The sequence below is a fragment of the Salvelinus namaycush genome, chromosome 27 (genome assembly GCF_016432855.1).
Source record: "Salvelinus namaycush isolate Seneca chromosome 27, SaNama_1.0, whole genome shotgun sequence".
Taxonomy (NCBI): Eukaryota; Metazoa; Chordata; class Actinopteri; order Salmoniformes; family Salmonidae; genus Salvelinus; species Salvelinus namaycush.
The window spans coordinates 33914960-33987048 of record NC_052333.1 but is presented as its reverse complement, the minus strand read 5'-3'; the positions used below and the strand labels follow the sequence as shown (position 1 = coordinate 33987048).

The 72089-nt window shown below is 43.2% G+C and overlaps 1 protein-coding gene across 1 annotated transcript; it reads right to left on the bottom strand.

The window, feature by feature from the left end:
• Nucleotides 1-31039: 31039 nt before the first annotated feature.
• LOC120022092 (syndecan-2-A-like) lies at nt 31040-65205 on the bottom strand. Its single transcript, XM_038965908.1, has 5 exons — nt 64765-65205; nt 37184-37298; nt 36539-36708; nt 35469-35589; nt 31040-33379 (listed from the first exon to the last, which is right to left on the bottom strand). The coding sequence occupies exons 1-5, from the start codon at nt 64822-64824 to the stop codon at nt 33216-33218; spliced, it is 630 nt and encodes a 209-aa protein (XP_038821836.1). The 5' UTR covers nt 64825-65205; the 3' UTR covers nt 31040-33215.
• Between the last annotated feature and the right edge of the window lie 6884 nt (nt 65206-72089).

Genomic DNA, 72089 nt, shown 5'->3' with positions numbered 1-72089 from the left:
ATATACACTGAGTGTGCAAAACATTAAGAACACCTTCGTAATATTAAGTTGCACACCCCCCCTCCCCTTTTGCCCTCAGAACATCCTCAATACGTAGGAGCATGGACTGTAAAAGGTGTCGAAAGTGTTCCACAGGAATGCTGGCCCATGTTGACTCCAATGCTTCCCACGGTTGTGTCAAGTTGGCTGGGTGTCCTTTCGGTGGTGGAACCATTCTTGATACACACAAAAAACAGTTGAGCTTGAAAAACGCAGCAGCGTTGCAGTTCTTGACACTAACCGGTGCACCTGGCACCTACTACCATACCCCATTCAAAGGCACTTGAAACGTTTGTCTTGCACATTCACCCTCTGAATGGCACACATACACAATCCATGTCAGACTTGTCCCAAGGCTTAAGAATGCTTCTTTAACCTGTTTCCTCCCCTTCATCTACACTGATTGAAGTGGATTTAGTGACATCAATAAGGGAACATAGGCTGACCAGGTCAATCCAGGTGAAAGCTATGTCATGGAAAGAGCATTTGTTCTTCTTTTTTTGTGCACTCAGTGTACATGTACAGTGCATACGGAAAGTATTCACACCCCTTGACTTTTTCCACATTGTGTTACGCTACAGCCTTATTCTAAAATTGATTAAATCGTTTCCCCCCCCCCCCCTCAATCTACACACAATACCCCATAATGACAAAGCAAAAACAGGTTTGTAGAAAAACAAAACTAAAATATTACATTCACATAACTATTCAGACCATTTACTCAGTACTTTCTTGAAGCACCTTTGGCAGTGATTACAACGTTGAGTCTTCTTGGGTATGACGCTACAAGCTTGGCACACCTGTATTTGGGGAGTTTCTCCCATTCCTCTCTGCAGATCCTCTCAAGCTCTGTCAGGTTGAATGGGGAGCGTTGATGCATAGCTATTTTCAGGTCTCTCCAGAGATGTTATATCGGGTTGAAGTCCGGGCTCTGGCTGGGCCACTCAAGGACTTGTCCCGAAGCCACTCCTGCCTTGTCTTGGCTGTGTGCTTAGGGTCGTTGTCCTGTTGGAAGGTGAACCTTCACCCCAGTCTGAGGTCCTGAGCACTCTGGAACAGGTTTTCATCAAGGATCTCTCTGTACTTTGCTCTGTTCATCTTTGCCTCAATCCTGACTAGTCTCCCAATCCCAGGCGCTGAAAAACATCCCCACAGCATGATGTTGCCACCACCATGCTTCACCTTAGGGATGGTGCCAGGTTTCCTCCAGATGTGACACTTGGCATTCAGGCTAAAAAGTTCAATCTTGGTTTCATCAGACCAGAGAATCTTGATTCTCATGGTCTGGAGTCTTTATGTGCCTTTTGGCAAACTCCAATCTGGCTATCATGTGCCTTTTACTGAGGGGTGGCTTCCATGTGGCCACTCTACCATAAAGGCCTGACTGGTGGAATGCTACAGAGATGGTTGTCCTTCTGGAAGGTTCTCCCATCTCCACAGAGGAACTCCCTGACCAAGGCCCTTCTCCCCTGATTGCTCAGTTTGGCCGGGCGTCCAGCTCTAGGAAGAGTCTTGGTGTTTCCAAACTTCTTCCATTTAAGAATGATTGAGGCCACTGTGTTCTTGGGAACCTTCAATACTACATAAATGCTTTGGTACCCTTCACAAGATCTGTGCCTCAACACAATCCTGTCTTGGAGCTCTAATGACAATTGCTTTGTGCTCATGGCTTGGTTTTTGCTCTGACATGCACTTTCAACTATGGGACCTTGTGTGCCTTTCCAAATCATGTCCAATCAATGGAATTTACCACAGGTGGACTCCAATCAGTTCTAGAAACATCTCAAGGATGATCAATGGAAACAGGATGCACCTGAGCTCAATTTCGAGTCTCATAGCAAAGGGTCTGAATACTTATGCAAATAAGGTGATTCTGTTTTTCATTTTTAATACATTTGCTAAAATGTCTAAACTTGTTTTCACTTTGTCATTATGGGGTTTTGTGTGTAGATTGCTGAGGAAAAACATTGATTTAATCAATTTTAGAATAAGGCTGTAATGTAACAAAATGTGGAAAAAGTCAAGGGGTCTGAATACTTTCCGAAGGCACTGTATACGCATGGATGTTTGAACTGCACGAAAGGCTAAAATACATTTTTCCTGGTAGGATCACATGGTCAGGAAAAACTTCTGACCCTTCTTCTTTCATGTAAACACAATGCAGAGTATACATTAGGCTGGAGGTTTCTATTATTTGTGGCATGATGTATACTCTTGCCGCTGTGACTTTAAACCAGTCTTTCAGTGGTTCTCATAATACATTATTACGGAGAGCACAGTTGTTCCCCTTACACGAGGTGGTCTCTGGAGAGGATTAGCTGTACAATAACAGACCCTTAGTTAGGTGTGCATGCACACACACACACACACACGTCATCCACTTCCTGCCTTTTCTATCATAATGTAAAGGACAGAGAGTTCTACCACCTGCCCTTGTTCCCTCTCAGTCACGACCTGAACCTCCATCCTGTTCCAGTCATCCTCTAGTCACATTGCTATTCTATAAGATATAAATAGAGTGCATGACACCTTGAACTTGGTTGGCACCAACCCAAACAACAACGGGTCAAATCTCTCATGTGGTGTAAGGACTGTCCCCTCGAACCAATCCATACACACACAAACATAAAAGGCACACACGTGCTTGCATATACACACACACATACCACATACTTACAAACACAAACAAAGGCATAGCAGCCCCACCTGTCCTGCTCTATGACATTTGTCCTCTACCTGGTCTGGCATCATGTGAGGTACTGTATATCTATACTGTACATCAATGACAGACAGTCATGTCCCTGTAAACCATGTAGTCATGTCCCTGTAAGCTACGACTAATGCTGTTTTAGCCATCACCCTATGAGGTCAGGGGGGACACGTGCGTTGGGAGTGGATGAATGTATGAGGCCCTGAGTGAGTGAGGGACACTAAGCCACCACTATGCTCTTAAAAAGACATGGAAATGAATGAGTCTGCCACATAATCAGCTTAGGCATGGGACCTGCACTTACGTAATGTGCTTCTGGAGGCCTTTCATTTAGAGGGCTGAGCAACTGATACCTCAACTAACTCACTGCTGCTGGAATGAAATGTACACTGGTGTAAGCAAGCAAGCACAACCGTGGCTGTGAAGGGACCCTGTGTGTGTGTGTGTGTGTGTGTGTGTGTGTGTGTGTGTGTGTGTGTGTGTGTGTGTGTGTGTGTGTGTGTGTGTGTGTGTGTGTGTGTGTGTGTGTGTGTGTCTCCCTCTCTGTACATGTGAGACTTTCAAAATCAAATCAAAGTTTTTTGGTTGCTTACACCGATTTGCAGATGTTATCGCAGGTGGAGCAACATTTTTCATGTTTCTAGCTCCAACAGTGCAGTAATAGCTGTCAATAAAAAAGCAATACATACTGTCGTGGGAATTCTACATAGGGACACTTGAAGTCTTAAATGAATCATTGTTTATTAACAGTTAACTGGAAAGGTTCCAAAAAACTTGATGCACCATAGTCCCATTAGATCTCTTATATACTGCTTACAGACAAGTTACATAGGCATGATTTAGCTTATTCGTCATTCAAAATTAATTAATCATTAACGTTTGGTTCATGCATGTGACCGACCAATTCTGGTTCATGCATGTGCCAGACCAATACCTTATGAGGCTTCTTCTCTCCAAGCTGAGACCTTGAAACTGAGATATATTTTGTCCTCAAAACAAGGTTCTGGGCGTACTGCCAAATTGCAGATACCGATAGTGAGGATTCCTGCCAGGCACGATCAGTCACTTGAATGAACACAGAAATTGATTATTAGAAAAGCACAAACGTATATTTTCCATCACATTCCCTCCTCTTATCACTCAATCTGTGATAATTATCATTAAATGTTAATGTAAGCAATTATATTTTAGCTTCTATATCAAAATATATCATTATAATAAATCAAAATTAAAGGGTGTACTTCTATTAACAGGAGTGAATCTAATTTAATTCATACTAAAGCTCAAATCTACAATCAAAGTAATAAGTAAACAAAATCAATGCATAAAACCACAGACTTTCAAACCCTTCATTCTGGGTTGTACAATCCAATTTGTAAAACCACTGCTTAAGACCTTCACTTCATACAGTTACACATATGCTTCATTACACACTTTCATTTATGGATTCTGACAATGACATTTCAGCTGGGGCTTTTGTCGCGAGTGGCATGTTAAGGACAGATCGGTATCTCAATGCAGTTCTTTGTCTAAATTACTATGAATTTCGCAGTGCATACCTCCACAATCAACCTGACATGACAAAAAACTATTTTGGATGAGCCTAAATCATTCTACACACAATACTCCATTATGACGAAGCTAAAACAGGTTTTTATGTTTGCTAATTTAATTTTTTTTTAAACTTAAATATTAGTATTCAGACCCTTTACTCAGTACTTTGTTGAGGCACCTTTGGAAGCGATTACAGCATCGAGTCTTCTTGGGTATGACGTTACAAGCATTGCACACCTGTATTTGGGGAGTTTCTCCCATCCTTCTCTGCAGATCTTCTCAAGCTCTGTCAGGTTGGATGGGGAGCGTTGCTGTACAGCTATTTTCAGGTCTCTCCAGAGATGTTCGATCGGGTTCAAGTCCGGGCTCTGGCTGGGCCATTCACGGACATTCAGAGACTTGTCCAGAAGCCACTCCTGCGTTATCTTGGCTGTGTGCTTAGGGTTGTTGTCCTGTTGGAAGGTGAACCTTCGCCCCAGTCTGAGGTCCTGAGCTCTCTGGAGCAGGTTATCATCAAGACTTTCTCTGTATTTTTCCCTATTCATCTTTCCCTCAAGCCTCCCAGTCCCAGCCGCTGAAAAACATCCCCACAGCATGATGCTGCCACCACTATGCTTCCCTGCAGGGATGGTGCCAGGTTTCCTCCAAATGTGATGCTTGGCATTCAGACCAAAGAGTTCAATCTTGGTTTCATCAAACCAGATAATCTTGATTCTCATGGTCTCAGTCTTTAAATGCCTTTTGGCAAACTCCACGTGGGCTGTCATGTCCCTTTTACTGAGGGGTGACTTACATCTGGCCACTCTACCATAAAGGCCTAATTGGTGGAGGGCTGTAGAGATGGTTGTCTTTTTGGAAGGTTCTCCCATCTCAGTGCTGTCACAGTGACCATCGGTTTCTTGGTCACCTCCCTGACCAAGGCCCTTCTCCCCCGATTGCTCAGTTTGGCCGGACAGCCAGCTCTAGGAAGAGTCTTGGTGGTTCCAAACTTCTTCCATTTAAGAATGATGGAGGCCACTGTGTTCTTGGGGACCTTCAACGCTGCAGAAATGTTTTGGTACCCTTCCCCAGATCTGTGCCTTGAAACAATCCTGTCTCAGAGCTCTATGGACAATTCCTTTGACCTCATGGCTTGGGTTTTGCTCTGACATGTACTGTCAACTGTGGGACCTTATATAGACAGGTGTGTGCCTTTCCAAATCACATCCAATCAATTGAATTTACCACAGGGACTCCAATCAAGTTCTAGAAACATCTCAAGAATGATCAGTGGAAACAGGATGCATCTGAGCTAAATTTTGAGTCTCATAGCAAAGGGCCTGAATACTTATGTAAGGTATTTCTGTTTTTTAATATTTACACATTTGCCCCAAAAATCTGAACCTTTCGCTTTGTCATTATGGGGTATTGTGGCTGGATTGCTGAGGATTTTCTATTTATTTAATCCAATTTAGAATAAGGCTGTAACGTAACAAAATGTGGAAAAAGTCAAGGGGTCTGAATACTTTCCGAAGGCACTGTACTTGGATCCACTTCAATTTTGGACACAGTTCCACGTAATGGAAACAGATTATTATTTTAGTTGACGTTGCCTTCTTACTTAAATCACTGGTCATACCCAAAGTATAGAATTGAGTAATAATAATTGGAAATGGTCAAAAACATCTCTTATTCAATTATTCATACCTCTGTCCTTTACAGCCTGTTTGAGTTCAGTTAATATCGATTGTTCCACAGGAAACTTCTCTCTAACCCAAACACACAGAAATTGGTTACTAGAAAAGCACAAACATAACAATTTCCATCATGACACATAATTCCGCCCCCAAAATGTTTTTTTTTTATATAGGATGAGCCATGACTAGAACAACAAGCTCTCACAGTTTCACGTCAGAATTAGACGTTCATACATGTTCCTCAACCTCAACATTTCGAAGTTGTTCCAAATGTGAAATTTCAAAGTGTTTAAGGTTAAGTTTAGGCATTAACTCAGAAATCTTTAGGTTAGGCATTAACTCTGAATGGTTAAGGTAAGTGTTAAGGTTTGGGATAGGGTTAAAACAAACCACAAAAACAACTTTCTAATTGCTGGATTCGAACATGCAAAAACAGAAGCAGATGCTTACTTACGCCCATCCGCCATCCCCGTCCACAATGCTCTAACAAAACCGAAACCTACTTGAAGGTAACAGCGCTCACTGTTGCCTTTAGTGGCCAGTTTCCACGTCATCTCCCAACGTCCTCAGACATGGATGGACGTTGAATACTGGCTTGTATCACGGGTGACCTGGCTGGACTAGAATACAGTATACTGTATGCATGTAAAGTGGGTGAAACACTATGTAAACATTATTAAAGTGACCAGTGTTCAATGACTCAATGTACAGTGTCTTCAGAAAGTATTCATACCCCTTGACTTATTCCACATTTTGTTGTGCTACAGCCTGAATTTAAAATGGATTCAATTTAGATTTTTTTGTCACTGGCCTACACACAATACCCTATAATGTCAAATGTAGTTTTTAATTTATTTTTACAAATTAATAAAAATGAAAAGCTGAAATGTCTTGAGTCAATATGTATTCAAACCCTTTGTTATGGCAACCAAAAATAAGTTCAGGAGTAAAAATGTGCTTTAACAATTCACGTCAACGCCGTGTTCAATTATAGTGTTTAACTGGATTTTTGAATGACTACCTCATCTCTGTATCCCACAGATGCAATTATCTGTATGGTCCTTCAGTTGAGCACTGAATTTCAAACACAGATTCAACCACAAAGACCAGGGAGGTTTTCCAATGCCTCGCCAAGAAGGGCACCTATTGCTAGACAAAGAACGCAGTTAAAAAAGCAGACATTGAATATCCCTTTGAGCATGGTGAAGTTACAGTATTATTATTTTAGGACCCCTTTAGGTAGGCTATATATATATATATAAAGGGTTAAGGTTGAATTTGGCCTTTACTACTATAGCCCATAGAAACACATTGAATAACACATTCATAAATGGCAAAAAAAGACAGTCCAAAAATGTCCATTCATTTGTATAGGTTACCTTCAGATGAGTCCAGTAGAGCAAAATGGAGAACACTATTGTGTTCATATTATTTTGCAGGGCAAACCGTTTTCGTGAGAAGACCGATTTTCCAGTACCAACCAACATTTTCACTTATAAATTGATCCATAGATCAAAATGGCTTGCATTAAGCAATAGCCCTGGTTCCCACGGACCCTTACGTCACAACATCTGACAAAGCACATGCCTGCAATCCTTAAACCGTAGCATAGCAATAGAGTAGTTTTATCACTATAGCCACGCCCTGATCTGTTTCATCTGTCCTTGTGCTTGTCTCCACCCTCTCCAGGTGTCGCCCATCTTCCCCACTTATCCCCTGGGTATTTATACCAGTGTTTTCTGTCTGTCTGTGCCAGTTCGTCTTGCTTGTTCAAGTCAGCCAGCGGTTTGTCTCATCTCCTATTTTCCCCAGTCTCTCTTTTTCTCGTCCTCCTGGTTTTTGACCGTTGCCTGTCGTGAACCTGTACCCACCCGCCTGACCACTCTGCCTGTCCCTGACCTTGAGCCTGCCTGCCGTCCGGTACCTTTGCTCCACCTCTGGATTACCGACCTCTGCCTGACCTGACCCTGAGCCTGCCTGCCGTCCTGTACCTTGGCCCCACTACTCTGGATTTTCAACCACTGCTTGCCTTGACCTGTCGTTTACCTGCCCCTGTTACAATAAACATTGTTACTTCTACACAGTCTGCACTTGGGTCTTACCTTGATTCCTGATAACTATAGCACATTCAGAGATTGATTTATATCCATGAATCTAAAATAATTCATTGACCTTAAACAAAAAACCCGTTCTGTTTGTCATTGACTGAGAAGTTTAATATGAGATGAAAGGCTAGTTCCAAACGAGTTCCGGAAGCTAAGCTAGAGCTCTATGAGACGTTCACAGCGATGGGGGCAGACATTTTGATCAAGGGAGACATTTAGAAAACATTAACATTTATATACGATTATGTATTTTACAGTTACAAGGAAGGTGAAAACTTATAGTTAGTCATTTTATAATTTCTTAATACTATATTTAGAAAGCATATAAGTAATTTCAAGTCCTATTCATACAGTTTTGTTGAATAGGAAATACATCATATAAAATATTTAATATTTGTATTATATTTGTACCTTGTAATTGAGCATTCGTCCTCAAAATTGACTACTCCTCAGCAATTTATAACAATTTTAACCAGAAAGGTGAGATTTGAACCTTTCTTGGAGTATGCAGCATTACTAAACTCAGCAAAAAAAGAAACATCCCTTTTTCAGGACCCTGTCTTTCAAAGATAATTAGTAAAAATCCAAACATCTTCACAGATCTTCATTGTAATGGGTTTAAACACTGCTTTTTCAATGAACCATAAACAATTAATGAACATGCACCTGTGGAACGGTCGTTAAGACACTAACAGCTTACAGACGGTAGGCAATTAAGGTCACAGTTATGAAAACTTAGGACATTAAAGGGGCCTTTCTACTGACTCTGAAAAACCCCAAAAGAAAGATGCCCAGGGTCCCTGCTTATTTGTGTGAACGTGCCTTAGGCATGCTGCAAGGAGGCATGAGTACTGCAGATGTGGCCAGGGCAATAAATTGCAATGTCCGTACTGTGAGACGCCTAAGACAGTGCTACAAGGAGACAGGACGGACAGCTGATCGTCCTCGCATTGTTATATCACTTGTAACAACACCTGCACAGGATCAGTACATCTGAACATCACACCTGCGGGACAGGTACAGGATGGCAACAACAACTGCCTGAGTTACACCAGGAACGCACAATCCCTCCATCAGTGCTCAGACTGTTCGCAATAGGCTGAGAGAGGCTGGACTGAGGGCTTGTAGGCCTGTTGTAAGGCAGGTCCTCACTAGACATAACCGGCAACAATGTCGCCTATGGGCACAAACCCACCTTTGCTGGACCAGACAGGACTGGCAAAAAGTGCTCTTCACTGACGAGTCGCGGTGTTGTCTAACCAGGGGTGATGGTCAGATTCACGTTTATCGACGAAGGAATGAGCGTTACACTGAGGCCTGTACTCTGGAGCGGGATCGATTTGGAGGTGGAGGATCAGTCATGGTCTGGGGCGGTGTGTCACAGCATCATCGGACTGAGCTTGTTGTCATTGCAGGCAATGTCAATGCTGTGCGTTAAGGGAATACATGCTCCTCCCTCATGTGGTACCCTTCCTGCAGGCTCATCCTGACATGACCCTCCAGCATGACAATGCCACCAGCCATACTGCTCATTCTGTGTGTGATTTCCTGCAAGACAGGAATGTCAGTGTTCTGCCATGGCCAGCGAAGAGCCCGGATCTCAATCCCATTGAGCACATCTGGGACCTGTTGGATCGGAGGGTGAGGGCTAGGGCCATTCCCCCCAGAAATGTCTGGGAAACTTGCAGGTGCCTTGGTGGAAGAGTGGGGTAACATCATTCAGCAAGAACTGGCAAATCTGGTGCAGTCCACGAGGAGGAGATGCACTGCAGTACTTAATGCAGCTGGTGGCCACACCAGATACTGACTGTTACTTTTGATTTTGACCCAACCTTTGTTCATGGACACATTATTCCATTTATGTTAGTCACATGTCTGTGGAACTTGTTCAGTTTATGTCTCATTTGTTGAATTTTGTTATGTTCATATAAATATTTACACGTTAAGTTTGCTGAAAATAAATGCAGTTGACAGTGAGAGGACGTTTCTTTTTTTGCTGAGTTTAGTTGTTTTTTTATGGCCCTCATGCTAAATAATAACTTTTTGAGATTATGTAGATTACATTATTGATTACATTTAGTTACATTTAACTGGTTTAAATTGATGGATTTTGATGGGGATTTGTTTTATTATGTTACATAGATTGATGCACGGGTGCGTCAATAGACTCTTAAGGATTAATTACACTTTGGATGCTGTATCAATACACCCAGTCACTACAAAGATACAGGCATCCTTCCTAACTCAGTTGCTGGAGAGGAAGGAAGATGAGATGAGATTAATTCCCCTTTCAGCAGGACAATAGCCTAAAATACAATACCAAATCTACAGTGGAGGTACTTACCAAGAAGAGAGTGAATGATGTGAATGAGTGGTCGAGTTACAGTTTTGATTTAAATCTACTTGAAAATCTATCCCAAGACCTAAAAATGGTTGTCTAGCAATGATCAATAACCAATTTGAAAAAACTGTTAGAATTTTGAAAAGAATATTGGGCAAATGTTGCACAATCCAGGCGTGGAATGTTCTTAGAGACTTACACAGAAAGACTAACAGCTCTAATTACTGCCAAAGGTTATTCTACAAAGTATTGACTCAGGGGTGTGAATACTTTTCTTTAGATATTTCCGTGTTTAATTTTCAATAAATTTGCAAAAATGTCTAAAAACATGATTTCACTTTGTCATTCTCGGGTATTGTGTGTAGATGGTGAGAAAAACATATATTTAATCAATGTGGAACTCAGGCTGCAACACAACCAAATGCGCAATAGTATAAATACTTTCTTCTTATTATTTTAAAATATATATATTTAACTAGGCAAATCAGTAAAGAACAAATTCTTATTTACAATTGGCCCAGGAAGATGCTGGGCCAATTGTGCGCCACTCTATGGTTCTCCCAATCACGTCCGAGTGTGAGACAGCCTGGAATTGAACCAGAGTGTCTGTAGCACTGAGATGAAGTGCATTAGACCGCTGCGCCACTCGGGAGCCCACTGTACGGTGGGGAATGTAGCATCACTGCAAAGACCGAACAACAGCTGGGTATTATATGATGCTAACAGGATGCTAACTTGAGACCAGTGAAGTCGATTGGAATAGCTGGACAAACCCTTCTAAGAGTGAGAGTTCTTTTCAACTCTTTTAGGTTTCAAATGTTGAGTGGAACTATTATGCCATGGATGTGAATCTCATGATTTTTATGATCATCAGAAAAATGTCTCTAGCATTTCTTGTTCCTACACATGGTCACTGCACATGGTCACGACACATGGTCATCCTATCATACAATACATACAATTCAGACCAGAAACAGCCCACTCTCAAACAGGCACAACATATATGAACTCCAGTAAACCGAAAGCGGAGACGAGGTGTACATTGTGACACATCACCCTACTGTTTGGAACACAGAGCGTCCACTCTGAAATGTCCCTGGCTCAGCTCATGACAAACTTCATTAGTCCAGTACTTTTCCATTTACCCAAAGTGCTTTTCCTCCCATCCCTCTTCATTAGAAAGCATCTCCGAGTGACATAACACGTCACAAATCTCCTCTTCCTCCCCCCAACACAGCAATGATTAAAAAAAGGCTGAGAAGGGAATGGGATGGGATTTGTGTCCCGAGAGCTGGCGTGTGTGTGTGTGTGTGTGTGTGTGTGTGTGTGTGTGTGTGTGTGTGTGTGTGTGTGTGTGTGTGTGTGTGTGTGTGTGTGTGTGTGTGTGTGTGTGTGTGTGTGTGTGTGTGTGTGTGTGTCCCTCTCTGTACATGTGAGACCTTCAAAATCATGTGTGTGTGTGTGTGTGTGTGTGTGTGAGTATAACAGAAATTCACTCTCTCACACACACACGCTCATTCCCCAGCATAATTAAAGTACATGTGTGTTCTGTCCTTGTGAGTTGACATGAAAAAAAAACGAACATATTTTTGCTCTAATTTTCCTCTTCTGAAATGTAGCGAGGTGAGCTACAACAGTACATCCTTATTATGGTGTACTGTAGGATGAAGATGCCACTGAGGCCTGATCTAAGATCATTTATGCTTTCTTCCAGATTGTCTGAGTTTCTACATAAGTTCAGTAAACTGATCCTACATTTGTCGATATGGGCAACCTCTACTTTAAACAACTGTAATCCTCATCCACCTGAAAAGCTAGGAAGATCGGAGACAGAACCGCAGACTCATCCTTGGTCCCCCTTGTGTAAGTGTGTCTGAAGTACGCCCTTGTTGTACAGTTCAAGTCGGAAGTTTGCATACACCTTAGCGAAATGAATTTTAAACTCAGTTTTTCACAATTCTTGACATTTAATCCGAGTAAAAATTCCCCGTTTTAGGTCAGTTAGCATCACCACTTCATTTTAAGAACGTGAAAATGTCAGAATAATAGTAGAAAGAATTATTTATTTCAGCTTTTATTTCTTTCGTCACATTCCCAGTGGGTTAGAAGTTTACATACACTCAATTAGTATTTGGTAGCATTGCCTTTAAATTGTTTAACTTGGGTCAAACGTTTCAGGTAGCCTTCCACAAGCTTCCCACAATAAGTTGGGTGAATTTTGGCCCATTCCTCCTGACAGAGCTGGTGTAACTGAGTCAGGTTTGTAGGCCTCCTTGCTCGCACACGGTTTTTCAGTTCTGCCCACACATTTTCTATAGGATTGAGGTCAGGGCTTTGTGATGACCACTCCAATACCTTGACTTTGTTGTCCTTAAGCCATTTTGCCACAACTTTGGAAGTATGCTTGGGTCATTGTTCATTTGGAAGACCCATTTGCGACCAAGCTTTAACTTCCTGACTGATGTCTTGAAATGTTGCTTCAATATATCCACATCATTTGATGCCATCTATTTTGTGAAGTGCACCAGTCCCTCCTGCAGCAAAGCACCCCCACAACATGATGCTGCCACCCCTGTGATTCACGGTTGGAATGGTGTTCTTCGGGCTTGCAAGCCTCCCCCTTTTTCCTCCAAACATAACGATGGTCATTATGGCCAAACAGTTCTATTTTTGTTTCATCAGACCAGAGGACATTTCTCCAACAAGTACAATCTTTGTCCCCATGTGCAATTGCAAACCGTAGTCTGACATTTTTATGGCAGTTTTGGAGCAGTGGCTTCTTCCTTGCTGAGCGGCCTTTCAGGTTATGTCGATCTAGGACTTGTTTTACTGTGGACATAGATACTTTTGTACCTGTTTCCTCCAGCATCTTCACAAAGTCCTTTGCTGTTGTTCTGGGATTGATTTGAACTTTTAGCACCAAAATACGTTCATCTCTAGGAGACAGAACGCGTCTCCTTCCTGAGCGGTATGACGGCTGCGTGGTCCCATGGTGTTTATAGTTGCGTACTATTGTTTGTACAGATGAACGTGGTACCATCAGTCATTTGGAAATTGCTCCCAAGGATGAACCAGACTTGAGGAGGTCTTCCTATTTTTTTATGAGGTCTTGGCTGATTTCTTTTGATTTTCCCATGATGTCAAGCAAAGAGGCACTGAGTTTGAAGGTAGGCCTTGAAATACATCCACAGGTACACCTCCAAGTGACTCAAATTGTGTCAATTAGCCTATCAGAAGCTTCTAAAGCCATGACATCATTTTCTGAAATTTTCCAAGCTGTTTAAAGGCACAGTCAACTTAGTGTATGTACACTTCTGACCCACTAGAATTGTGATAAAGTGAATTATAAGTGAAATAATCTGTCTGTAAACAGTTGTTGGAAAAATTACTTGTGTCATGCACAAAGTAGATGTCCTAACCGACTTGCCAAAACTATAGTTTGTTTACAAGAAATTTGTGGAGTGGTTGAAAAACTAAGTGCATGTAAACTTCCGACTTCAACTGTACGTCGAGCGTAAAACAAAACCTGACAAGGACGAGTGTTTCAAGTCATGGTGGCGCACCCATGTCTGTCGTCTACGGCAAACAAAGGTTACATTCACTCCCTCCAACAATAGACTCATACCACCAGTCCACCTATGAGACTCAGAAGTTGGCAGACATTTTAGAGACGTAAACTCTACAATGTTACTCTCTGCTGGTTTATGCCCACTGACTGTGGGAAAGGTAAAGTTGTATCATGGGGGCCAAGCGGTAATGATGAGGGATGTTATTTCATACAATGTACTTTCTCTTGAAGCTATGGAGAAGCAGCAATCTGTTCTCTGTATAAGCCTCAAATACAGAGACTTACTGGTGCCTTAAGGTCCATTTGGACTTGTCAGAGATACCAGGGATCTTGGTTAACCCAGATGACATCATGGATCTTCGCCAGCTGACCAACCGTTTTTCCATCCTTTCTCAATTTCCTTGAAATAGAGTGTTATGGAAGTAGTACGGTGAGGGCAGCAAGGGTAACCTAGCAACAGACAGACTCTGTCTTAAGGACTTAGGGGTGTCATCTAGAGGTTACTAACCAATGGTGAGAGTGGGGAGAAATTAAGAGAGAACGAGAGAGAAAGGAGGGGGATAGAGTTAGGAGAGAAGGAGATAAGGAGGAAGGTGAAGAGAGAGGGGGGAGAGAGGGGGAGAGAGCTCTGTAAAGTGAAGGAGACAGAGGAAGAAAGAGAGAGGGCAGAGAAAATAAAAGAGAAAATGAGAAAGAGAAAGAGAATGAAACAGAAAGGAAAGTGGCCAGCCACCCTCTGCCATCACCTCCATTTCCTTTGGCAACTCCTGGGCTACAGCTTGGAGTAACTAGCGGGGCGGCCGGGGTCCCATTCCATAACAATCCATAAAAGCATAATTTGGTGCTATTTGGCGACTTTCTGTTTTTATAAGCTGTCGTATTCAGCCGCTAGAACTTTCCAGGGCACTTCTTTTTATTAAAAAATACCTTCGCATATAGTCAAATTTTCTCCTTGAGTGAAAAGTTAGTGAAATTGGTGTTACGGAGGGTTCAAGGACCAAAACTTCGCTTCATGACAGGTTGTCATAAACGACAAACAAATATAAAAAGGATTTTATGCCCTTGGATTGTTGTGTTAACCCATAACGCATAGGCAGCATACTACTTTACAATGTTTTTTTATGTTAAAGGCTGATGTTATGCAACATACTATTCCCTGGTCTATAATTTGACAGTCTCCATTTTCTTATGAACCAGACACTATGATTGTCACGCCCTGACCTTAGAGAGCCGTTTTATTTCTCTATTTGGTTAGGTCAGGGTGTGATTTGGGGTGGGCATTCTATGTTGTTTGTTTCTATGTTTTGGCCGGGTATGGTTCTCAATCAGAGACAGCTGTCTATCGTTGTCTCTGATTGGGAATCATACTTAGGCAGCCTTTTTTCCTTTTGGTAGTTGTGGGTAGTTATCTTCGTTTGTGCACATATAGCCTTACGGAGCTTCACGGTCGTTTTTGTTGTATTATTGTTTTGTTGGCGACATTTGCATAATAAAGGAAAAATGTATGCTCACCACGCTGCACCTTGGTCCATTCCATACGACGATCGTGACAGAACTACCCACCACCAAAGGACCAGGCAGCGTGGAGAAAGGGACTCATGGACATGGGAGGAGATCCTGGACGGTAAAGGACCCTGGAGGCAGGCTGGGGAATATCGCCGTCCAAAGGAGGAGATAAAGGCAGCGAAGGAGGAGCAGCGACGATATGAGGAGGCAAGTCATCGACGGAAGCCCGAGAAGCCACTCCAAAAAATGTTGGGGGGGAACACGGGGAGGTTGGCAGAGCTAACTCCCCGTGCTCACGGGAAGGAGTGTGGTACTGGTCAGGCACCGTGTTATGCGGTAAAGCGCACGGTGTGTCCAGTGCGCGTGCACAGCCCGGTGCGCTCGGAGCCAGCTCTCCGCAAGTGCCACGCTAGAGTGGGCATCCAGCCAGGGCAGATTGTGCCAGCTCAGCGCTCTTGGTCTCCGGTGCGCCGTTTCGGCCCAGGGTATTCTGCGCCGGCTCTGCACACTGTGTCTCCGGTGCGCTGTGACAGTTCAGTGCGTCCTGTGCCTGTGCTCCGCACGTGCCGGGCTAAAGTGGGCATTCAGCCACGAGAAGCGGTGCAAGTGTTAAGCACCAGATCTCCTGTGCTCCCCCACAGCCCGGTTCGACCTGTGCCTGCCCTCTGGAGGTGCCGGGCTAAAGTGGGCAATCAGCCTGGAAGAGTGGTGCCAAGGAGAAGCACCAGATCTCCAGTGCTCCCCCGCAGCCCGGTTCATCCTGTGCCTGCTCCACGGGTCAGTCCGGAGCCTCCAGCGACGGTCCCCAGTCCGGAGCCACCAGCGACGGTCCCCAGTCCGGAGCCACCAGCGACGGTCCCCAGTCCGGAGCCTCCAGCGACGGTCCCCAGTCCGGAGCATCCAGCGACGGTCCCAGTCCGGGGCCTGCAACGAGGGTCCCCAGTCCAGGGCCTCCGGCGACGGTCTCCAGTCCGGGGCCTGCAACGAGGGTCCCCAGTCCGGGGCCTGCAACGAGGGTCCCCAGTCCGGGGCCTGCGGCGAGGGTCCCCAGTCCGGGGCCTGCGGCGAGGGTCCCCAGTCCGGGGCATGCGGCGAGGGTCCCCAGTCCGGGGTCGGCAACGAGGGCTATGTCCCGAGCCGGAGCCGCCACCGAGGGTAGATGCCCACCCGGACCCTCCCCTATAGGTTCAGGTTTGTGGCCAGGAGTCGGCACCTTTGGGGGGGGGGGGGGGGGGGGGATGGTTCTCAATCAGGGACAGCTGTCTATCGTTGTCTGATTGGGAATCATACTTAGGCAGCCTTTTTTCCTTTTGGTAGTTGTGGGTAGTTATCTTCGTTTGTGCACGTATAGCCTTACGGAGCTTCACGGTCGTTTTTCTTGTATTATTGTTTTGTTGGCGACATTTGCATAATAAAGGAAAAATGTACGCCCACCACGCTGCACGTTGGTCTATTCCATACGACGATCGTGGCAATGATAAATATAGTGCTGACAGTAGGGATAAAAGTAACTTATGCAACAAGATCACTTCGCTCATCCACTATTACATTACCTTCCCTGACACCACCAGTGAATCAAATATGAATTACACTCTCAAACATTCTGCCTATAAATTTGCTAGAAAATAATTAAGGATTTCAGGGTATTTTTTCAAAGGAACAATTGGATATGTGCTGATGCGTGTACACTAATCTCTAGATTAGAGCCACGCCAGTCAAGAAAAAGCAGATACTCATCTATTTTGAGAAGTGTCTAACATCTCCTATTGACTGTAGTAATAAAGTTCTGCTATACATCGTGATGAACAGAAATGGGATTGAAAGTATGGATTGGTATATACATTCCCCTACAGTGCCTTCAGAAAGGATTCATACCCCTTGACTTATTACACATTTTGTTGTTTTACAGCCTGAATTCAAATGCATTAAATATATTTTTTTCTCTCACCCATCTACACACAATACCCTATAAATACAAAGTGAAAACATGATTTTTAAAAAGTGTGACATTTTATGAAAATGAAATACAGAATTATATCAGTAACAGAAGTATTTACACCCCGGAGTCAATCATTTGTAGAAGCACCTTTGGGGGCAATTACAGCTTTGAGTCATCTTGGGATTTGTTTTTTTTCTCCCATTCTTCCTTGCAGATTTTCTTAAGTTAGATGGGGAGCGGCGCTGATCAGCAATCTTCAAGTCTTTCCATAGATTTTCAACGGGCATCAAGTCTGGGCTTTGGCTGGGTCACTAAAGGACTTTCAGATTCTTGTTCTGAAGCCATTCCAGCGTTGCTTTGCGCTTTGCTTTGGGTTATTGTCCTGTTGGAAGGTAAATCTGAGCACCCGTCTTAGGTTGTTTGCACTGTGAAGCAGGTTTCCATCAAGGATTTGCCTGTATTTCGCTCCATTCATTGTTTCCTTTGTTTCCTTTGTCCTTACCAGTCTCCCTTCCTTGAAAAGCATCCCCATAGCATGATGCTGCCACCACCATGCTTCACGGTAGAGACGGTGTTAGACGGGTGATGAGCTGTGCCTGGTTTTCTCTAGACATAGTGCTTTGCATTCAGGCCAAAGACATTTTTGTCTCATTCTACCACAGAATATTTTGCCTTATGATCTAAGAGTCTTTCCCATGCCTTTTTGCAAACTCCAGGCGTGCTGTCATGTGCCTTTTTCTCAGGAGTGGCTTTCGTCTGGCCACTCTCCCATGAAGCCCAGATTGGTGAAGTGCTTTAGAGACTGTTGTCGTTCTGGCAGATTCTCCCATCTCAGCCAAGGAACTCTGCAATTCTGTCAGAGTGGTTATTCAGTTCTTGGTCACCTCCCTGACCAAGGTCTTTCTGCCCGGTTGTTCAGTTTGGCCAGACGGCCAGCTCTAGGCAGAGTCAGGGTAGTTCAATATTTTTCCATTTCCCAATGATGGAGACACCTGTGCTCTTGGAAACTTTCAACACTCTAGAAATGATTTGATACCCTTCTCATCACAATTATATCTCAGAGATCTACAGACAGTTCCTTGGACTTCATGGTATAGTTTCTGCTCTGACATACACTGTCAACTGTAGGACCTTATATAGACAGGTGTGTTTCTTTCTAAATCATGTCCAAACTATTTAATTGGCCACAGGTGGACTCCAAGTTGTAGTGATATCTCAAGGATGATCAAAAGAAATTGGATGGGCCTGAGCTCAATTTGGAGTGTCATAGCTAAGGCATGTGAATACTTACGTAAATGAGATATTTCTGTATTTCATTTTCAATAAACTTCCAAAAATATTAAAATTAAGTTTTCACTTTTGTCATTATGGGGAATTGTGTGTCGATGTCTGAGAAAAATGTGTAATCAATCCATGTTGAATTCAGGCTGTAACACAACAAAATGTGGAATAAGTCAAGGGGTATGAATACTTTCTGAAGGTATTGTAAATACTGTTTTGATTTCTGTAGGGAAAGAGAACATTGGATGATTAGGCGACATTATAGTGCAATGGGACAAATAGCAGAGTATTAAATGTTACTCCCACTCCCTCCCACACTAAAAGGAAATGTATAGTTGGCAATTACTTACTGGCTTTGCGTTACAGAGAATGAGAGCTACGAAATGCATTATCATCATCAAGTGGGTCAGAGTACTAAAGTCAGGAGCCAAGGGCAGAGATACACCACAGCAACAGAACCACTTCCTATTGAAACTTTCCAACAATATGATAAATATAACTGGCAGAACAGCCAAACACCTCTCAACTGTTGTCTCACTACAATCAAACGTATAACATTATAAACACTCAAGCATAATACACAAATCCAATGACAACCCAGAGAAATATGGCAAAACAGTAACCAACTTGGCACATTGTTTCTGTGTGTGTGTGTGTGATAAAAGTCACCTTGTCCAAGAGAGATTTGCACGGTTATCAAAACGTCACACCAGGTTAATCCTACACAAAACACAGCCTTTATTTTAAGTGTTTCTAATAAACCCTATGGGAAAAATGAATGGTGGAAAACGATTGGAACCATTTCCCTGTTTGACGACTAGGTTTTATGGGTATTATGACTCATACTGTGGTACTCTATTACAGCATCTTGGATGACCATCATTCATATTCCATTCATCCAGCTCAATGTAACATACAGGTATATGGGTCTAGGCCACTACATGATTCCTTTACCCATCATAAGGTTGCTACAACCTAGCCTATGAATGAAAGTTTACAACGTAGGTGCACAGGTCGAGAGAATAATTTGAGTTGACAAGGTGACAGACAGTGACACATTCAATACCACCTTGGACACTCGTTGCCTGTAACTAGCTGATCTAGGGTGTAATCATTAGTCCAGCAGTGGCAAACGAGAGTTTCTATTGGACAAATTCAGGTATGTTTATCCCCGTTCGTTCAGTTTGCTTCCGTTTAAGAAAAGTTTATCAACAGAATCGGAGGAATGAACACACCCCTGATCACACACAAACACAGTTTACTTTCATAACAGTCACATACAAGCAGCATGATCACTTTGGGCGTTATATAATTCCTTTTCGCATCTACGCGCTCTCCTCCTCTCACCTTTTCCCTTCGCTTGTGGACTTCAGTGCACAACAAATGTCTGTTATGACCAGGCAAAAAACCTTTCTAAGGCAAACCTATCATAACACAAGGCAAGACCCAGATGCAGACACAGGAGGCAGAGGGTTAGAGTTTTACAATGTTTATTAATCCAAAAGGAGTAGGCAAGAGAATGGTCGTGGACAGGCAAAAGGTCAAAAACCAGATCAGAGTCCAGGAGGTACAGAGTGGCAGAAAGCCTCGAGGTCAAGGCAGGCAGAATGGTCAGGCAGGCGGGTACAGAGTCCAGAAACAGGCAAGGGTCAAAACCGGGAGGACTAGAAAAAGGAGAAAAGCAAAAAGCAGGAGAACGGGAAAAACGCTGGTTTACTTGGAAAACATTACCAAGACGAACTGGCACAGAGAAACAGAAAACACAGGGAAAAATACACTGGGGAAAATAAGTGAATCCTGGAGGGGGTGGAGACAATCTCAGGGACAGGTGAAACAGATCAGGGCGTAACAGAACCTTCATATCATAACCGCTTCATTGTTGCCACCACATTAGCTAACGTCATAGTCAACATAGTTACTAGAACTAACGCATTAGTAAACCCGCTAGCTACAGTCATGTAGTACAGTGTACAGTCAGCAAGCAGTTTAGCATTTACACCAGCGGGTCCTGGTGGCAATAAATTAATAAAACCAAAAGCTTACCTTGACTTGGAAGAGTTCCAGTTTTGGATAGCCATAGCCAGCTAGCTAATATAGCATCCCTCTCTGTTTGAGCTGGGTGTTTGAGTAGGCTAAACTAGCTAGCTGCATTCGCAAGCTAAGAAAGTGAAAGTGAAAAATATCTTGCTTCTTCTTCATTTTTGTATAACTTTAAGTCAACTACTGCTAGCTAGCACTGCAGTGCTAGCTAGCAGTAGCTTATGCTTTCAGTACTAGATTCATTCTCTGATCCTTTGATTGTGTGGACAACGTGTCAGTTCATGCTGCAAGAGCTCTGATAGGTTGGAGGACGTCCTCCGGAAGTTTTTGAATGTTTCATAATTTAAGTTTTTCTGAAATTCACTGAGGAGGATGGTCCTCCCCTTCCTCCTATGAGGAGCCTCCACTGGTGTGTAGTAAGTGTTTATACTGCATTTGTGAAATTATTTTGTAGAGGGCTTAATGTTGCTAGAACCATACCACAATTCCCGTTTAGATGGAGTATTTGGTTGTTTTGGCTGCCAGAGCCAATTTGCCTCTAAACATGTAAGGTCTTGGACTATAAGGAGTAACGTTATGCTCCTTTAGTCCATTATTGGGCTAGAGTAGAACATTATTCTCACTCTCATTGAACAATAAGTCTCTGTCTAGGTGATTTCCCAAAAGGAGCAACTCCTGAAAATCACACACCGAGTATGGTATGAAGAAGAATGCAGATGTTCCCCCTTTCATGTTAGCTTTAAACACTTCTCTTTGACAAAGGTTATGCATAACTTCACAATGCAGTCCCGATGGCCTCTATTTCATGCATTCTTTTGACTTGCCATTCAGAGTCCCTGATGTGACTGTTTTTCATTGCACATTTACATGCAAGCCTACACTCGTCAGTGCAAGCTCAATCAACATTTGAGATGGGACTTTTTGCACAAACACACACCCTTCTTTGATGTCCATAGTTACTGTGAAATACAAGTGACCTTTGTCTGGCTTCGCAGGGAGGGAACATAACACAAAAAGTTATTAGATACTGGCTTTCATATTCACATGAAGAAATAAATGGTTATTTAAAGCATTATTGAACAGTTTCTAAACCATTTACAATCGTGATTTGTTCATGTTCATCAACATACATGCATATAAATAAATGTATAAACCATTCATTGCAAGGACCTGTAATCATCATGAACGACAGTAACACAAAGTTTCAAAGCTGCAGTTCTTACCTTTTGTATATTGCTACAGTATTTTACGAACATTTCCTGAAATCCTCCCTGTAAATGTTATTGTACCCTGAACTAAAATCAATCCTTTGACTTTAACTGCCAATATTGTTGATCAGACTTACTTCCTGGTCCTTTAGAAATGGACCTTTGAACTTTCATCCTATGCATTTTACTGGATATTAATGGACGGATTCCATTATGCTGAGCCGCGGGGCACCAGGCAAAGGCACATCACGTCATCGGGTAAAAGCGGGAATGGAGGAGCGCTATAACCTGTGACGCTCTTTAATTTTGTCGACAAGGCAGCACGGTGCATCTTACAGAAACATACAACACACCTTTTTCCATAAAATACGTGTTAAAATGTTCTAACTAGATTTCATTCGGAAGGCAGATAAAGCCTTTTTTTATCAAAAGCAATCACTTTTGAATGGGAAAACACGTAATCCTAATCTTTTCTACGCATACTTAATTACGTCACTTTTGTTTTGAGACAACTTCGCCGTGGGCTTTGAACGGGGCACCTGGCTCATGCCCGGTGGCAGTCCGGTTCCAAATCGAATGCAATCAACTTTCAACCGATGCAAAACACGGCTCCACAGGCGCCCGGGCGAGATTAACCCCTTTCCTTTCTTGGGCAGAGTGACTTCTAATTGGCTGAAAGTTACTTATGGGAAAGTTTCCATAAAACATATGTACCCTCAGGGGTTATCAACACAGTTTTAAAACTTAACTGCTTTTTATTAATGACCAGTGATTCAAGTAACTAAAGACCCACATTGTATAGACAGTCAAGTGTTATATGTTTAGTTAATTTAGATCTCAAAAGACAGATAAAAAAAAGTGCTTGTCTTTCGGAATCCACCAAGGCAAACCCATTAAATGTATATTTCAAACACCCATAGTTAAATCACATTGGTGTTTTACCAATTTTATGCCAACTTGAATATAAATGCCTGCCGAACTGCTTATTTGATGAATACGTCATTTAAAAATGGCTTGTTCGCAAAGCATTCGGCAGCTCCACAGGACTTAAAACCCTTTGAAATTGCTTTGGCAAGCTGCTCAATGAGAGGAGCAATAAAAAGGGGGAAATAAGTCATTACGGGAAATTCCTCTATATTCAGTCTGAAAACACTTTGGAGCAGCCTTTTTCTCCCCACACTGCCTATTTGGAATAAGTGTTGATCTCAGTCATTATTGACCCACCCAGCCATCTCCTAAACTAGCCATTGACTGAGCTAAATAGGTGCAGCAGATCATTCACCCAAATTATACTGCTCCCAAAGAACAGCTTTATAGTGTGTTACAAGCAATGCGAGTAAAACTACTTTGATGAAAAAGTCTAGAGTCACAGAATAGGGTTGTTGAAAATGAAAAATGAAAAAGCACTAGTTGTAGCAGTTAGGCAGAGGCAATATGGGAATAATAGTCTTATCTAGGGACAATATCGTTAAACTGAGTATCAAGATGCCGTCGAGTTACACTTCGTGTGAAACTGCATGTTGAATGTGATTGTTATACTTCTATATATTCTCCTACCGTCTATGGATGAAATATCGCAATGTCGTTATGAATGCATACTTCATGTTCATCACAGTTATCATCATCGTGATTGTCATCATATGACACAGTATGAATGATGGCCCTTCTTTATTTAGTTATCTTCGGGAACATTCTCACATTCTCCCCTCTCTGTCTGGACGTTAGGCCAGGTTGTTTGTTCAGTGTTCCTGGATAGCCCTGAGGTGTGAGGTGTTCCAAACCAGTGCCTAAACCTTCTGTACAGGTACTCATACAGACAGAGAGAGGGAGAGAGAGAATGCAGAGAGAGAGAGATATATAAAGAGGTGAGACTAAACCATGCTGCTGCACTAATGTTTTCTTTCAAGACGTTCATCTCTCAATGGGCGCCCTACAAACACAGGGCCGGGATGAGAGGGGTCTAGAATCACACAACATTCTAGAACCCTCTCATTCTACACACCGGCTCGGACCCTCCCCAGTCTCCCTTCCTCACCATGCAACCAAGTGTTACATTTACACATGCCATCCCCAGCCGGTTAAACACAACATCACATGATGATACGTGGAGCCTATAAATGGAGAAAAAAAGATTGCAGAATCAATTATTCATTGAATTGACTGTATATTTCCATAGAGATGCATTATAGAGTTGCCTCTCATTGATAACACACACTCGGTTCAAATGAAAATGAAATCTATAGTATAAAAAATTATTCTCGATAACGTGATATTAATATGCGCCTTAGGATAGGAATGAATTGTAGTTCAACGTATGGGGGAGGGGTACACAGAAAAAGAGAGATAGAGAGGAGGAGGCGGAGCAGGCGGAGGAGCAGGGGAGTGATGGAGAGGAGGAGGAGGAAGAGGAGGAGGGGAGAGATGGAGAGAGGAGGGAGTACTGTAAAATAGCCCCTGGACTCACTTTGTCGAGATAACAAAGTGCCACTGCCGCAGCGCTGTCACCGGAGTCGACGGACAATCGGCAGCACTTTCCCAGAATCCTACGGGGGTTCCATCTCTCTTTTCTGCCTCCCTCCGTCCCAACGACTCAATCCTCTATCCACACGTATGCACCAAAGTCCTGTAGGTAATTAGATGGGTCCTGCGTGCTTAGTTAAGGTTAACACATGATACATATCCTGATCATGGAGATAGAGAGAGGGAAAGAGGGGACGGGAGAGGGAGAGAAGCCGATGGAGAGCATAGCATCTTGGGCGAGACGTAGGGCCCTTTCATGGGCAAGCATGGCGTGCTTCAAAAGCCTTCATCAAAACCTCGCCTGGAAACCAGAAACCCCCTCTCCCTCTATTCTTCTCTCTCCCTCTCTCTCCCCTCTCTCTACAGTGACAGAAGGTAAAGAGGGAGTGAAGGACAGAGGGAAAAAGAGGAGAGAAAGAGGGAGATTAAAGAGGAGAGAGATCAGTCAGACAACGAAAGGGGTCTTCGGAGTGGATAATGTATTTTCTTAGGAACTGTTTTCTCTTGTGGTTGCTCATGAATGCCTCTGAATCCTTTCTCATCATCTTTTGTTATGCTCTATGGTTAGGTTACAGAAAGAACAATAGGTGTGCATGAGCTTGAGTGAAGAATTTAAATTGGATCCCTGCCAATGGTTAAGGATGGTCTGAGCCTACTGTAGCTTGTCTATGTCATATACAGTGCCTTTGGAAAGTATTCAGACCCTTTGACTTTTTCCACATTTTGTTATGTTACAGCCTTATTCTAAAATGTATATATATTTTTTTATTCCTCTCATCAATCAAATTGAATTGGTGTAGACCTTACCGTGAAATGCTTAATTACAAGCCCTTAACCAACAATGTAGTTCAAGAAATAGAGTTAAGAAAATATTTACTAAATAAACTAAAGTAAAAAATAAAATAAAAAGTAACACAATAAAATAACAATAACAATGATAATATACTGTAGGTCCTGGATGGCAGGAATCTTGGTGTACTGAGCCATACGCACTACCCTCTGTAGCGCCTTACGGTCAGATGCCGAGCAGTTGCCACACCAGGCGGTGATGCAACCAGTCAGGATGCTCTCGATGATGCAGCTGTAGAACTTTTTGAGGATCTGGGGACCCATGCCAAATCTTTTCAGTCTCCTGAGCCTCTGCCTGCCCTTGACCTGTCGTTTGCCTGCCCCCTGTTTCATAAATAAACATTTGTTATTTCGAACTGTCTACATCTGGGTCTTATCCTGAGGTATGACACACACATGCGGAGATCATCCCTTCACCTACTCTGCATATCACAAAGACAAGGCGGTTGGAACCAAAAATCGCACATTTGGACTCATCAGACCAAAGGACAGATTTCCAAGGGTCTAATGTCCATTGCTCGTGTCTCTTGGTCCAAGGAAGTCTCTTCTTCTTATTGGTGTCTTTAAGTAGTGGGTTCTTTACAGCAATTTGACCATGAAGGCCTGATTAACGCAGTCTCCTTTGAACAGTTGATGTTGAGATGTGTCTGTTACTTGAACTCTGTGAAGCATTTATTTGGGCTTCAATTTCTGAACTTATCCTCTGCAGCAGAGGCAACTCTGGGTCTTCCTTTCCTGTGGCGGTCCTTATGAGAGTGCTTGATGATTTTTGCGACTGCACTTGAAGAAACTTTCAAAATTGACTGACTGTCAAGTCTTAAAGTAATGATGGACTGTCATTTCTCTTTGATTATTTGAGCTGTTCTTGCCATAATATGGACTTGGTATTTTACCAAATAGGGCTATCTTCTGTATACCACCTCTACCTTGTCACAACACAACTGATTGGCTGAAACGCATTAATAAGAAGGAAAGAAATTCCACAAATGAACTTTTAACAAGGCACACTTGTTAATTGAAATGCATTGCAGGTGACTAGCTCATGAAACTGGTTGAGAGAATGCCAAGAGTGTGCAAAGCTGTCATCAAGGCAAATGGTGGCTACTTTGAAGAATCTCAAATATAAAATATATTTTGATTTGTTTAACCCTTTCACACGTACCATCACACGGGTGTGATTAGAACATTTATTTAGAGCGCTTATTTAGAACGGCCAATTTCGAATGACGCAACAATCATCATCTGAGCTGGCCACAGTTTTTTTCAGAAACATTTTTCAAAAACACAGTCCTTACAAAGTTATGTCCAGAATGCAAGCAGTTTATTTTTTAATGCACTATTCAGACATTCACAGAAGTACCTACAGCATAACACAATCATCCAAACCGGAAAAATGTAGGCTACATTTGTCCTAGCGCTAACTGAGGAAAGATTTATGTAACACAAGCGGTCATATTTAGATAACTCTCAGCTGACATAAACTACAAAATTAATTAGCTAATAGAAATTGCTATTTATTATTAATCACATCACGGGTGAGCTCACCATTGATCGAAATAATTGAGTAAAACACTCTAGAAATTGAAAGTCATCCGACGATAGGTAGTTTCTGCTCGCTGCCATTTTTTTTTCTCTCACAGAAACCAAAGATAATAAGAGAAGACAAGATGAGTTTGGTCTGTTTATAGTATGCATGTTGAAGGGGGTGTGTCGTCTGTCATTGTTCACATTCCACCATTAATTTCCGGAAGTTCTCAAAAAATTTGTGAACCCTCACTCACCTCATTTTGTTGTAACATCTTTGGTCTAACAGACGATTACGTGGAACCCAGAATGCATTGTATGTAATCAAACATGGCCCCACACATAGCTAGAATTAGCTAAGCTCATCATAATCAGTACAACCTTCAAAAAACTATTTTACACAAATACTATGTGCCCTTTACAAGCTATGCAAGAATTGGAATGCATGATTTGTCACCGGTAATTGAAAACGTGAATAAAACATATATATAAATAATTACAGCACAAAACATTTTATGATAGTGATTTATTGATACTAGTGGCGTGTGCCGGCAGTCAATCACGTAACCTCTGACTCCCACTCTGAGCTATTCAGAGTTGTTGTTTATGTATGTAGCTAAGCTGTAGCATGAGCAATGTCTTTCAAAAGGAGATAACTCACAAATGCGGAAATTCTGGAGATTTTTATAAATTCTGACAATGAGTCTGAAAGTCAGGAATCAGATTCGGACAGTGAGGAGCTGCCCCCCAACCTTGTAGCCATTGAGAACCCTGAATCTGAGGACTCCTTGTCCACTGACGAAGTCACAGGTCCCTTTGAAGATGCTGGTGGTGATGGAGGCAGACCAACAGTGGATGAAGTACAGGAGGTCTGTCGTAGCTGGAAGGCCGCCAGCCATTTCACCCCTCCTGGCCCTGCTGTTTGCTTTGATGAGCCCCAGTCTGGAGTGCAAGTCTAACCGCTTCAGATACCAGAACTAGAGGCCTGTAACTTTACTAAACCCTGATTACAAAATTACCAAGTTTCAAGTGTGACTTATACAACAAATTCCCATGGGTTCTAAGCTCAAATCCATGACTCTCTCCCTCTCTCTCTCTCCAGAGCCTACGACTTAATTAGAATATAATGATTATAAACGGTCCCATCAGAAAGGCCTTATTAATCAAAACAAAACTTTCATTTTTCAAAATAGGCCTCCAATGAGCTAGTAGTATTAAAGGAAGCGCACTATCGTGTTTCTTGGTAGGGGGAAGATGAGAATGCTGCCGAGCGTGTTGGGCGGATGATGATTTCTAAATCCTATCAGGGGGAACCAAGGTGGCACATTGGCATTCATTATCAGTCAGTGTTTAATCAAGAGCCGGAGTGATTAAGTAGCAAATTGAGGAGCTTGTCATTTCTCGAAATTGAGTTTGTTGTGTGTGTGTGTGAGCAAGGGTTATTATTCGTTTCCAACTCACAGCAGTTCTATGAGTAAGGTTCTAATTATTTAATTTTTTACAAGACTAAAGTAGTTTCTTTAACAATCCTGTTTGACATTTGAACCAAATTGGATTGCCAGATTAAAAGCTGCAATATGTAACTTTTTTAGGCGACCTGACCAAATTCACATAGAAATGGGAGTTATAGATCTGCCATTCTCATTGAAGGTACAGTAAGTCTAAGAAGTGGTCGATCTGTTCTATGTGCACTATGCTACCTGTAAAACTTTCAGTCGAAAATACAATATTTCTGGTTATTGAAAGATATATTCCCCAGTGGTTTAGATGGTTCAATGAGTAAAGGAGTTATAGCCAGGTATGTGATACATTTACACCATCCTCTTCTGAGCATCAGAAACATTCAAAAACCCTTGTGTATCAAGCGAAATCTGTAAGCATAATATTGTCATTACCGTAGGTTCATCTGAATTACGAAAGCCATTACAGATTTCAGAGATCACCAACTGTGTTATTCACAGGGTTCTGACACTAAACGTAGCTTCAAGTAGCTAACTGTTCAAATGATGATGAAAGTCTTGCCTGGAGAAAGACAGTGCGTGATATATGTGCTATAGAAATTGTTGCGCAACCTTAGATCACACCATTCACCATATCCATACATTTCTTGTGTCTCTTTGGTACAATCAACAGGGAGGAAACAGTAGTTCACCTCCCCACAGGGAACATTATGCGGGGGAAGACTTTCTTTTCTTTTCCTTTTCACTTCCTCGCCTGTCAAAACCTGAATCCAATAAAGTGTCTCCGACAAATCAACAGCTCTTTCAACTAATTCCTCGCAATCCTGAGAATAAAGAAACGTGGGCAATCGAGAGAAGCGTTCGGACAGCATGAGGGATGTAGCAGCAAAAACAAGAAGTACTATTATGTACTTCAATGGTAGAGGCCTTAGTTTGCTTAGTGTGCTTTAGAGGGTCCAGTAATGGCTGTGGTGCAGTCACACACCTTATTACCAAATTTTCAGCTGACTTTGGTATTAGAACTGTCTGGTCTTTTCGGGTGAAGTATCAGTCCAGTAATGCAGTCATTTAGGTACCTTGCAACTTGGCAGAGAACAGCTTAGAACTGAACTCCACTGATACCTAGTATGCATTCATTCTATCCACCTCTTCTTGGCACAGACGTTTGGCAGTGATAGGTGTTGTCCGGTAAGGTACCTGTGGTGTTTGGTATAGACACACATCCAATCCTGTAATGTCTGACCCAGTTTGTGGCCATATAGTACTACAGTGCATTGCAGTGGCCCAGTGGAGTGTCGGTCGGCTGTGTTTGGTTCACTGAGGTGCTACGTCTCCACGCCGGCCATGGCTTAGCCTCCAGCCATGAGTCTTTATGAGGCTTGACAGCGTGTTTACTTTGGACTCCATTTCCTAGAAGTTTATGCATGGTTTGGCGCTCACTAACAGTTGATGGCCAGGCCTCTTTATTGAATTAGTTCTGTCTCAGAGCATGAGAGAGAGGGAGAGAGAGACGTGGTGGTTTTTGTCCCCTGAAAACATCCACCCAAACCCCTTTCCCTAGTCTCTCTCCTAATGAAAGGGTAATACATGTATGTTCTACACTCTGACATAGACACACACTGACCCTAACCCCAACACCAACATCAACAGAGTCAACCATTCAGGGGGTTATAAATTGTGGTCACACCCAGACACAAAGGCACACAAACAGAAGTGGGGAAACTGGATGGATGTGTAGGGAATGGATCGATCAGTGTTGTTGAGCAAGAGTTGGAGAGAGATTCTCTTATTGGCTCTGCTTTATCCTCTTGGCTCGTTGCTTTATCCTATTGAGATGCCTCTCTTTGGGATGTGTCGTACATACATCGTTCTTGGGCAAATATCACATACTTACATGTACTGACCTTGTTCTGTATAGAGAAGCGTATCCGTACAGCGAAAACAACGCGTGCCTTAACTAGTGATAGCATGGGTCTGTTAACCCATTGATCAAGCGAGCAAAGACACACACACACATGCCCACGCTACCCACTAATGCACACACCCCCCCCCCCCTTCCTCCTTTCCTCCCACTTCTTCCAAGAAAAACACCAACATATGCTGTCTTCCATTTCAACACTTTGACGCGTCGGGGGTCTTCACGACCATTGCTCAACTAAGGCCTTAATAAGCCCATTCTGAATGAACTAACCTCGATCACATGCTAAAGTAGTTGTAGCGTGCTAGTGCTCTAGCCAAGATTTGACTTGCTCTTAATCTCACCATCCGTAAGAGATCCGGACGCCTCAGGAACACTATGGCACTACCGTACATCTCTGTGACAGATATGGAAACCAGAGGCAGGATAAATCTCCCAGTTAGCACTTTACATCCCCATTATACTAATCTCAATCCAGAACCCATCAGATTAGTTCCGCAAAATGATAATGCTTCATCCGTCACTCATAAAGATTAGTCATCAACACTGATAATCCCAAATCAAAGCCCAAACCTTATTTGATGGTTATTGGGTGGTGATATACAGTGTGCGCTAATAGATAAGTAATTGATGCTTTTATGGTATATAGATCATGTTAATCATTACCGAGATATAAGCATCTGTAAAATGGCGTCTTGGGAGACCAGTATACAGTATTCCTCAGTCATTGGTTGTGGCCTGAGGGAGAAGAAACAGTGAGGATAAAGGACACAGGGATCAATAAAGAAAACCCACACAAGATCGATATTAGGCCACAATGTTTATTCAGTAGTGTTGTTTCAACGTATAGGTACAATACTGTCTGCTTTTGTAAGACTAAAAAAAAGTGACCATTACAGTCATCTATGCTCACAGAATGCCAGTCATTATCATCATCCTCCTGGTGTAACGTACGCACCTCCTTACGCTCTCCGAGAGAGCAAGTACATTTCCAAATGGTAGGCACTTTGAAGGTTTAAAACATTTGTGAATATGCATTTATATATATAATATATATCTTTTTGTATACTAATAAGCAATTGGACTCAATGGTCAAAGTCTCTAATAAAATAAAAAGCTATAAAAAAAAATGAAGGAAAAGAAAATGAGAGAGTAATGTGGCCATAATGGGAATAAGTTCAAGCAATGGTGAGAATACTGTTTCTTTGGGTTTTGGTTTGCAGTTTAGTACCTATCTTTTCTATGATGATAATATGAGAGAGAGAGAGAAAGAGATTGCAGGCAGAAGCTGGAGGGTATAGCAGAAAGGGAAGGGATGAGGAGGGAATGAGGGAGAGGAGGGGATGCAGGGAGGAGGATGGCCTCATGTGGGTGGTTGTGAGTTCAGACGTCTACTTCACATTTGTGTACAGCTCAAAAGGCAACTTCACAACCTGTTGTACCTTTCACGCAGAGGTGACCGTTTCAATGCGAGAGGATGGCAACAACAGGTCAATCCCATGGTGTATTTCTCTATGTCTTGTTCCTGGTAACCGACCTCACGCTCTCTGAGAATCGCTCAAAGGAGAGCTCCTCGCCGCTAAATGGACGAAGGTGTCATCTGCAAACTGAGGGCCAGCACTTACGTTTTCTCTTGGACTTAGCTCAAGTCAAAATGCTGTGACTGACCACAACACGTGAGAAACCTTCGAAAAAAGGATCCAAAAGTTCCATTTCCCTCTAACGACTGGATCTGAATCACCGTGGTCCCGCACAGAGCCGACTCTTTTCAATGGGCAGCTGGTGCGTATCCAGTAGCACAGAAAAGGCTGTCGGAGAGGATCTCCGGGCTAAACCATCGACACAGGGGAGACAAAAACACTGGCAACACAGTGGAGTGAGAAAAAGGGGGAGAGGCCGACAGCTTACATGGAGGAGATGGAGAGAGTGCTGAGGATGAGAGGGAGGAGCAAGGGCAGATGGGACAGGCAGAGTAAACTAGGGGAAAACATTGGGCATGGCAGGGGGCCAATGCCCCAGAGCCAAATTTAACCCCAAAGATAGTAAACACTCAGAGCTGAACGAGACCAGCAAAGAAGCAATGAGGTGAATGTGCAATATGAGAAGTTGTATGCAATTAAATTAAATTGAAAAAAAAAAAACATCCACAAGACATACTGTAAAGTATGTCTTGTGTTTTTCTTGAGCCCCTGCTGACACATCTTAGCTTTTTAAGACCGATTACTGTGTTTTAACATGTATGCTGTATAAGAAATGGTTTTGACCAAAAGAAACATTGAAAGAAAACAAACAAGACGAACAAAAAATAACTGAAACGCTCAAGTTCAACTAGATTGATTGACATTGTAACCTGAAGGGAGAACATTTACATTGACAGTTATCAGCGTTAATATGAAGATGAAAAAGCTTCATGAAAACTACAAAAGGCATATATATATTTATTTTTTTACATCTGAGAAAAAAATATAAATGAATGAAATACACCTTTTAAAGATCAACGCCAGACATGCTAGGACAACATTTTTTTATAGGATTGATACAGAATAATTATATTCAATTATTTCCACTTTTAAAACATTTCTTTACAAATACATACTGCTACAGTTAAATAGTAGTCAGCGACTAAAAACAGCTCCTTTGACAGAAGACAGATGCAATAGCTTTTTCTCACCTTAACAGATTTTTTAAAATGTTTTTATATTTTTTTGCCTTTTCAAATAATACACAAAATGTTTAAATACACTGAGATATGCCATAAAATAAGCAATGCTTGGCTTTTCATTAAAAAAAGAAAGAAAATGTCTTAATTACAATACTCTATGCAAAAGCTTTCCTTTATGTAATTTTTCCTCAATTAACTTTTTTCTTTTTTTGTTGTTGTTACAGTATATTTGAACAGGTTTTTTCTCGTTGTCATGGACTGCTTGCTATAAACTGTCACTCCGATTTGTCAATCTTCTCATGAGGGGGCGGGGCTTTATGCATAAAACTCCTTGGTTGGGGCCTTCTGATAGGCTGCCCCAGAGGGTTTCCTCTCTCCCAGGTCGTAGCTGCCCTCGTCCTTCTTCCTCATGCGGTAAACCAAGAGGAGGATGAGGAAGATGGCGAAGAGGAAGCCAATAACTCCACCCGCAATGACAGCTGTGGACAGAGAGAGGGTGAGGTCAGAGGTTAGAGGTCAAAGGCTATTCAGAGGACATTAAAGCTTATAGCATCTAGAGAGGGAACTTTGAATGCACCGTGCCCTTTCTTACACAATCCCCCTATCAAGCTACTCAACATTACTCCTAGGACATGCCCTTGCTTCCTGCATGCTAATTATTTCCATAGGATTTCATCATTCTTCCAATTATACTTTGTATAAGGTTTCTTTACAGCCCTTAATCTGTTTTAGGGCTCTTGTGGCGAAACAATCTCCCCTCTGCTCCAGTTTTATTTCCACATGTTGAACTGGCGCCTCGGCCCCATGGGTAAAAAGATATCTGGCACGCTTACAGCCAGAAACCGTCCGGCTCCTCGGTGTGGAGCGGATAAATGTAAATTAGATTACAGACAATTTGAGTTTGTGGGAGCCATAGGGGACAGGATGAGGAAAGGTAGGAGGTAGAGAGGACAGGAGGAGGTTAGCTATCTGTTTCCACACAGTGGGCCTGGGCCTCCTGAACTCAGAGTTTTACATTACTCTAATCCACAGTATATACAGCCCTGTCAAGGCCATGGTTTTAGTGGATGTGGCCAACATGACTATAATTGAAAACAGAAAAAAGTAGTGTAGCTAGCAGACAGTTCGAAAAGTCAAGGCCTCACATGTCTACATGACCAGTAATTTGAGCAATTTTGAAATACAATAGTTAGCCAAAGTTTCCTACATTGTAAACTTTGGAATAAACAACAAAATCCAAATGAGCAAAGGCGGCTAACTGGTTGGATGTTTGTGGGATATATTTCCAGCACGACTGTATTGACGTCCCTATTTGTCCTCATCCATGTCACTTTTTCACAGTAACTATCAGATGGATGTCAGAACAAAGGGAAACTGAAGTGCCAATCCATTTGTAACACTCTACATGTTTATCGCCGACACTGGAAGGAAAAACAGCATCAGAGAGTGCGATTGCCAGTCAGATCATTTTCCTAGTTTGGATTTCATTAGAAGTGAATTAACACTAAATTGGAGCAAAGTGCGCTATGAACTCTGGAAGGTCCCACTGACGGGTAGAAATGTATTTTATACATTATTTTCAGAAGCTGTAGAGAGCATGAGAGACACGGGCAGAACATCATGATTAAGGAATGTGGATCTGATCAGGAAATAGACACAATGTACACTGAGTGTATAAAACACTAGGAACACCTGCTCTTTCCATGGCATACCGACCAGGTGAAAGCTATGATCCGCTACTGATGTCACCTGTTAAATCCACTTCAAATCACTGCAGATGAAGGGGAGGAGACAAGTTGAAGAGGCAATTGAGACATGGATTGTGTATACGTGTGCCATTCAGAAGGTGAATGGGCAAGACAAAAGTTTTAAGTGTATTTTGAACGGGGTACGGTAGTAGGTGCCAGGCGCACTGGTTTGTGTCAAGAACTGCAACGCTGCTGGGTTTTTAACGCTCAACAGTTTCCCGTGTGTATCAAGAATGGTCCACCACCCAAAGGACATCCAGCCAACTTGACACAACAGTGGGAAGCATTGGAGTCAACATGGGCCAGCATCCCTGTGGAACGCTTTCGGCACCTTGTAGAGTCGATGCACGACAAATTGAGGATGTTCTGAGGGCAAAAGGTGGTGCTACTCAATATTAGGAAGGTGTTCCTAATGTTTTTTTACACTCAGTGTATAACAGCAATTATATTACAGATTATTAGGTGTTATATGGCAGAGGATATATGAAGTTGCTGCACAAGCTAAAGATGCAGCAAAGATCCAACCAACAAAACTCGCCAGACATCCAAACGCAGATTTTCATGTCATCAATCTCGGCAGCAGACACACTTTAGTGTCGCTCCAGACCCGACACCTGACCTACTTCATAATCAACGTTGTAATCAAGAATTCAGAAATAACACGGCAGTGTCATTACCTGATGTGACAGAATTTCCCATACAACAGCTCACAACTCATAATCAACATTCAGATGTGTAGACACAGGTGTAAAGACTGCACACTGTTGCCTGCGTCGAGTGTGAAAATGGTGAACCCCTGTTCTGCTGTTGCCGTACGTACCTGCCAGCACCTCCGTCCTCTGGAAGAGGTTTTCCGAGCGAACATCGATGGGCTCCAGGGGGGAGCTGAGGGTGCTGGTGATCTGGTTCTTGCGCACGTCCTCGGTGACGGGTACTGGGGGCTGGGAGGAGAGAATGGAAGGATACGATGGTGGTATACCGTTTTTTTTTTTTTACAAACATAACGGCCAGGAGAATGGAAGTTAGAGATGGAGGGATATAGTTCATGTACTAACATAGATGCCTGGCTCCATATTTGGGTCTCTAGCTCCGAAACCAGGGCCAAGTAAAATCACCTGCCCTACACCTTCCGTGTTAACAGATCTGAAAAGACTGGATAGGAGAAAGCAACATGGCAGAAGCCACACTAACACTATTGGAGGGTTTGGTGGAGTCGTCACTGTATTGCTGTCACCTCCCTAGTGTCTTCATGTGTAAATATTGAACGGTAAGGGATTAGGGGAAGGGACCACAATGGAACCAGGCCAGAAATAATCTAGGCCATCACCCAACACACCAAGGGAAGGGGGGAGGGGGGGGGCCCAAGAGCTGATGCTGTAGTGTTCTAAAACGGGAGATTATGACTGTTTGATTCAGTAATCCAGCATAACGTACAACAAACCAGAGCAACATCAGGAGCCTAGATGACTGCTTGATCCTCATCCCCAGAGGAACCTCTTGGAGGGCATTATCATCACTGCATTAGAGGGATTTGATGACATGCTATGTCAACAAGTTAAGACTTATGGCTGATGGTTTATACTCTGTGGGGAGGTCAAAGAGCATAAGATCACTGTCTAGCAAAATGCTAGAATATCAGTGCGTTATTAGGGCTCTATTACCAATGACTACTTTTATGTATAGCATTCCAGCATCGGGGTCAATGCATGTTCAACTGTTATTTGGGGAGGGGAAAGGCTCCCACAGAATAGTAGACAATTTCCAATCTTTCAATATCTACCGTACGGGGGGAAAAAAGGACTGGTCCTAGGGCAGTTCGGGCAAATGCCCAATGGGCCGGTCCATCTTTAGCTTAGTGGGCCGGTCTAAAAGGTTGTCATGTTCCCTCACCTCTGTTCTGACTGGCTTCCTGGGCGTTTCCCTAGGCAGGTCTTCTCTAGGCGTGCCTGTCTCCACTCTGGGAGTGAAGTCTTTGGTGGAGTCCTGGGTGGGTTCTGCTTTGGGCGCGATGTACAGCGTGCTCACGGTCACCGTCTCCTCGATCACCTCCTCAGCAATGCCTGCAGAGCAAGATGAGGAGACAGCACTGTTGTACTACTTCACCAGCACTCAATTACTTTCAGTTGGTTGTCAGTCTATATCTAAGTGAAATCCGGCTTTTCATAAGTACCTCGTGTTCGCATTCATAATTCAATCACAACAGACAAGGCCACCTCCTGATATTCTAGAATGGGATCAGGTGAAGGTAAAGTGAGTCTGGTTTCCTTTTTACTGGGAACAGTGTTCGCCACAGTTATCAAAGCTCTTTCTTACAGCCTGCTTTGCTTTGGCCATCTGCATGTTGTTAAACGTTTTGTAAAAAGGGGCTTCAATACCTAAGGAAGACCTCAGTTCTACAGACATGCCCCCTCTGGTTGAAAAGCCAGTCTCAATGAATCCTTTAAAAAGACACAGTATAGAGAAATGACTTTTCGTGCGTGCCAGCCTGCCTGTGCGTGTCAACCCAGTCGAAGGCTACTGTGACCAGACTCTTACCTGATCCTGACCCCGAGTTAAAGTCGTCGTCGTCCTCAGGGTAGTAACCCCCGGACCCTGTGTCGTCAATGAAAAGTTCATCCACTTCGGAGGACGACTTGGCCGCGTCCGCTATCTGAAACGGAGAACAACAGAAATCTAGACAAAGTATTGGGCATTTAGACTGTTCCGAGACCACTTTCCAATGCGCAGGTCCAACATAACTTTCTTACAGTCGCCACTTTTGACTTTGAAATACTTCTAGCAGTGAACACGTTTCTGGATACCACGGTCTGATTGTTTGGTAGAAAAGCACTGAGATTCAATGAAAAGTGAACACCAAAAAGGGCTTATCACTTGACTCAAAGCCATAGTTGACCCAAAGATAGCTAGTCGTTTCAGCACTCCAGTATGTTCTGCCAGGCGGACCTACCGTTATTTGCTTGAACATCGTAGTCCATGTACCACAAGAGGGCACTTGTCTCAACAAACCACGCTGGACTATATCACTGTGTCAGAGTCAAACAACCACTCTCTAAACAGATTAGACGTCTAGCTCCGCCCACCATTGTTGCCGGGGTAAAAGTTCATAGAAGCGTGTGTGTGTGTGTGTGTGTGTGTGTGTGTGTTTGTCTTACAGCTTAACGGACTGGCCAATAGTAAAGCTGAAATTGAACAATGCTGTTCGTGTGACTTGCAAAGACATCAACCCCCTCAAGACTATAGAATGCTAGTTAATAAAATGTCATCCGTCCTCAATTTCCTTTACAAACAACAACTTCATACAAACTCAGTGAAATTACTGCACAATGGGCAAAACATTGCCATCATTGTCATGTGTGTGTGTGTGTGTAGGTGAGTGCGCACCTTCGTGCGTGTGTGCATTAAGTGGAATAGCTAGGTAGGACCCATGGCAACCTCCATTCAAACTCAGTCTGAGTCCGAGTGTGATGTCCCCTCCATACTGATGCTGCTTTAGAAAAAGGGCCACAAAAGAGGGCCAACAATAAATCATCCCTGCTTTGCTAGTGCTTGTGTGGTGCTGGTGGTGCTCGTTGGTTTGGTGCACCAATGTTTTTGTCACGTTTCAATCCTGCTCTTGTGCTCTTCAGCTGATATACCTGGAAATAAATGACCTGGGATCAGTTTTACACTCGTTGCTTTTGCGGAAAAGGCCGGGGACGAAAGAGAGTGAGCCTTCTCAGAAGGAAGCTGTGATAAGTAGGTTTGTGTTGTTGTTGTGTGTGTGTGTGTGTGTGTGTGTGTGTGTGTGTGTGTGTGTGTGTGTGTGTGTGTGTGTGTGTGTGTGTGTGTGTGTGTGTGTGTGTGTGTTCTAACCATGTGGGGACCATTTCCCACATCCGCATGAGGACAAAGGCTATTTTAAGGTTAGGGTTAGAATTAGGGTTTTGAATGGAATGTTTGTCTCGGTCCTCACAAGGATAGAAGAACAAAACTTGTGTGTATGCGCGCGCGTGTGTGTAGGTGCGTTTGCATATGTGCGTCTGTGTCTATGCACGGTTGCCTGTTTCACTTTGACTGCAATAGGTGTACAACTGAGTGTATAAAACTGCAAACTGAGCCTATGGGAATGAGGGTGAACATAGCCCCTACATGCCTCGGGCTGTGGGGGTAAAGTGTGTGTTTTGAAGGTCTGTCTGCCTCTCTTCAAAGAGCAGCCTGACACTCTCCGCCGTCACAAAGGGGCAGGTCTGCGGTGGAGAGCGTTGGTGAAAAGACAGGGGATGATAAAACAGAACAATATCTGCCCCCCCCTCCAAAAAGGAGCAATGACTTTCCAACAGAAAGGTATTCAGGTCAGGGCTGGCTGATCAAAGGATGAATTTGATCAAAGCAACTTTATTTTAACCTCGCTGCCTATTCTGTTTCACCAACCCCCCCTCCCCAGTTCAGTTCACTAGCTGGGCCCACACACCACTATGCATCAGTAATAATACAATTAACGAACCAAAGGATGGAGCCCACAAATCAAGCCACAAACAGCAGAGCCTAATGAGATAGAGGCAATTGAGGCCACACACACTCACACCCGAACGCGCACACGCTCAAGCACACACACACGCGTACCCACAGTATTCAACACAGCACAAATCTAAAGAAAGTGAAAGTAAACAATGCCATTGCTATAGCGTGCATGGCACAAAGAGCGAGACAAGGAGTGAATCAAATCAGATGTTCATTCTGGAGCGGAAATGGTCCGTAAACTCCTGCCTCTTATCACTATTGACATGTTTAACCTTCGAGGAGGACTTGCCTTTGAATCCTTATCCCAAGCTGGGAGTTCAAGCCTGGAACCCCATAACAAAGGAGCACCCTCCTCATAGAAATAGGATTTCTAGAATTAGGCTACTAGTAACTCCATTTCTATGGCCATTCTCTCACGTATGAAAACCCTCTTCTCCTTCCGGTCCATTCTATCTGTTTACTTTCCTTCCGCAGAAAGTGAGAGGCCAGACAGAGCGTCGGGTTATCTTTCAGCTCGTCAACTCCACTCGTGTAAATGGCAATTAGCCTATTATAGTAACTGACGTTCAAGATGTGGTAATCGTGTAGTGGGACTCCATAAAAATCACCCTCTGGGTTCTCTTCCCAAACAAAGCCTAATCTACACATGCTTTGACTACTACGCACTGGCATTATTTGAACTCAAGAGATAAAGGGTTTCTTCCAAGCAGGCTATTTAAATAACTTCTTCCTAAATAACAGACTGTGTGCTTGTAAATACCCCCCAAAGTGTTAATGACTAGGTCTGGGGGTCATTGTCCACTTCCAGGTATGACCCTAACTAACACAGTGAGAGCTGGCAGATACAGCTCATGTAGCTCACTGGTATGAATGAACGGGAAAAAGCCCATAGAGAATCCATCCAGCCAGACAGAGCCTTAGCCGCCTAATCCTTAGCCGAGACCCTAACAAGCAACAAGCAGCACCTAGCCTCGCGCCTGACTGACAGCGAGACTGCGATAACGAGCGGCACCGTGGCTTTTATTAGAACAGAACTACCGTTCCTACGGTCTGTCTGCACCTAATGAACAACGAGTGACCAGCAGGAGGCTGGCTGGTGGATGCGGTCAGTCTCCATGGAGAACGTCTACAGGGAAAGAAATATTATACGCAAGAGGAGGAAGAAGAGAGGAGAGGCAGAGACGAGCGAGAGTGACAAGGAGGGAGAGTGACATAGAAAGAGGAGAGAGAGAGACTGGTAGGAGGGAGAGAGAGAGAGAGAGAGAGAGAGATTACGCGCTGCAGTAGACAATCTGTGGCCTGCAGGTTGCTTTGCTAAAAGCTTGTTAAACAGCCAAGCCCATGGCTGGCGTGTCCGAAAGTCAAAGAGGCTCTCTTTATGGCGTGTGCAGTTAGCTGTGAGCTAGCGCTATCGTGAGAGGAGGTAGTTAGAGTAGGGTGGGTGGCTATGGGTCATGGGGGTAGTGTAGGGTAACTTGGGTGAGCCATCTTGCCCCGTCTCTAATCCGTGTAGACACATTGCATTCACTTCGTACACGGTCAATATTATCCCACCCCAACACAGGGGAGACAGGGGAGGAAAAAAAGACACAGGAAAAAGCTCACACACGCAAGGGCTCGTACAAACAGTAAGGCTTACATCATTGACAGGAGTGGAAAGCAAGAGACAGAGGGCAGACAGTGCCTCAGACATTCCTTGTCCGTCTGTTGCTCTGCTCCCGCTCAAAAATATTTCCTCAAGAGAACCTCGAGTTAACTACGAGGGCGAGAGAGAACCATTACAACATAAAGCACTTAAGACTTGCTATGCGGTCATTTCATCTTTCTTAAGGATATTCACTGATGTCAGTCATTGTACCTCACAGTACTTCAATGGTCATTGTTCAGTATTGTCCGCTTCTGTAAGACCATTGGGTACCACTGTACTATCAAAAGAAATCAGTCTCCTCTCCCCAGGATCGGGGAAAACAAAAGTGAACCCTGAAAGTCAATGATTTTCTGAAGGGAAAAAGCCTGAGTGTCTCTGCGTTAAAGAAGTGCAGGTAGATGTGAGTTTATCTGTAAACTCAGCGAGCCACGGATCCATACGGTGATCAATACTGCCACCACTCTGGCCTGGCCTCCTTCCCATCTCTCTCCCACAGGCACATTTACAAGGTGGCTTTTTTATCGGCCCTGAACGGATGGATGGCTACGGCTTTTCCCGGTGCCGGACCTGGCTGGGAGGAAAGGATTAGAGGTGACTGGGTGAGAGCAATTGGCTTGAGTGGGCTAGAATGGCTGGATTCGAGATGCAGCGTTTCAATAGTGAAGATTTGACTCTTGTTATCGGCTCTATGTGGTGTTTAGTGTGTCACTTGTTGTCTTAAGAGATAACGACAACAGCAATGGACTGCTAGGTTGGCACCTGTTTGGCGGCCATTTTGTAGGCTAACGCTAGCACATACTAATGCTAAACAAACAACCCGGGCAGGAGCAAGCTGGCTTCATAATTGATGTTTTGTTGGTGAGGATTTGGTTGTCGAATGTAAATGGGGTTGAGAAATGAGTTCATAAAGGCTACAAGTCCACAGCAACGAAGTGGGAGTTCAAACACTGACCCACAAGCTAAGCAAACGGCTGTGGTGGTGGAGGAAAGGAGGGGGAGGTAAGTGGACGGATGTCTCTCCGCGCTCTTCAGAACCTTCAACTTTTATTGCCCTCCTGGGATCGTAATAAGAAACAAATTGATGGTCTTTGAGACACTGGAGGGGAGGGGCTGTTACTGCAGGAAGTTGACACAAATCAAACTCTCCCTAAAAACCAGACTGTGTGCCCTGGAGCTATTCCCGGAGTGCGGGGGACAGCTTTGTAGCTTGGTGTGTGTGTGTTGACATTTACCACAAAATCCAGGAAACAGAATCTGTTCATCTGGCTCTGTCGCTAGCAGCTCACTTTTCCACATGTTCCTTTTTCATCATGCATAACAGCATAAATAATGCATCCACAATAGGGCTTTCTGTTGAATGATCGATTTGTGTTATTTAAGCATGTAAAGCCTTTATAATCCTAATTGGAATACAAGAGACACAGTTAAGAAGAGCTACACAGGCGAGTGTTGACAGTATGTCGACGACTAGCTTTTGAACAATTGATCGGCGGTTGATCTGAGATTCCCGAAACCGTCACCACTCGTACTAAACTGAATGACGAACACTGGAATGAACCCAGCCGAAGAGCTCCTGTGGAAAGTTCAGGAAGTAATCCAGATGCCGTGGCTCCTTCCTGTTTCGAAGCAGTGCCACACTTGGGTTGACGTGGAGAGTTTATAGGTGGATGTGTTACCTTTTCATTTCGGGGTGCAGTTGGACTCCATCATCAAATGAATGGCGGAGAGCAGTCATTTACGGGTGCATTAGTTGATCTTTATGTCCCCATAAAGATTGAGTAAACTGTCCGGGACTGTGCTAGAATTAAAACCAGCAGACCTTGCTGCTCTATGGAACTGGATCAGCTCACCACATACTGCTGGGTAAATATGCTCCGTACTTTCAGAACCGTTTGACAGATCGGTTTCTTTAGTTCTACACAATGCTAGGACATTCTATACCCCCAAAAAGGCCGTCAAGTTCTGACATGGTGGGGGGGGGGGGGGGGGCATAAAAAAAATGTTCAGCATAAGCTTTGCTTTAGTTCTCCAAACAAACATGTCAAAGTCCAGTCAAGCAGCTCAAACTACCTTAAACTACATCCATATGTGAACAAACACAAGCTGCATACGCTGGCTGGGGAAACGTTTGTTAAAGTTTGACCAAAATAAGACCAGGCTCAGGAGTTTTCGCAAACATGTCTCACAGACGAGAACAGAGAGCTTGACTAACTCCGTCCTCACATACACTGACGATTCATCTACCTCAGACTGCATAAATATAACATGAGGCAAGAATCATAAAGAACCTGATAGTACAGACTGTGCAAAATAAAAACGCCCAATAAGAGACAACATCCTGAGAGGAAGAAACTCAATTTCATGGTTTCCAACGAAAACAGACGCTCACTGATAGTCTGGCCGTGGGACAATAGAGTAAACCTACCTGCCTGTACAATCCTATTTACGCAGTTCAGCAAGATAGAATAAGGCAAGAAATGTGTATTCTAATGGTCTGAATGTAAACCTGAATGAGACCATAAATCATAACAAGCCATAACACAATTCATGAGACACAATCATTTTGCAATGTTGCAATATAACATAACATGCGACATATGTGCCAATTTCGCTGTGGTATCGGTGTGTCAATGTGTGTGAACGCTCACACCCGCCGCAACACATTACAGGCTAATTAACTTCATCTCAGACCACTAAATATTTTACTCGCATACCAATTAAAGCCTGTCTGCTTGACTCATTCGCTGAGGCCCCTGATGAACCTCATGTAAAGTTAAATGTAAACCTTGAGTGAAACAATAAGAAGCAAATGTGACTCACGTGGTCTCAACATGTACGTTTTGTTTGTGAATACCTCAGCTCTATTGCATCTAAGCCTGCAGAAAGTGACAGAGTTCTTTCTGCACACAGCCCTCTCTGGAATCCCAAGTCTACCATTTCGAATACTGCCTGCCCCCCGGGTTGGGAATTGGGAAATTCCTCGGCCCCGTTAAACATCTTTTGATATGCACAGGAAACCCTAGATTCTTTGTCAGCTCGGAAACCCAATATGCTGGGAAATGGGCTTCACCTGCGAGTCATTTTTGTGAGGAGGGAAACTGAAAGATTTTCCGCGGCGCGGCAGGTTTCGTCCCTCAAGTCACAGTGGAAATAGGAAGCTGTAACAGAGGCAAGGCTGAACAGAAACGAGCACAGGGTGGTTTTAAGTGCTTAGGCCTGTATAAAAACAGGTCTAATGTTCTATAACTCTAAAACCTCTAGCTGTAACAAAAAACAAATTGAGTTCAGTAACATCAGTAATCTAGAATTCCCACATCCAGGAGCAACGTTCTTACTTGACTACCATATATCAAGTCCACTATCCACACAAATAACACTGGGCCAGTCAAAATGGTGCCCGTGTAAACATGAACGTTAGGTCTCTTCAGAAGGCAGATCTGTGAGAGGAGGATGTTGCTTATTTAACACGAGTGGGGAGAGAGGGGAAAGGGGCTTAGAGAAGTTTCAACCCTCAGCAAACCACTGACCCCCTAATTGACATCGTCTCAAGTGGAAAAGTACCACGCCGTGTTCCCAAATTCACAATTTTGACCGGTTCTGACTTGTCTGAATGTCGTTGGAGACGCTCTGTTCTTTCGCCCTGCCTTTGTACCCGCTTTGCGTTCATTTCACACATCCCCGACTAACTCGGCAACACGCACTTCATCACAAAGAAACTTTTCACGAAAGGTTTGGAACAGATATTCCTTCCGCGTTCCAGTTCGCCGGAAAATAACACATTTTCAGCAACATCCTTTCCAAGGCCACATATTCATGCAAAGCCCTTTAAGGCAATTAAGGCAATGACTGCTGGTCCTCAAACGTCTCCAGCAAAATTACTATGAGGATGATAGTGGAAGAGCGATTAACAAAATGTCATCTATTCAGGTTATAGGCGCTGAATTACCCCTCCAGCCAGTTAATCATTGGCCTTATTCATCATGGCTCATATCACCTAAAGAGAGGTTGATGAGGGGAGGGGCAAAGTGAGAGAGCGTTAAAAAAAGGAGAGAGCACAAAAGAGAAAGCAGACGAGGGGGCATTTGAAAGCCTCAGGTAAGAGCAATTACTGCAGCCAACACACACACACACACACGCACACACGCACACACAATTCCAACGGCGTCATCAGTTTCACCTTTAATTAATAGCCGGACCAAAACTGTCTCACACGGTAACCTCTACTGAAGCACTTTTGGCTAGAGGCACATTAAAGCAAGATGAGGCCATTTCAGTCATGGGGAAAATGAGCAGGCCTACCCCGCGGTCGGCTCCACACAATCACGCTGAAGAAAATTAACACTTTCCCAAGAGCTCATTCTCCAAGTCCGAGTAACTCTACCGTGACTCATTGATCTTAATATAACACAGACCGGATTTCCATTCCTGTAGTAAAATCCCTGGTGGCCGTGTGGAGGAAAATGTTGAAATGTCCTTATGGCCTCAAAGACGTAGATTCCACCTTTCTGACTTCACATGCAGCACATGAATAATGTCTTACTTAGATTTTTATCCTACAGGTGGAAGAGAGGCCTGCTTTTTCTAGAAAAAGGAAATGAATACTTTTTCTCCCAGGTTGACAGGTATGCTTGACTATTCTCGATGGGGCCTGTGCACATTAGGGAGAGTATGCAGGGTGGATATTGCAGGAAACAGGCCTTGGGTTCTGTTCAAAGCGCTCATCTCTTTGGTTTGATATGCAACACTCGGGTACGATTGGGTTCTTCCTGAACACAGGGCTGGCTTACAAGCGCGTGGTCCAGATTCGTACCGTTCCGCCGGGAGCTGTAAGTGACTGAAAGGCATTCCTGCCTGATGAAAAACTATCAGAGGAGGAATGCTGAGAGGATCTGCCAAGTCCTCTTCTTGGAGAGAGAAAATGTCTTAATACGAGCCAGAGGGAGGGAACGGATGGGGATGGATACTTTTCACCAAAGATGCGTCCCCGATTACTGCATTGTTTGAATAAGAAGAGCAATGTATAATTTGACTTTGACATGGACAAGTGAACCAAATCCTCCTTACAGTATTCAGTTTCATATTCCAAGGACTCGATTCAAGGTTTTCGCAATGAAAACAAGTTACGTAAAACAGCAACAAACACCCGGTTCACGGGGGAAGCTGCCCGGCAGACCTTGACAGTACACTGCCTTGGCACACAAACCTCCAAGCATGCAGAGAGGCACAAACAAATGAAGCGGCATGTGTCCGCACATGCACACAGACACAGGGAAACATGCTCCCTCGCATGTCCCAGCCCCCCCGACCCCCCCCTGACCCCTCTATTAGTCGGGGTGTTTCAGGTGCTCTGCAGGGCTCAACAGCAGGAGATGAATGTACCCTTTCAGGTCACAGCCTGTCTGCCATATCCACCATTCCTCTACAAACACAGGTGCTGCTAGCTAGCTACCCCCTGGATGAGTAAATAGGGGGGGGTGTCATCTCTCTGCTACAGCCTATATAAGCACTCAAGAGGACCATATGGTATCACCCGGACCCATGTTCTGCACTGCTGACTGCACATTGTAAACAAAGCATGGGCATGTGCGTGAGAAATTCATTGTACAATATGTATTTTGATGCCCCCCCCCCCCCCCCCATACTGCCCACACAGTAGCATAATACATATTTTTACATTTATTTTCATTGCCTCTCCCACTCCAAAAGGTATACAAAACATTTAAAAGTGTAGATGAATCTAATACCTTCTCAAGGCTGACCTATTTGTATTGTGGGGCTGTATCCCCGTTCTGAGCCTTTTCAACAATGGCATGCTTGGAAAGAATTTCAGACACAAAGGCGACCAGAGAAGTCACCAGTCACCTCGCCCCATGTGCTTCAGCCTAAGCCAGCTATACTAAACCACTATGCTAACTAGCAGTACCTCTGATCCATGCCACTGTTGCCATTGTGTCACAAGGCACTTCTCATTCACACTTCAAACAGTCTGCTATCCCCTTCAGTGTGTCAGGATAAAGGCATGGCTTCAATCGGCATCGCTCAAAGCCTTTGTGTTTGGTTCCCCGGGCCCCTAAAAGAGCTATGGCATCCAGGGAGGGGGGGGGGGGGGGCGTGATGGATAAATTAGCTTCTGGTTCAAAGTTTAATTTAATCCAGATTCTAAGCCTCGGCCAGAGTGGTGAAAAAAGTTGCTGTGTGTGCCTTTGTCCGGCTTCCATCCAGGCTTTTAACCCTTTTCTTAACAGGAAACTCATGAGTATTTCAGAGCCAGCTCATTAACCCCATGCAGCCAGGAAGGGCTGTGACATGAAAGAGCTCCTAGGAGTGGTGGGGGGGGGGGGGGTCAAAGGTGACCTGATCACAATGTCATGTTGTCTTTCTCACAACATAAAGCAGAAAAGTGGCTCGTTGGGAGGGTGGCTTTCGTTGTCTCTTCGTAGCCAAGGCGCAATGTGACTTTGGAGGATTTGTTTTATTTATTTACAGGCATGGACAGGCAAGTTGAGTCGGCGTGACAAGATTATTTTCCAAATGTGTTAGGTCATAGTATTTAGAGTTTGCTGTCATTTCCAATCTTATTCCTTTCATTTACAGCAAGAAAACTTAAGAACGGACCGGTGGGATGCTCTTTCACCCACACTCAAGCTCATTTATACATATGGCCTTTTCCCCACCCACTTATCTATTCGTGCAGAAACAATTATGACCTGCCAAATTCCTCCAAAGCTCAGTCCATCTCTCACTGCCCCACTGCTGCAAATGGGCCCTTATCTGGGTAGGTATGGGCCATGTGTATGGGGGGTGATTTCACCGCTTCAGTGGCTGATCTGCTTCAATCTTAACAGTGCAGCAATTGAATTCCCATCCAACCCTCCCCTTAAGAGGATTTGTGTTCACGGGAGTCAGGAGAGCACTACACTCTGGTGGTGGGGGGGGGGGGTGGACGACAGTAGGGAGAGAGTGGGCCGTGAGAGATAAAGATTGGCCAAGATGAAAGAAAGAACGATGAGGGAGAGAGGTAGTGGAGAAAGAGTTGCCATAGCGGTGATGACTAGTTCCTCTGAGAGCAGTGTGGACCTGTTTATCTGTTAGTGTACCTGAGGGCATGACTATGATGCTGACTATGAAGAGGAAAATGAATGTTGAGAGGTTGATGAAGAGAGCGACACACAGTCAGTACCGGCAGGGGGAGGAAGAGAGAAGCAGGCGGTGATCCCTGATCCCATTATCCCAAGCTAATCCAGCAGAACACAAAACCAACGCTAGCACAAAATAAAAAATATGACTGGAGCACCAACCCGGGTCTCAGCACAACCTGCAGGGACTGTGATCCAGGACCAGGGGGGTTAGACGTTTTTTTTTGGGGGGGGGGGGGGGTAGCCATGCCCCATCACTACGTTCATACACTGATTCAGAGACAGGTCTAAAGTTTCACACTGGGGCACTTAGCCCTCACCGCAAGCTACATACACTGACCGCACTACGCAGGTAAGATGGAAACAATAACAGCCCTAAAGGCATGCTCAAGCCAAGTGGCAACATACGAAGAGTGGGAGGCCAAGAGTCATCTAATAGCCAATTAATGAGACAAGGCCCTGGGAGCTGGGCGAGCTACCTTATAGGTTTGCACAGTCACAGACTATTCAACAGTGCATCACGAAGACATATTGAAACATTGACCGTAACCTCAGATTCTCATAGAACAAAGCTGCTCTGAATGATGCCACAGCTTTAAATATGTAGCCTCTTCCTGTTTTGGTAACAAGAAGGTGCGGGGGGACACACCTACAGTACATACTAACCTTTCACACAGTCACACAATTACTGGGTGGATTATCAGTTTAGGAAGTGGCATATGCTGAAGATTAGCTGCTATAGCCGGCGTTCAGGGAGCGATTCAGGCCTCGTACACAGGAAGGGATCAAACACTATTCTACAGAGAGGAAGCCATTTGAGTGTGTGTGTGTAACGCTTGACAGACTACCGCTGCTCCATCCGATTTGGTTTCCATGTTTGTTGAAACAAACCGCTCCACAACAAAAGGAAAATAATTCTCCCCTCCATGTTTTATGTATGCCAGCTGCTGGGATTGCATTCCTAGCTAATTAACAGAAAAACAATGTAGCCACAGTTAGCTCACAAAGCAAGGGTAAACAACTCACGCGGTTCTGGACAATATCATCTCCAGCACATTATGTAGACAACTTTTGTAAAACAGCTGTATTCCGTATTCCGCGCAATAAAGTTATGAAGTCACAAAACCCATAGGCATATAAGCTACCCTCTGAATATAAATATCAGGGATTTTACAAAAAGCGGGTTTGCTTGGTTTCTATGGAGCTTTTGTCTGACTGTTCAAAGCAGCGCTCTAGCCCTGAGCTCATATTTGAGAAAGAGGAGGCAATTCATATTCCATTCTGTGGATACAGAAATAGGTCCTTTACCAGTACCACGTCTTGGCTGCTTTCTCCATCATTAATGATTGTGTGGCAGAAGGAGCATCTTACCCCCTCTGGACCCCTGGAGAAGCCAACTTTATCAACACAGAAAACACACTTTCGACCGAGAGGCACACACACATGCACGCACACACACACACGGCCAGAACCTCCTAAATGTACCGTTTTGTCCTCCGTCAGGAACCAGCAATTGTGATCGCTGACAAAACGGTGCAGCTAAAAACAGCTTTAACGTATCTGCCAAATCTTACTCTCGCTACGCAGCCCAATTCTATCCCTCTGCTGTAATTCCTGAAGAATGTGCAGTTATGAAATCTGCCATCTAGCCTTCCCTGAGTTCCTGAAACGACACAAGGCCACCCTGTGCTCCGCCATCTGTCTTACTGTCTCCATATGGATGGGCAGAAGATGCTTAGGATCAAGTCGAAGAAGCATTCTGATTGGTCCCAGAGACACACCAAGCACCTAGCCAGTGTTTTCATTGGTTACCGGAAACTTCAAGGCACAACTTTAGAGCCTTTGAATACGTCTCAGTAGCTGGTGCCCGGGAACACTTTGAAGGCCGGACCTCTAAGCAGGAACAGAAGAGACGTATAGCGCCTTAAAGCTGGAGAGCAGAGATTGTGGTGGTAGACACCTCACTAAAAGGGGAGATGCTACTATACCCCACACAAGTGCAGATGTCTTCAAAGCATTTGTAGCCTAGACCCCAACAAAACCTGTCAAGATGCCTTATGTGGTCGATAAGTCAAACATAGTGATGTGAAGCCACGCAAAAAGGGGAACACAACGCTTCAGAAGATGCCATGAACCCGTGGAACATTTTGAAGAGGTTCTGAAAACTTTGTCCCTAATATCTAAGTCCAGGCACTGGCGGGTATGGTAGGTCAGGTCTGGTATTTTACCAAGCCTTGGCACTGAGGAGGAATTATTGGAGACAGCCATGAGGCTTCACTGTCTCTGCAGGACATCCTGGGTCTGGAGTCAGGGCAGTCGGCCCTCATTCCAGCCAGCCACTGAATCACTTGATTAAACAAATGATCATCATCAAAGTCATCAAGCCTCCCTCCTCCATTACGTCAGGCTAACAAGTTTACGCATAGCATGAAAATACCCAGATTCAAATAGCAATGACCTTGTCCCAGTCTCTCCGAAATCAGGGATGGAAAAAAAAAAACGGGGAGCCGATTATATCAGAGATATGATATACACACTATCAAAAGGTGACAGATTTGGAAATGCACTTTCACATGACGTCATGGGGGGCCAAAATTCACCCGACTGTGGAACGCCACCCATTCGACTCTTGTTTGTTTGGAGGCTTTCCTTGAAATGTTCCTCCCATTAGTACTGTGCAGTCGCCTCAAAAGGACAGCGAGAAATGAGCGTGTCAGTGGCATTTGCATTTCAAATCAAAATGGATTCCATCTGACACGGTTCCCTAAAGCCTCCTCCCCTGTTGAATAAGAGTGCCCTCGTTCTTTCTCTCTGTAATGGGAGCGCTACGGGACACTGGACATGGCTATCTGGCTGCGCCAGGTTTACAGTTGGTGTTTAGCACATAGATGGGTGTTAACAGAATGCATTAGTAAAGATTAACGGGCTCGCAGGACCCGGTGCATTAATGCGTCTGAGCACGTCAAAGACTTGGTTGAGGTCAATTTTGACCTGCAGTAATTAAAGACCCACCGAATCTCTTTCTGTCTCGTCTAGTCGGGCTTTACATCTGACCTGTACTATGTTTATCCCATGCCATTGATTACTGTTGGTTTGCCTTTTGCTTGGATGACGCATTGTCTGTCTTTGTTTGATGATGTGGCCAGGGTTTAGGGCTTTGGACAGTGTGGAGAACCAAACTACAGAATATTTTTGAAAGAGTCTTTCAATCATGACATCATGGTTGTCTTCTGGATACAAATTAGAAGACGCAGGAAGCTCTATTCTAAAAACGCCTATGATTAAGGATAATAATGTAGCTATATTACAAAACACCAAAGGTGAAAATGTCTTTGTACAACTGAACCGAATCTGAATTGGAGGCAATTTTCCTACATGCAAGAAGGAGAGCAAAATAGTAAAAAAAAATAGCTGTGCCTTAGAGAGCAATTATTGGTTTGAAAAGCATTTCCCTACGGTGCGGTGTAACTAGACAGAGAACTAAAGTACTTCCTGTTTTTATAAAACTGTTCCTATGACAACCACTACTCTGCTGAATATTCATGAGTGCGCCATCAGGGACTTTAAATGCAGTACCATTGAATAAAAGAGAAAGGTTTGCACATGACCACAGCATTCGAATGAGAGGTGTTATTTTGAAAGCCCCTAACAACTTTCTATCCATTTCATTACGGAAGTTCCTCAAACGCCTTTGGAATCTGGGAGATTTCTCATGAAAACATTACGAGGTTATAAGTTATAATTTGTGGTCCCTAACACACCCTGATTAGAGTGCACGATTTACACCCGGCAGCTGATTCAGTGTTGCATAGAATCAAGCCATGGAAAATAATGGAAACACCAGACATTAAAGTACATTCTTCTGCTTGGCGGAGCACAGTACAGGTTTCAATTAGGAGCTTTTTAGAACTGATAAAACGGGCTCGTAAATATGAGTGAGCACAGATGTGTTAAATGCACCGTGTCCTTTTCCAGAGCAATCTTGGGAGTGAGATGGAAAAAGTGAAACCTGACGTCATGCCTTCATATATCTCCCATTCTTTGGATAACACCCCACAGATGGAGCACATTCCCACTCAGATCCTTGTCTATACAGCAGAACAGAGCCAAAAGGGACAAGAAGAGGCCTCCAAGCAACGTTTGATTCAGCAGGCATCAGATATACAACGGCAGACCAACAAGCTCGACCGCAAACTATGAAACTGGGAGCCAACAAGATTTCTGTCACTTTTGGTGTGGCGTGCGTGTGCCCAAGTCTGAGCAAGGAGTTGGAGAGTGTTGTTCCAACGTTTCAGTTTTGACTGAAGTCACTTGAGAGTAATTCCACGGCACCTAAAATATGATTTGAGTGTGAAAGGAGGCCCAGATTAAAGAATGTGCACCCAGATGTATTCCTCTTGACTGAACCTGAAAAACCAAGGAGATGTCCTTCCTTTAAATGTGGCAACAGTAAAAACACAATTTTAAACAATCACATAGAGTGCATTTGGAAAGTATTCGGACCCCTTGACTTTTCCCATATTTTGTTACTTTATAGCCTTTTTAAAAAATGGATGAAAAAAAAAAAAAAAACTTAATCCCCATAATGAGGAAGCAAAAAAATGTTTTGGAAATGTTTGCACATTTATGAAAAATAAACTGAGATATCACATTTCCATAAATATTCAGACCCTTTACTCAGTACATTGTTGAAGCACCTTTGGCAGCGATTACAGCCTTGAGTCTTCTTGGGTATGACACTACAAGCGTGGCACATCTGTATTTGGGGAGTTCTTCTCTGCAGATCCTCTCAAGCTCTGCCAGGTTGGATGGGGAGCGTTGCTGCACAGCTTTTTTCATGTCTCTCCAGAGATGTTCGATCGGGTTCAAGTCCGGGCTCTGGCCGAGCCACTCAAGGACATTCAGAGACTGGTCCCGAGGCCACTATTGCGTTGTCTTGGCTACGTCCTTAGGGTCGTCACCCCAGTCTGAGGTACTGAGCGCTCTGGAGCAGGTTTTCATCAAGGATCTCTCTGTACTTTGCTCCGTTTATCTTTGCCTCGATCCTGACTAGTCTTCCAGTCCCTGCCACTGAAAAACATTCCCACAGCATGATGCTGCCACCACAAATGCTTCACCATAGGGATGGTGCCAGGTTTCTTCCAGACGTGACGCTTGGCATTCAGCCTAAAGATTTCAATCTTGGTTTCATCAGACCAGAGAATCTTGATTCTCATGGTCTGAGTCCTTTAGGTGCCTTTTGGCAAACTCCAAGTGTGCTGTCATGTGCCTTTTACTGAGGGGTGGCTTCCGTCTGGCCACTCTACCATAAAGGCCTGATTGGTGGAGTCCTGCAGAGATGGTTGTCCTGGAAGGATCTCCCATCTCCACAGAGGAACTCTGTCAGAGTGACCATTGGGTTCTTGGTCACCTCCCTGACCAAGGCCCTTCTCCCCCGATTGCTCAGTCTGGCCAGACGGCCAGCTCTAGGAAGAGTCTTGGTGGTTCCAAACTTCTTCCATTTAAGATTGATGGAGGCCACTGTGTTCTTGAGGACCTTCAAGGCTGCAGAAATGCTTAGGTACCCTTCCCCAGATTAGTGCCTTGACACAATCCTGTCTCGGAGCTCTACAGACAATTCCTTCGATCTCATGGCTTGGATTTTGTCTGACATGCACTGTCAACTGTAGGACCTTATATAGACAGGTGTGTGCCTTTCCAAATGTCCAATCAATTGAATTTACCACAGGTGGAATCCAGTTAAGTTGTACAAACATCTCAAGGATGATCAATGGAAACAGGATGCACCTGAGCTCAATTTCTATCACGCTGCAATGCTGAACATCCGCGATATGGATTGAATAAAGCCCTGAGTCTAAATAGCTTTCAAAACAACATGAGATAATAGTACGCAATCGATTGTTGGATCATACATTTTTCATTTCAATGAGGGAAAGCAACAAATTGCTTTTTGACGCAATACAGCCGTTATTACTCTTGGCAACCCAGATTTCTTGGGGATATTATCAGGCAGATCTGTGATGATGTGTTCAAGCCAAACACTTAACTCTCATTACTGTCCTAACTAGCCCAATCCAGTGCCATCCTGCTCGGCACATGGGTCTGCCATCACCCCCCCCCCGCCAAGTCAGATGGACTCACACTTTCCCCCGCAGTAAAGCACCAGACAGAGGGAGATTTGTTCGCCAGAAGGGAAACCAAATTCACACTCTTCACTTCCTTGAAAAAGTGTAACCAGGCTGCATGCAGGGTAGTAAATGAAATAAGCAAAGAAAACACAGGGGTTTCCCCTCTTCTCTTCGTCACAACCACAGAACCTCCACCGCAATCCACTGAAGGAACTTTCCATTTGTTCTGCTAATCAAGAGAGCGCGGAGAGAGACTGCTTTATAGACAAAAGCTGCTATGAGTTACTGTTTTCAACAAAAACTTGACATCCACGTTAAGAAAGATGAGGGGTCACTAGTTTGTCAAATTGCGGCTCCTTGCTGCACCTGCCACATGCATGGTGGAAGGGGCCAAAGTTAAACCACTGCCCATGTGCTGCCTCTCCCCAATGTGTTTTTCCCATTCCTAGAAGGCTGGACTGTCTTTTGGAAACACACACAACCTCAGCCTCATGAAAGAATCCCTTACAACCAGTCGAGAGGCGTGAGGGGGAGAAGCTGTTCCTTTCAAAACAAACACACATACGTCGTGCAGATGTTCGCGACGCCGACACAAACACTCGCTTCTCGGGTGTCCACAAAGCAGAGTGCGTTGCTGCATCGCTCTGTTCTTTATAAAAATACAAATAAACTTTTGCCTTCATTCTTTTCAGCTGTCTTAAAGGGAATAGTCATGCAACTGTTCTCAGGGCAACTCAAGACACAGCGGTAACGACAAGCAGAATCTTAGCTTCGGGGTTGCGTCTACAAATCGGGGCTGCGTGGCTGATGACGAAACAAGAGCACAAGGGATGGACGCCTTCCTTCAGAGGCCCAAGGAGCCTCGGCCTGTGGAATCCATTAGAGATTACATCATTTTTGTCAGATAGGGAGCAAATGAATACACCCCCGGAAGGGGCTTGAAGTAGATTCTGCACACAGCAAGACATAACTATTCCCACTGGTCACTTTAATAATGTTGACATACTTTTTTACCCACTTCACATGTATATAGTGTATTCTAGTCATGGCTCATCTCATATAACCACTGCTGTACACACCTTTCCTATTCACATACAGTCCATACACACCATTCACATACATATTTATTTATATTCCAGGCTCTGGTCTGGAAGCTAAATTCCTGCAATTCTATCCATTTTGCCATGGGGTTTTGTAGTGTGTATTTAAATACTGTATTCTCAACATAGTTCATTCTATTATTACTACAGTATATTGCATTTTAGTTACACTGCTTATACACACCACATATTTATTTATTTCCTGGATTCTTCGAAAATACTGTATCTACTGATGTACATATCATTCTTAGTATATATTGTGTAAATTGATATGGTGTATATATGTAAAGATTGCATTAGTGTTACTGTTAGTGCTATTTAGGTGAATAACATTAATTCCGACATTTCAAAATTTCTTGTAAAAAAATATATAAATATTATTATTTGTGTACTTGTTGACATTTTACTGCATTGTTAGGAGCTAGTAACATAAGCATTTAGCTGCACCCGCTCTAACATCAGCTAAACTGTGTACGGGACCAATAAATGTTGATTTGATGTGTGGTAGGTTTATAAAAACACAGTCCACAAACTCAGCCTTGGTTTCTATGTGGCTGTATGTACCTAAAATGCTTGCTCCCAGATAAAGACTGGAATGTTCCAGATAGGATGCGATGGGAGGCTAAGGAAAGTGAATATTTTGTCCACTGCAAACACACATTTTATTTATTTATCATGCCTTAAATTAGAGATGATGCTCTTCTTAAATAGCTTACTTTTTATAAAAGAAGGATGATAAAGCCCTCCTCTACTCACCTTAAAAGAGCCTGGTTCTAAAATTGCACAAAGGCAGGGTGTACAAATATTCCGGTCAAAATTTTCAAAAAAAAGTCGCAAGAATCTACAGGAATACCGATAAAGTTCTTTGAAAATTGTATAACTAGGAAATAAAAAAGGCCTGGCATCTGTGGTTCTGGGCCTGCTAGCGAATGCAGTTTGTGTATTGATGTTGTTACTGTCTTCTTTATACCGAAGCCAAAGAGCCTCAGGTGATGAGCTGTCAGGGGTGTGGGGTGATCCAGCGGTCAGCTAGCAGCTTGTGCTACTTGGGCACAACATTACTTAATCAGTGAACAAAAAACAAACGGCCAACGAATGAAGCTCTGATGTGCTGTGTAGTACATCTCCCCTGACCCCCTTGATTTCGTGTTATTTAAGGGCACGGGATAATAAAGCATACAATACACATTCATAAGCACATCATAAACATTTCTTTACAGCTATATAGCATTATTACAACTTAATGTAAGTATTCATGCATTTATGGTGTGCTTATAGATGTGTAATGCTTCATGATATACAGTTTGTAAACAATCACCTATTTTGTTAGATACAAAGTCCCTCTAAGTGTATAGAATGGCATTTCAGTGGTTCCCCACTCATTGTCCTTGAGTGTCCCAAGATTCCATGGCAAAGGCCATTTCGGAGTTATTCCTTTGAGGTCCTGCTTCAGACACTGACGTGCATCTAGTGCATTGGATGAGAGTAAGGGCTCTACGTAATCTGTATCAGATTGAGCCGACACATGCAGCGTTTACCGCTAATGCGGGAACATTGCCTTTAAATTTCAATCACGCTGCAATGCTGAACATCCGCGATATGGATTGAATAAAGCCCTGAGTCTAAATATCTTTCAAAACATCAACATGAGATAATAGCATGCAATCGATTGTTGGGTCATACATTTCAGTGTAACTAAAAAGTAGCTGGCTGGCTCGTTAGCTAACGTTATGTGTATAATCTGTGTAGTAATATTATTCGTATATCAGAGCCATTTGCATTGCTAGTTATAGCTTGAACCTAGTTGGTTAGATTTAGCTACCTGCAGATTCATGCATTATGAGTTGGGATTTTGGTTAATTGTTTAGCTAGCTAGCCACTATGCAAGTAACCATTTCACTGTACCTTTTACACCTTCTGTATCCTGTGCATGTGACAAATAAACATAGATTTTATTGGATATAATATGTGTTTACCAGAGACGGTAATGTGAAGAACAACATGAACTGCAGCAAAGTTAAATTAGGTTATAACGTTAAGCCAACGAGACAGTGTCCATGTTCTAAAATTGCTTTAATTTCGTCACACTCATAACGGTCGCCAGTTGGACGGTGTTTCCTCCGACACATTGGTGCGGCTGGCTTCCCGGGTTAAGCGAACAGTGTATCAAGTAGCAGTGCAGCTTGGCAGGGTCGTGCTTTGGTTACAGCGACGGGACAAGACTGTAACTACCAATTGGATATCACGAAATTGGGGAGAAAAAGGGGTAAAAAATATTTTTAAAAAACAAAATATAAAAATATTTAATGTTCACACTGACAACTGTCTAGAGACATGTCAATAGACGTACTATAAACCAGCCTTTAGTCTTGAAATCTTTGGTTGTTTAGTACACTACTGTACTCATTCTGTTTAGTACATGGCCTCACATGTGAATCCTTAAAGATATGGGTGGGGCTAAGGCTTAAGAGGGTGTGAAGGATGCTGAATGGGTGTAGACAAAGAGCTCTCCAGTAGGTGCACCAAAAACATTCAAGGGCCATTTTCTCAAAAGTGGGGTTACAAGTTAATCAACTTTCAAAGCAAAATTACTTACCTAATGTTCCTCAACTGTAAGGTATGATATACCATTTTCTAGCTCTGAGTCTCTAGTTTTATCCAAAATACCATTTCAAATTTTACTACATAAGACTGTGTAGCAAGCCGGTCGGTCACTTATAGCCAACTTTCCAGCTGGCCCATCTAGCGGAAATCGCTAAATTCTACCTCCAGGGCAAGATTCATGACAATAAACGGCAACCTTCAAATTAACACATAGATTTTTCTGGTGGTTATCAGCCAAACCACTTGATTGCCATGCCAACATTGAGAATCAATGCCACGTGACGAGTTTCATTGAGGCGGATATCTACGCCCCTCACTGCAAGGGAAATACAGATAGAGAGAAGCGATAGATTGATAGGGGAGGGAGGAGGGGGATTATGATAGTCAACCATACATGGTTCTGTAGAAATTAATGTGTGTGTACCGTCTGCTTCCAACTCACACCCTCAAACACCTAGATTCCCTGAACGCAGCTCACTTTCCAGCTCACTCTCAAACACCTAGATCCCCTGAACGCAGCTCACTTTTCAGATCCCAATCACCTGAATTCTAATCACCTGTTCACACACCTGTATGTCATTATCACACACTATTTAGTTCAGTTCTTTGCACCCCATCACTGTGAGTTATTGTTTGTTTTGTGACACACGTCTTTCGGAGCTCTGTTTTTTCCCCGTAATTTACTCCTCCCGTTTATGATAGTGAGGCAGGCAAAAACTAACGACGCCTTTTGCCTATTCCCTGCCTGTTATCTACCTATTGCCTGATCTCCCGGACTACGTTACTAGCCTGTTCCCTGCCTGTACTGTTGCCATTTTGGACCCCTGTGTATGACCTTCAGCCTGCCCCTGGATCCAGCTACATGTCTTCTCCTGTGGTCCTTTGCGACAAACACCTGCTGCGCCTTGCGCTTGAAACCAGCTCTCTGTCTCCCCTCGTGTTCATTACAGTGTGAGCAGTTGGGCCTGTAGTTGTCATGCCCACACAACCATGGATCATAACTGGGTAGGCTACATGCAACCCAAAGGGTCAATGAAAATGACTGTTTGAGAGGCTCTCTTCACAATTGCTGATCACAACATTCTTTGAAACAACAAAAATGCACAGTAACATGGCCACGTGTGTTTTTTGTCAGCTTTGAGCTTCTCCCCAATCATATCCAATAGAGTGAGACTTCTCCCCAATCATATCCAATAGAGTGAGACTTCTCCCCAATCATATCCAATGGAGTGAGACTTCTCCCCGATCATATCCAATAGAGTGAGACTTCTCCCCAATCATATCCAATGGAGTGAGACTTCTCCCCAATCATATCCAATGGAGTGAGACTTCTCCCCGATCATATCCAATAGAGTGAGACTTCTCCCCAATCATATCCAATGGAGTGAGACTTCTCCCCGATCATATCCAATGGAGTGAGACTTCTCCCCAATCATATCCAATGGAGTGAGACTTCTCCCCAATCATATCCAATAGAGTGAGACTTCTCCCCAATCATATCCAATAGAGTGAGACTTCTCCCCAATCATATCCAATGGAGTGAGACTTCTCCCCAATCATATCCAATGGAGTGAGACTTCTCCCCAATCATATCCAAGGGAGTGACACCTTGAGTCAAGCAGACATAAGGGCTTCAGGTTAAGGCTCATCTATTAAAAAAACGTGCAGTCTGGGAGTGACCTCACGCAAAACTATGACTCGTTAAAACACTGATGTCTGAATCAGCTAATTGGACAACCATTCATAGAGGAGCGGAGTCAAGTGACAAGTCTGTAAGCCACAGAGAAAACAGCGGGCACGGTGAATAAGAGTTCAGTTACAGCACCAACTACATGAAAGACACAAATGCTCACTGGTATCCATGCCGGCATTTTAGCCAATGTATGGGATAAACAGTGTGCCCCAATTGAATGACTAAACATGATGATATAGAAACAACATAATCACATAATAGTAAGTTTGGACTTTATCATTTAAAGCATACTATACATATTTCTAATAGGTTGGACAATAATGCTGCTTTTCGACTAACACCAGTGTTACACTAGTGTATACACCTTTATACTAGGGAAATTCTTTTCATAGCTAATGGTGACAGTGAGGACCTGTGAAAAGCAGAATCAACCTCTGCATAATCAAAACAGTTGCCTTCTGAAGTGTTAAAGTTCACAATTAGCCAGTGTTATGTAAATGAAAGCTGAAAAGTACCAGTGGCCTGGCTTTGGCCCCGAGTGAGAGCAGGTCCACCAGAGCCATGGCATAGTGACTCGGGTGAGGCCCGTGTCGATGGAAACAGAAACGTCTGAGCCTTTTAGGGAACACTGGGGGTAAATCATGTAATGGAAATGCGTCAAACAACTTATTTAGCCCTCACTGAAGTGAATGTAAACATCACAGTATCTTGTTGGGTCGCCTGGAGTTATGTCTGACTCTGATAACCAAGTAGTAAACTGAGCAGCGCAACATAACGTAGCATAGGGATAGGACTATAGCTAGGTTACTTTCCTGGTTTAGTTTATGAACAGGTCCATAGCCACAGGTCAGTAGTTTTGGGGGTGGGCAGTTCAGCTTAGCCTATTGTATGGCAAAGTGGGGTGTGTCAAAATACACCCACCAGTTGAAGCTCATTTACTGTACTTCTACACAATTTTAAAACACTAAAATCCTATTTGGAGAACAGCAAAAACAAAACAAAATGTCCCCCGGTCATTATCACCACAATATTAGGTTTATATTAGGTTTAAAGGTCTGTGGAATGTCGTCTACAATATACGACTCAACCTCATCATCCATAGGCTACATTTCCTAATTTAGCCTACGTATGGAACAGTGCATACATACCGCGTGCAACATGAAATAGATGCATAACACACACTATCAAGGCCCACTTCAAATACCCACATCAATGTGAAGGTAACCAGAGCATAAAACAGCTGACTGGGAATGCATTGAAATCCACATGCGTTGAAATAGAAGGCATACATCGAAAGAATTACTTCGGCTTTCAATTGACAAGGACGCATACAGACAAAGAAAGTCGACCAAGGAATCTACACTTTAAGGAGGCACCCGTGATTCAGCGACGCTGAATCGAAAGCGCCTCGGTACAGGCAGGCGTAGTAAGCTCCGTGGAGTGTTGCTAGTAGGCAGCTAGAATTAGGCTATTCAGTTTGTGGGCAATTAGACATTTTCTGGGCACAGTTGAGTAGCCTACAATGCTTATATGAAAATCATAACTGGCACGTAGATCTTTAGAAATTGTAGGATCAATTGTAACTTGCCACTCCTATGAAAAAGGATGCAGACCCCCTGCTATAGGCTATATGAAGTCACCCTTGTGGTACGGTGCATACAGTGTACTGTGACAGTGTCATTGTTTCGTGCGCTACCCACCAAAATTGTTCCTTATGTGTGCACCCAGCTCATTTTTGTATATGCCCGTCTGCATTATTCACCAGGTAAGGGAAACATTCTGCGAATATTGAAGCATTGCATCAATGAATGAGGCTGCACTGAGAATATTGAAACATTTTGTAGCAACCTAGAAGCCAACGTGGAGGCGGCCATTGGAAATGTTTCACCGGGCCAGCTTGTCTCTGTCTGATATTTGTGTTGCCTACACAGCATCTGGGTGCTCATTATATACAAAAAAAAACAGCCCCACATCCACACTATATCTAAATAACTTTGTCATATTTTATGATTTGCCAGCAAGATTGATCTGTTAGAATATCAAATGTTTTAATTCAGGAAGATGGACAAGCAAGACTGATATAGTGAGAGGTAGAAATGCATTATAACAGAAACAGGTAGGCTACAGGTAGGGATGCAGGTAGGCTACAGGTAGGGGTGCAGGTAGGCTACAGGTAGGGATGCAGGTAGGCTACAGGTAGGCTGCAGGTAGGGATGCAGGTAGACTACAGGTAGGGATGCAGGTAGTGTACAGGTAGGTAGGCTACAGGTAGGGATGCAGGTAGGCTACAGGTAGGGATGCAGGTAGTGTACAGGTAGGGATGCAGGTAGGCTACAGGTAGGCATGCAGGTAGGCTACAGGTAGGGATGCAGGTAGGGATGCAGGTTGGGATGCAGGCAGAGGATGATGATGTTGGCCTACAGCAAGAAGTTAAAAAGTTAGCCCAACTAGGTAATCATTAAGGTTATCTCAATTATCATTCTGTCAATGTATGACAATGCAAATGTGTTATAGCCTACAATTGTTATTGTCTTTGATGCCAAACACATGACATATATTCTGGGGAAATGCTCTAAAAAGCAAATTGTTCAGTTGTTACTTTTCATACCAATAGGCCTACATTAAACCAACATTGCACTAGCCTACTGGGAGAATAAATAAAAAAACAATTAGGCCTACAGCTACCACAGCCTGTATTGTAATAGAAATAAAACAGATTTTGGTTTCGAATGGTCACCAAAAAGGAGGGCTCCCCACCTCCCAATTCCCAATTAAATCAACCCCTGGCTATAAGATTACAACAAGGCTTACAAGGCCATGTTCAAATGCCGAAACCAAATCCAAAGCAATCGGTGCAATGCCTAAATAGCTGACAGGCAAAGCAAATGTCACTCTCTCTGCCCTCTGCTTTCTAAAAGTGACAGAAATGGTGCTCTACTTTTCCATTACTTTCATGAAAAAATTACCCTCCCCCAAAAAATAAAAATAAATATATATAAAGTACCAGTCAAAAGTTTGGACACACCTACTCATTCAAAGGTTCTTCTTTACTTTCACTGTTTTCTAAATTGCAGAAAAATAGTGAAGAACTCCAAACTATGAAATAACATATGGAATCATGTAGTAACCAAAAAAGTGGAGAAAAAAAAATCTAAACATATTTTAAATTCTTCAAAGTAGCCACCCTTTGCCTTGATGACAGCTTTGCACACTCTTGGCATTCTCTCAACCAGCTTCACCTGGAATGTTTTTCCAACAGTCTTGAAGGAGTTCCCACATATGCTGAGCACTTGTTGGCTGCTTTTCCTTCACTCTACGGTTCAACTCATCCCAAACCATTTCAATTGGGTTGAGATTGGGTGATTGTGGAGGCCAAGTCATCTGATGCGGCACTCCATCACTCTCCTTATTGGTCAAATAGCCCTTACAAAGCCTGGAGGTGTGTTGGGTCATGGTCCTGTTGAAAAACAAATGATAATCCCACTAAGCCCAATCTAGATGTGATGGTGTATCGCTGCAGAATGCTGTGGTAGCCATGCTTGTGTGCCTTGAATTCTAAATAAATCACTGCCAGTGTCACCAGCAAAGCACCCCCCCCCCCCCCCCCTTCACACCTCCTCCTCCATGCTTCACGGTGAGAACCACACATGCGGAGATCATCCATTCACCTATTCTGCGTCTCACAAAGACACGGCGGTTGGAACCAAATATCTCAAATTATATTTGTATTATATTATATCTCAAAATATCTCAGATTTCCACCAGTCTAATGTCCATTGCTTGTGTTTCTTGGCCCAAGCAAGTCTCTTCTTTATATTGGTGTCCTTTAGTAGTGGTTTCTTTGCAGCAATTTGACCATGAAGGCCTTATTCACACAGTCTGCTCTGAACAGTTGATGTTGAAATGTGTCTGTTACTTGAACTCTGTGAAGCATTTATTTGGGCTGCGATTTCTGAGGCTGGTTACTCTAATGAACTTATCCTCTGCAGCAGAGGTAACTCTGGGTCTTCCTTTCCAGTGGCGGTCCTCATGAGAGCCAGTTTCATCATAGTGCTTGATGGTTTTTGCGACTGCAGTTGAAGAAATTTTCAAAGTTCTTGAAATTTTCTGTGTTGACTGACCATGTCTTAAAGTAATGATGGACTGTTGTTTCTCTTTGCTTATTTGAGCTGTTCTTGCCATAATATGGACTTGGTCTTTTACCAAATAGGGCTTCTGCATACCACCCCTACCTTGTCACAACACAACTGATTGGCTCAAACACATTAAGAAGGAAAGAAATTCCACAAATTAACTTTTAACACCTATTAATTGACTACCTCATGAAGCTGGTTTAGAGAATGCCAAGAGTGTGCAAAGCTGTTGTCAAGGCAAAGGGTGAATTTGAAGAATCTCAAATATGAAATGTATTTTGATTTGTTTAACACATTTTTGGTTACTACATGATTCCATATGGTTACTACATGATTCCATATGTGTTATTTCATAGTATTGATGTCTTCACTATTATTCTACAATGTAGAAAATAGTAAAATTAAGAAAAACCCTGCAATGAGTAGGTGTATCCAAACATTTGACTGGTACTGTATATATATTATTTTCAGGGGGTGCTGCAGAACCATCCGCACCCCTACTTCCCATGGCTATGAATAGGCTAGACAGTTTAGATAGGCTACATGCAGCAATAGTGTTTATTTGCATTTCACAATACGATTTTATTAATGGCCAATTCATAGGTTAACGACAAAGCCTCATAAATGGAACCAGACTGGGTTTTATTACCCCCAAAGACCAACTGATAACAGATAGCTTATAAGCAGTGATTTGTACAACTATGCTCGTTGACATTTCCATCCAGAAAGGGTTCCTCTATTTTTGACCATCAACCTGCCACGTACATCGAAACTATAGTTTTGGAGATGTTAAAATACTGACATTAAACTAAAACTCTAAAAAGAATGTGTATCTGTTCAAAGCAAACTCTGAACGTTGAAACATTGTCAACATCGACAAACTTGACGTGCAAGTACGGTTCCCAAACCAAGAAAAACAATTAAAAATAATATTGACTACAGTTCAAAAAATACCTCTGGCCGAAACTGAATTGACATTGCTCTTAAGTTATAATATGATAGACTACAACGTGTCAAATTCAGGACAAGAATAGGCTACATTTACAATTGCGCCGAGTACTCTAACCTTACAATGCAACAATCAAGAAAGAGTGGAGTGGTCAAAGACTCGAAGTTGTTCGCTTTCCCAGCTACCCCCTCAAGCAACTCGACATTGTTCGCTTTTAAAACTTACCCTTTCCCCCGAGAGAAAGGCTGTTATGCCGAGGGTCAAAATTATCCAAATGTTCCTCATTATTCCTTCAATAAAATGTGTAGATACGGCAAAACATACAAAATCTTTCTCCTTCTCTCCCTTTCCTCTTCTGTTTGTGACTATCCCCCTCTCCCCTTGCACCCTCGCGTTTCTCTACTCTAGAATGGGAATCCCACCGGATACGTGTTGCGTTTTGTTATTCCTCCACGCACTTTTTCGTACAAAAAAAAATGTAGTTCGAGTCAAATTGCTGCGTAGGACACTTGACTTGGATGTTTCACAGTTGAATCCGGACTTAATAATACCCTGTATTCACTTGAGTACAGTAGAAACGCAAGTTAGATGTTCCGCTATAACGCGCTAGGATTCGGCCATGTCACACGTAACACAAACTCAACCGCATTGCTGTATGCAGAGAGAGTCGGGAAGAAAATACAGGTCATATGAGAGAGAGCTCGTGCAATGATTGACAGTAACTCCGACCATATGGGAGCATTGTTCAAGCCAAGAGCTGTGCCTATCTGCACATCATACAGTATCAACGGACTGCCATCAAATGAATTGCCATCAAATCAAGTGTCCTGTTGCTTGCATCTACAATTATTTTAAGTAATAAACTTTATTGACATGATATACCTTTTAATAGCCTACATAAATGTTCCAGAAAAGTCCAGTTACCATTAGTCAACGATAACATTTGTCATCTTAATTTGTGGGTTACAAATATCTGCATCTTCTGTCCAATGGAGAGGCATAAATAACCATTAAATCACTGCAGACATATCATCAGATATTATTTCCCTGTAACAAAGTATTACTTTACTGAAATGACTGTGACAGCTTGAAATTGTAATTGTGCTACCAACTGTTTTTCCTGAGGGCCTCTATAGTCCAATAGAGCAGGTCTTCTAAAACTCGGTCCTGGGGCCCCACCTGGGTGCACACATTTTGTTTTTTTCCCCTAGCACTGCACAGCTGATTCAAATAATCAAAGCTTGATGATGAGTTTGTTATTTGAATCAGCTGTGTAGTGCTAGGGCATGGACCGAGTTTGGGAAACCCTGCAGCAGAGGATCATTTCAAGGAATTTTCCAGTCAGTCCATCTCTATGGTTCATTTCAATGCAAAGTCTCCCCCTACTGGTATAATTCACTCCTAAATGGTAGAGTGATATTATATGGGGTCCAGTGTTAGTAGGCCTACTTTATGAATCATAGAATCATATCACGCATAGAATGTCAGTAAATGACAGTTTGAATCTTGAATGAGCACTATGTTTAAATTGTGTGACATTCTCATACTGTGAATGGCAAACGTTGTCACGTTGTTGCCAAGTAACCATGCATTCAGTCTTTGTATCAGGTTATATGCTTGTATATTTGCCATCCTTGCTCAAATCGAATGACATTTTATTTCTCACCAGCGCCAAATACAATGGGTGTAGACTACCGTGAAATGGTTGCTTACGATCCCTTCGCCACAATGCAGTTTTAAAAAATGTATAAAAACAGCAACACAAAAGGAATAAAATACACAACAATAAAGGTTTATACAGGGAGTACAAGTACCAGATCAATGTGCAGGGGTAAGAGGTATTTGAGATAGATACAGTGCCTTCTGGAATAATTCACACCCACTTTTTCCACATTTTGTGGAATGGACTCACTATGTGTGCAATAGTGTTTAACATTATTTTTTTATGACTTCCTCATCTCTGTTCCCCACACATACAATTATCTGTAAGGTCCCTCAGTCGAGCAGTGAATTTCAAACACAGATTCAACCACAAAGACACAAAGGTTTTCCAATGCCTCGCAAAGTAGGGCACCTATTGGTAGATGGGTACAAATAAAAAAGCAGACATTGAATATCCCTTTGAGCATGGTGAAGTTATTAATTACACTTTGGATGGTGTATCAATACACCCAGTGATTGTCTAGTAATGATCAACAACCAATTTATCAGAGCTTGAGGAATTGTCAAAAGAATAAAAGGCAAATATTGTACAATCCAGGTGTGCAAAGCTCTTAGAGACTTACCCAGAAACACTCACAGTTGTAATCGCTGCCAAAGGTGATTCTAACATGTATTCAGTCAACGGGTTGAATACTTATCGAATCAAGATAAGTGTTTTATTTCTCATATTGGTCTTCCACTTTGACATTCAAGTACTTTGTGTAGATCTTTAACAAAAAATGACATTTAATTCCATTTTAATCCCACTTTGTAACACAACAAAAGGTGGAACAAGTCAAACGGCGTGAATACTGTCAGAAAGCACTGTATAAAGTCTTGTTAGTGTGCATAGAGTCAGTGCAAGACAGGATCAATGCAGATAGTCTGTGTCACTAATTCATTAACTATTTAGCAGTTTAATGGCTATTTAGCAGTCTTATGGCTTCGGGGTAGAAGCTATCTCGGAGTCTGTTGGTCCGAGAGCCGATGCTCCGGTACCGTTTTCTCGAACCGTAGCAGAGTGAACAGTCTATGGCTTGGGTGGCTGAAATCTTTGGCAATTTTTCAGGCCTTCCTCGCCGCCTGATATAGAAGTCCTGGATGGCTGGGAGCTCGGCCTTGGTGATTTACTGGGCTGTCCGAACCACCCTCTGTAGTGCTTTGCGGTCGAGAATGATGCATTTGCCATACCTAGTGGTGAGGCAGCCAGTCAAGATCTCTTTGCAGCCTCCTGAGGTGAAGCGGCACTGTCATGCCCTGTTCACGAATGTGTGTCTGTCTGTGGACCATGTTAAGTCCTTACTGATGTGGACATTTCTGACCTCCTCCCTGTAGGCTGTCTAATCGCCATTGGTGGTCAGGCCTACCACCGTCATGTTCTCAGCAAACTTGATGATGGTGTTGGAGTCGTGCGTGGCCACACAGTCGTGGGTAAACAGGGAGGTGACTAAGCACACATCCCGAGGGGCCCCCATGTAGAGGGGTCAGTGTGGTGGAGGTGTTGTTGCTTACCCTCACCACCTGGGGCCGGCCCGTCAGGAAGTCCAGGATCCAATTGCAGAGGGAGGTGTTCAGTCCCAGGATCCCGAGCTTGGTGATGAGCTTGGAGAAAAATAAATATTGTCACATACACCGGAACGCTGAGCTGTAGTCTATGAACAGCCTTCTCACATACAGCTGAAGTCGGAAGTTTACATACACTTAGGTTGGAGTCATTAAAACTAGTTTTTCAACCACTCAACCACAAATTTCTTGTTAACAAACTATAGTTTTGGCAAGTCGGTTAGAACATCTACTTTGTGCATGACACAAGTTATTTTTCCAAAAATTGTTTACAGACAGATTATTTCACTTATAATTCACTGTATCACAATTCCAGTGGGTCAGAAGTTTACATACACTAAGTTGACTGTGCCTTTAAACAGCTTGGAAAATTCCAGAAAATGATGTCATGGCTTCAGAAGCTTCTGATAGGCTAATTGACATCATTTGAGTCAATTGGAGGTGTACCTGTGAATGTATTTCAAGGCCTACCTTCAAACTCAGTGCCTCTTTGCTTGACATCATGGAAAAATCTAAAGAAATTAGCCAAGACTGCAGAAAAAAAATTGTAGACCTCCATAAGTCTGGTTCATCCTTGGGAGCAATTTCCAAACACCTGAAGGTACCATGTTCATCTGTACAAACAATAGTATGCAAGTATAAACACCATGGGACCACGCAGCCGTCATACCTCTCAGAAAGGAGACACGTTCTGTCTCCTAGAGATGAACGTACTTTGGTGCAAAAAGTGCAAATCAATCCCAGAACAACAGCAAAGAACCCTGTGAAGATGCTGGAGGAAACAGGCACAAAAGTATCTATATCCACAGTAAAATTAGTCCTATATCGACGTAACCTGAAAGGTCGCTCAGCAAGGAAGAATTCACTGCTCCAAAGCCGCCATAAAAAGCCAGACTATGGTTTGCAACTGCACATGGGGACAAAGATCGTACTTTTTGGAGAAATGTCCTCTGGTCTGATGAAACAAAAATAGAACAGTTTGGCCATAATGACCATCGTTATGTTTGGAGGAAAAACGGGGAGGCTTGCAAGCCAAAGAACACATCCCAACTGTGAAGCACGGGGGTGGCAGTATCCTGTTGTGGGGGTGCTTTGCTGCAGGAGGGACTGGTGCACTTCACAAAATAGATGGCATCATGATGAAAGAAAATTATGTGGATATATTGAAGCAACATCTCAAGACATCAGTCAGGAAGTTAAAGCTTGGTTGCAAATGTGTTTTCCAAATGGACAATGACCCCAAGCATACTTCCAATATTGTGGCAAAATGGCTTAAAGACAACAAAGTCAAGGTATTGGAGTAGACATCACAAAGCCCTGACCTCAATCCTAGTCTTCCAAATGGACAATGACCCCAAGCAAACTTCCAACATTGTGGCAAAATGGCTTAAGGACAACAAAGTCAAGGTATTGGAGTAGACGTCACAAAGCCCTGACCTCAATCCTATAGAACATTTGTGGGCAGAACTGAAAAAGAAAGCATGTGTGAGCAAGGAGGCCTACAAACCTGATTCCGTTACACCAGCTCTGTCAGGAGGAATTGGCCAAAATTCACCCAACTTATTGTGGGAAGCTTGTGGAAAGTTACTTAAACATTTTAAAGGCAATGCTACCAAATACTAATTGAGTGTATGTAAACTTCTGCCCCACTGGGAATGTGATGAAAGAAATAAAAGCTGAAATAAATCATTCTCTCTACTTTTATTCTGACATTTCACATTCTTAAAATAAAGTGGTGATCCTACCTGACCTAAGAAAGGGAATTTTTACTCGGATTAAATGTCAGGAATTGTGAAAAACTGAGTTTAAATGTATTTGGCTAAGATGTATGTAAACTTCCGACTTCAACTGTACATAGTTATTTCCCCTCTTGTCCAGGTGGGAGAGGGCAGTGTGAAGATTCATTGAGATTGCGTCATCTGTGAATCTGTTGGGGCGGGATGCAAATTGGAGTGAGTCCAGGGTGTCTGGGATGATGGTGTTGATGTGTGTCATGACCAGCCTTTCAAAGCACTTTAATAAATACAGATGTGAGTGCTACGGGACGATAGTCATTTAGGAAGGTTACCTTGGAGCTCCTGGGAACAGCGACCATGGTGGTCAGCTTGAAACATGTTGGGATTACCGACTGCGACAACAGATGCCTTGTCACCTTGCTTCCAGAATTTTCTCTCACCTCAGTCTCACTATCAGCTGAGAAAGGACTCTGGCAAACTTCTGGGGAGTTTTACATAACACTCTTTAAATTAGGAGTGCAATAGACCTATACCCTTTAACAGCCAGCACTGTATAACCTTTAACTTTATGAAACACATTTTGCCTAGCCTCTTTCCTATAATCACAAGCAGGGTGCTCTGCTATTGGTTGTCTGCCTCAAACAGAAATCCCTTAACATCGCCTGTCATTGTTGAATATGGATTGTAATTACAGGCATGGCTAGTTCTTTACAAGAGGTGACATGCTTCAACTGCAAACTATTTCAGAGGGCATAGACTTTAGGACCGCAATGTTCTAAAGAGCAGGGCAGGGGCCCTAATGTATGGAGAATAGAGGAGAATCGAGGCTTTGTGGGAATTTATTGAACTATGAGTCAGAAACATTGAGTGAAAATAGTTCAAGTTGGGGGTGTTGTTCTTGAATGTGGTTTTGCTTTTTTTATAGCAAAACTAAGATGATGTATTGGCTCAGGACAAAGATTTTCTAAGATGAAATGTTAACTATAGCAGCAGTAACAACTCTGAGTTAGTATATTGAACTCATAATGTTTACCAGAATTTACCAACTTAGGTTTCTCTTTTTTTTGATAGCTTTGCATACAGCCATGCAACTTTTTGGCCTACAAATTGAATCGCTACTCTCTATACTTATTACCTATACCGTGTGTCATTTTTTCTTTACTACTATCTCAATAAAACTCGGAATCTTTGATAACCACTATGTCATTACTTAGCTATACGTGGTACCTGCAGAAGGGCTTGAAACAATGACTGAAATGTAAAAAATAAAGGTCCCCGTTCCCACAGTATCTGTGTAACTTAATATAAAGTGTGACCCTCTGTCACTCTGCCAACTGTGCCAATATCCTTTCCCATGCTTACTTCTTATAAGGGGATCTTCTGACTTCGGAGTCTGGAGCGCGGCGTAATCCTGCCATCCTGCCTTTCTGGTCAGATCCAGCCGTTATAAAGGAGGAGCCATGGAGGAATCACGCTCCAGCCTCTCTCCAGCGTCCCCCTCCATCCCTGTCCTCTGTGCCCCATCCCCCAGTCTCCTGAGCAGGCTTAGCTCTCGCTCTGGCATCCCAGATTACCCAGCCAATTAGGGTGAAGGCAAAGCCCCTTCTGCCACCGCGGCTGGTGCTGCTGCAGCATGCTTAGTAGCTATGGCCCTCTGCTATGGGAGGTTAGGATGCAGGCAGCATTGACTGGAAGGCTTGCAAGTCACCCTGGGGGGAAGAGTCATGGAAGCGGTCTTACGTCAAAGAGGATGTACTGTCTATGTCAATGTGACAGATGACGCAGGATTTGCATACTGTAGCATGAGATTTACTTAGTAGTTGCAGATGTCGTGAATGATAGTGATGCATTGAATACATACAATGGTATTTTGTGATCCTTATATATTTTCCCAAGCATTGAGTTGAACCTGAACTGTGTACAATGATGATGGATGGATTGTACCGTCTTGTATGAGGAAGTCCCATTTCATTATATCTCAGACAACAGCTCCACCTGGTGACAAATAATAATAGTTCAGAACATCCAAACACATTTTTAGACAGTCTACTGGGGGAAACTGAAAACACAGGATATCAAAATGATGTTTCAAATGATAGCCCAGAGATGTCAGACAGACAGACACACACACACGGTGTGCGGGTAAAATCACTGGGGAAGCCAATTCAGGAAAAAAGCCATATTACAACCTATGTGTTGTGATAATTGCGTTTTTTGCTCTATAAATCATTTTAGTTCACACCCCACCGTGATATACATTGTGAACAAAACATTAGGAACACCTTCTATTTCCATGACAGACTGACCAGGTGAATCCAGTAGAAAGCTATGATCCCTTATTGATGTCACCTGTTAAATCCACTTCAATCAGTGTAGATGAAGCGGAGGAGACAGGTTAAAGAAAGATTTTTAAGCCTTGAGATCATGGAGACATGGATTGTGTATGTGTGCCATTCAATTGTATTGAACATGGGCCAGCATCCCTGTGGAATGCTTTCGACAGCTTGTAGAGTCCATGCATTGAGGCTGTGAATTGAGACTGTGAATGAG

Excerpts from the sequence above, each read along its gene's own strand:
- LOC120022092 (XM_038965908.1), bottom strand. The coding sequence starts at position 64,824 with ATGAGGAACATTTGGATAATTTTGACCCTCGGCATAACAGCCTTTCTC. Across the intron at positions 37,299-64,764 it reads CCTTTCTCTCGGGGGAAAGG|ATAGCGGACGCGGCCAAGTC; the intron begins GTAAGTTTTAAA and ends TCTCCGTTTCAG. Across the intron at positions 35,590-36,538 it reads GGAAGCCAGTCAGAACAGAG|CCCCCAGTACCCGTCACCGA; the intron begins GTGAGGGAACAT and ends CTCTCCTCCCAG.